The sequence below is a fragment of the Spinacia oleracea genome, chromosome 4, assembly GCF_020520425.1.
Source record: "Spinacia oleracea cultivar Varoflay chromosome 4, BTI_SOV_V1, whole genome shotgun sequence".
Taxonomy (NCBI): domain Eukaryota; kingdom Viridiplantae; phylum Streptophyta; class Magnoliopsida; order Caryophyllales; family Amaranthaceae; genus Spinacia; species Spinacia oleracea.
In genome coordinates this window covers 57,444,993-57,517,081 of record NC_079490.1, presented here as the reverse complement: position 1 = coordinate 57,517,081, position 72,089 = coordinate 57,444,993, and the positions used below count along the sequence as shown (strand labels likewise).

Genomic DNA, 72,089 nt, shown 5'->3' with positions numbered 1-72,089 from the left:
TGCCTACTCGCAATGGCACATCTTCAACCTTGCCGATTAGATATTTGACCGATCGGTAGGCAAGTTGAAGTGTGATATTGGTAGGTACCAACTCTCCAATGTCAAGTGTAATGAACACCGAATATGGCATCCAACTCACACAAGCCCCCAAATCCCATAGGGCATTCCCAATTTCAAGGGCTTTAATTACACATGGGATAAAAAAACTACCCGGATCCTTGCGTTTTGGGGGCATTTCATTAAGAATGATGGCACTACAATTCTCGGTCAAATTCATTGTTTCCTTTACGTCGGAATCTCTCCTCCCACTCAAAATTTCCTTAAGAAATCTTGAGTAGGTTGGCATTTTCTTCAATGCGTCCGTAAAGGGAATGGTAATATGCAACTTCCTAATAACTTCTAGGAAATTCGAGAATTGAACATCCAACTTATGCCTTATAAACCTTTGGGGGTAGGGAAATTTAGGAGTGGGGAGAGGTACAAGAGTAGCCTCTTTTAGCTTTGAACATCATTCACATCATCTGTGTGAGGCTCCTCTTCTACCGCATCATCGTCATTCGACTCAACAATCCCATTTTGATCTTTCCCTTTTGACTAGGAAATTTTACTAGCTCTAGCACCACCATCTAGAATCTTTCCACTCCTTGTCATAATGGCATTCATTTGCATAGGAGTTTGACCTTGGGGTGGGAGACTAGTATGCACTTGTTGTTCCTTGATGGAGCTAGCAAGTTGTTCTAGTTGGGTTTCGATCATTTTTAAATGATTATTGGATTGCTTGAATCCATCATCAAACTCAACATTTTTCTTGGCTTGCGCCCCCACAAACTACTCCATAAGATCCTCAAGGTTAGACTTGAGAGGCGGGAGTGGTGGAGGTGCATTGCCATAACCCATAGGATTTTGAGGGTATTGATTGCCATAGGTCTTTGGCCCATTGAATCCGGGAGGAGGAAATTGAGAACTACCATATTGTCCTCCCGGGTTCGACGGATAGCCCCCACTAGAAGCACCCCTATATTTCCCATAAGGATAGTTGTAACCCTCTCCACCTAGATTGTTAGGGTTATAACTACCTTGATTGTATTGAGTTTGATTTCCAAGACCGTGAGATTGACCATAGGGTGCTTGGCCTTGATAGCCTTGCGCCCTATAGTTACCTCGGACTTGACTATCACACCCACCTCCTTGGTCGAAGCCTTGGTAGGATCCATGCATTGGGGGCCTCTAGGTGCTTGCCTATTAAAGTTTTGGTTCGAGGGGCCATCATATCTAGGCCTCTCATTCATAGCATTGCCATATTCCACATCAAAATCTCCTTCATAAGAAGGGCCATAATCCACATATGAAACATTATGCGCTAAAGGATACATGTTATGGAAATACCCATAGTCATGACAATTTTCACAAAAGGATGTATCTAATGGCATAGTATTGTAGGAACTCACCTTGCTCTTCCACTTAGTGAGAAGAGTAGCCGATGGTGGAGGAATTGTTAATGGTGATGGGGGTTGACTCGGAGTGCTCTCAAGCTTTCCTAACCTTGAGCTAAGCTTCTCGATGATGCGCACTTGCTTAATTGCATAGATTGAACCTTTACCATCCTCACCTTTACTCTTGCAATCATAATTCCTTGTTCCTACGTGCCATGCTTTGTAGTTTTGCACGACATCCTCTATGATCTCCTCTATTTAGTCCTCCGTCTTGTTCATTATAGGACTTGTTTTGGAGGTAGGGCTCAATCCCAAGTAGAAAGTTTGTAGGAGGAGCCATTTAGGAATCCCGTGGTGAGGGCACTCCCTTTGATATTCCTTGAACCGATCCCAAGCCTCAAATAGAGACTCGTCCCGCTTTTGCTCAAATGATTGGATCTTATGGCGATACTCGGCCGTCTTCCCGTGCGAATAGAACTTGCTCAAGAACGCACTTGTCACTTCATTCCAAGTCTGAAGTGAGTTTGGCTTGACCTCCTTGTCAAGCCAATCACTAGCACGCCCCAAGAGAGAGAAGCGGAATAGTGTCAACCTTATGTAGTCCGAAGTCAGTCCATTGTGCTTAATGGTATCACAATAGTGCTCAAATTATTTCAAGTGTTCATGCGGTGATTCGCTACTCTTTCCGCAAAATGGATGACTTTGCACCAAATAAATCAATGCGGGCTTTATTTCAAAATTGTTTGCATTGGTAGTCGGGGCTTAAATGCCACAAGTCGCCTCAAAGGCTCCCGGAATTCCGAGGTTCTTAACCAGAAGAGCCATTCTCTCAATGGTTGGACTTGTTGACTCTCGATCCGTAGCTCCACTCAAAGGTTCGAATCTGTTGTAGCTCGACAAACGGGTCCGGATACGTCTCAAGCTTCGCAAAGTCCTCTCTAACTCTAGGTTGAGAGGGTAGAGAGGTGTTGGGGAATACAGTTAAACATAATAACATGTGCGGAACAATCCCCAAAGCCAGGAAACATGTATAAAGCACAGATTAAGCAAACTTACATTCGAAGCGTGTTTTCCACAATAATCTGTCAACGAACACGAACAAAGAACTCCACTTGTCGTTCCTCTACTTGGTTCACCGACACGATCAGATCCGTCTTGATTATCGTAGCTTAGACAATCGATCAAGATACTTTGCTTTTGGGAAGAACTCACTTTGGAGGCACAGAGAGAATTAGGGTTCTCTGTGTCTCTAGGGTTTGAGTAATATGAATTGTGCTAAGTTGGAAATTAGGTTGTAAGGTTATTTACATAACATTACTAACCGACCAAGCCAAGAGGCAAGGCCGGCTAGCAAGCCTTGCACGCCAAGTCACACGGACACACACAGCGAAGGGCCGTGGGCCGCTTGCTGCTGTGTCGTGGTCTCGGCCCGCATGCACGCGCACAGCCCTCGCGCCTCATGGGCCTCGCTGCTGCCGTGCTTTGCTTGCTCGCCTATGCGCGCGCCCATGGGCCTCGAGTGCTTCGTGCACTCGGCTCGTGGGCCGCTCCTTGTATTCGCGATTTAAATATATTTCCGATATATTTATTTATCGTTTCGTATACGACGAATCACCGTCGTACGATACGATTTATTCGTGTCGCCCAGCTTACGAATATTCGCGATACGATATACGATTCTGACAAAGGTCGTATCGTATAATACGTTTCCAACTTAAATCCCGAAAAGCTATTAAATGAATTTCCGATTCATTTAATCCGGTGATCTGTTACGTGTCATTGGTGTGACCTTGTAGGTTCAGGCAAGAGTAAGTTGTGAGTTCAATATCCATTAGAACTCACTGATCGGAAGCATTGCTCCAGCTAGCTGTTCCGATCACTTGATCTCACTGAATTAATTCTTCGCAATTAATCTGAACCTTGGTATTAGAGTTAATGCACCTTGGGCGAAGGACATATTTCCTTCAATCTCCCACTTGTCATTCAGACAAGTGTGCATCCACATTCCTTTGTCGCTTAGTGTTACTTACTGAACATAAGATAAGATCCAAGCCATCCTTATTAGGTCCAGAAGTGTTTCTCGGATTACAGAGTTCAACTGTCAAACTTTTGCAGAAGGTTAAGCCTAACCATTCTGAGCACGGCCATGCATTTTACAGTATCTAACTCTCCGAGAGGCCTTGTTACACAACAACACCATATCCTATCAAAGATAGGAGGAAAATCCATTCTTGTAATCTATGAACACTCACTTTGATTCATAGTACGCCCAATAACTGCTTTTATAGCCTCCTTTTACGGTGCGACCTTTAGCTAGTATTAAAGCAAACTAATTCTCAAACGAGCAGACATAATCCCTCATGTTCTGAGGAACGGTTTCTAATCACCATTAATGAGAACTACCTATGACATGACTTTAATATCTTAAAGTGTTCTCATGGTCAATCCGATACAAGATCCAATAAGTATCTATGCAAAAGATTCTGACATCCAGTCACTATAGTTCAAGAAACAGAACTAAGTAATCTACTTGCAATCTAATCTTCATTAGTCATTGGTCGTCCACCTTTCAATGACCTGGATTAGGGATCCTTTGTGACTTCAATATTCAAGTTCACTTATGGGTGTTTCTTTGTCAAATAATCCATCTTGACATCCCATTTGAATGATTTGAATCACATGGACTTATCAATTAATTCTAAACCACAATTAAATGAATATGAAATAAATAAATTTCATAAATATGAAATGGTTAAACCAATTGTTTTAAACATAGATCTAACAGATGTTCTAAAACAATACTTAGAAAATCAAAGCCATTCTCCAACATGCTTGATTCCCATGGTTGCTACATGTGAGTTGTGTTTCACTTGTGGCAACGGTTTAGTCAATGGATCCGCGACGTTGTCGTCAGTTCCAACCTTGCAAATCTCGATTTCCTTTCTTTCAACGATCTCTCGAAGTATATGAAATCGCCGCAGTACGTGTGAAGGAAATATGACCTTCACCCAAGGTGCATTAAGTCTAATACCAAGGTTCAGATTAATTGCGAACAATTAATTCAGTGTGATCAAGTGATCGGAACAGCTAGCTGGAGCAATGCTTCCGATCAGTGAGTTCTAATGGATATTGAACTCACAACTTACTCTTGATTGAACCTACATGGTCACACCAATGACACGTAACAGATCACCAGATTAAATGAATCGGAAATTCATTTAATAGCTTTTTGGGAATTAGTTGGAAACGTATTATACGATACGACCTTTGTCGGAATCGTATATCGTATCGCGAATATTCGTAAGCTGGGCGACACGAATAAACCGTATCGTACGACGGTGATTCGTCGTATACGAAGCGATAAATAATATATCGGAAATATATTAAATTGCGAATACGAAGGGCATCGGAGTTGTTGGCCCGTCAAGCCAAGCACGTAAGCGTGCAAGGCCCAACGAGCCAGCAAGCTCGCGAGCAAGAAAGGCAAGCCCATTGGGCGCCAGCACGCAGCAGCAAGCGTTAGCGCACAGCACGACGAGCGAGCAAGGCCCACGGCCCAGCTGCTCGGCGCGCGCGCTGTGGGCTTCGGCCTGTAGTGTGTCGCTGGGCGCTGGCGTGTGTCCGTGTTGCTTGGCTCGCACGGCTTGTTAGCCGGCCTTGCTTCTTTCTTGGTCGGTTAGTAAGGTTAATGATATAACCTTACAACCTTGTTTCCAACACACACATAATTCATACACTCAAACCCTAGAGACACAGAGAACTCTAATTCTCGTTGTGCCTCCAAAGTGAGTTTTTCCCAAAAGCAAAGTATCTTGATCAATTGTCTAAGCTACGATTATCAAGACGGATCTGGTCGTGTCGGTGAACCAAGTAGAGGAACGACAAGTGGAGTTCTTTGTTCGTGTTCGTTGACAGATTATTGTGGAAAACACGCTTCGAATGTAAGTTTGCTTAATCTGTGCTTTATACATGTTTCCTGGCTTTGGGGATTGTTCCGCACATGTTATTATGTTTAACTGTATTCCCCTACAGTGGTATCATGAGCCTTATGTATTCAAAGCATGAATTAGCATGATTATTATTGTTTTTGAATCTGTCGAAATTTCGGATTTTTTGTTGATTTTTCGGAATTTTTTACGAATTATTGGATGAATTGCGTATAATCAGGTCCGAAATAAAAAATCATCGCTTTTTCGATTTTTAAAACCCTAATCTGATGGAAAACAATTTTCTAAGATTAACTCATGAAAATAGAATTGCGAAAACAGGCCTCGAAATATCGTTTTTTTGGCGTTTTTGTTAATTTTTCATTAAAAATTAAAAGTGTCGGACAGTAATTCAATTAAAAGGTCGACCTAAACTATTCGGAATTGCTTGAAATTTCGACACAATGTTTCTGGATATATTCTTGATCTAAGGTAAAAATTTCAGATGTTTCCGATAAGTATAAACACTAATTTTGCCTTTCCCCAATTCGTAAAATTTGAAACCCTAATTGAATTTTAATTAATTTTGGTTTAATAATTAGGCTAAATGGGGAAGGGGGTATAATTTCATGGGTCAGTGGCTATTTTTTAAAATTATTGGATTAAAATTTTGAATGGTTTCGTTAATTTTAATCGCACTTAAACCAAATTATTAATAATCTGAAATTTAATTGTTTATGAACGATATACAATTTCGGATTTCTTTAATTAAAAGTTCAAACTTTAAAGTTGATTCGATCGTTCTTGAAAGTTTGAATATTGTTAGCCCTTGATTTATTAAATTTACGAAATCGTTGTTTTTTGAAAATAAAAATCGTAACTTTTTTTTTTTGAAAAATAAAGTTAATGCAAGTTCGTGAATTATATTTAAATTTAATTAAGTTTGTCCGTTTTACGAACCAAAAACACGAACATGGGCATGATGGAAGTATGGCTCGTCGAGCCATACGAGGCCATTGTGCTCGACCGAGCCATGCGACACGGGCAGCAGCAGCTATGTTGCGTGCCTCGTGCGCGCTAGGCGAGGGAGGGGCAGGCAAGGTAGCTTGCGGGGCTGCAACGAAGCGAGGCGCAAGCCTTGCGACGTCTAGCACACACGATGCACAACACGCAGGGCAGGGACAGCGATGCTGCGGGGACGCAGTGCGCGCGCGCGCGCGATGGGGCTGGGGGTGCCCGAGCTCTGCTCGTGTGCTCTTGGGCCTCACGCAAGGCGGGGCTGGGCGCAAGCCTAGCCCGATTTAGCAATTGGATTTTTTTTAAATCGTTTAATTCGTTGGGCTTCGTATATTTGCATTAATTTGGGCTAACGGGATATTTAATTTAATATTTTATTTGCTTGGGCCGGGCCGCGAGTTTTAATTTAATATTTCATAATTAATTATCCGGAATAATTATTGGTTTGAGTGGGAGCTACTAAATGAAATTAAAATAAAATAATTATTTTAATTATTTTCGTAGGTCGCATTATTTTAATTAAATTCATTTTAATTAGAATAAAGTCTAAGGATTAATAATTTGTAAATTGATTAATCTTTTAGGACACGTTTATGTGAACGTGAATTTTAATTAATTCACGTAAATACTTGCATATTAACATGGGCCATTCGTTTTAGCATACGAATGGGTGAATTTGTAGAATATATATTTTATGCAATGCAGGTACTCCAAGTGACTAGTATGGCCAATTTAGGATTGTTAAATACGGTCTGCGTACCGTTCTATCTTTGAATGTAAAGTTTTAAATATGGTCTGCGTACCATGGAAATTTTGATGTAATTTTATTATTTTCAAGTATTTCTAAGTTTAGAACTTTAAGTTAGCATTTGAACGAAGATTCAAGACGATGCCAAGCTAACAAGGAGGTGATGAAGATTGGATGCTTCAAGACAAGATGTTTTGGGCCATACTATATCACCATTTATTTATGCACTTCTATATATATATTATGCGTGAATGTATGAATGTATGTATACTTTGCATGAACAGGTTGTTTCCTATGAATCGATTAGTTTTAAGTTCACTAAATAATCGAACCAACATAGAAACAACCAGGTCCAAGTAATATTGAGTTTAAAATTGCCTTCCAAATCAACACTTACAAAAATCTAGGGATCTAAGATAGTAGGTTTACGCTAAAGCGAGGTGCTATTTTAGTTGACTTAGGTGGTAAGGCGTCCTAAAGGAGCACGTTGATTGTGGTTACAACTCAAACAACAATGGCATTAAGTTGTGGCAATGGGATAAAGTATGGCATTAGTTTATTAACCAAGAGTAATTTGGAGATTACTAGCAATAGGTTTTGCTTACCTAAAATCATAAACTACTTAAGACATGCTAAAGCTGCTTAAGGATTTAGGACTTTTGGGGTCTTGGAATCGTTTCATTCATTTTGGACCATGTTTTTTGCTTTTTGCATGAATGAAATGTTTTAATATCTTTAATGATTGCATGTTTTGCTTTTATTTCAAAGTTATTGAATTGTATGAATGGTTATTTATTGCAAATTCTTTTCGATTGTAGTAATCAAATGGCCGCGAACAATAACACTTTCAATCTGCGTTCTATTCTCGACAAAGAGAAGTTGAATGGCAACAATTTCCTCGACTGGCAAAGGAACTTATAAATAGTTCTTATGCATGAGGAAAAGGAATATGTCCTTGAGGAATAGTTACCGCAAGAGGCTGGGCCGGAGGTAACTCAAGCTGCCCTTAATCGTTGGATTCAGGCCAACAGGGATGTCAAATGTGTGATGCTTGCATCCATGAGTCTTGAACTTCAGAAAACGTTCATTAACTCGGATGCTTACCAAATCATCTCGGAGTTGAAGAACATGTTTCAGTACCAAGCCAGAATCGAAAGATTCGAGACTCAGAGGTTGATCCTTGAGACTAAGCTCAAGAAAGGAGAACCAGTGAGCCCACATGTTCTTAAAATGATTGGACTCTTTGAGAACATGAGAGCTATAGATTCTAACGTCTCAAATGAAATGGCTATTGACATCATTCTCCATTCGCTTCATAATGGCTATGATCAGTTCAAGTTGAATTACAACATGAACAGCATGGAGAAATCTCTTACTGAGCTTCACGGTATGCTGAAAACCGCTGAAAAGACGCTCAAGCAAGAGAACAAGCACGATATGCTTATGGTGCGTAAGGGCAAGAACTTCAAGAAATCAGGCAAGAATAAGGGCAAGAAGGGTAAGGGCAAGGCTTCGCCCTCATCCAAGTCCAACGGCGCCAGTTGTGGTAAACAGAAATGGGCGACTCGTTGTCCTGCCGACTCTAAATGCTTCTACTGCAAGAAGAAGGGGCATTGGAAGAGGGATTGCTTGAAGAAGAAGGAAGATGAGAAGAACGGGAACGTTGCTTCTACTTTAGGTATGTATGTTATACATTGTAATCTTGCTAATTCTACTTCTTGGGTATTAGATACTGGTTGTGGCTCACACTTATGTTCCAATTCACAGGGACTAAGGAGAAGTAGAAAGCTTGATAAAGGCGAGATGGATCTACGCTTGGGAAATGGAGCACGGATTGCTGCATTAGCCGTAGGATGTTATTTTATTTCTTTGCCTAGTGGGTTTGTTTTGGAACTAGAAAACTGTAACTACGTTCCTAGTATCACCAGAAACATCATTTCCGTTTCATGTTTGGATTCTAAAGGTTTTAGTTTTCAATTTAAAGACAATAGTTATTCTTTTTCTTTGAATGGAATGTTTTATGGTTCAGCACAACAAGAAAACGGTCTTTATGTGCAAGATACGAGCAAACACATTTATAACATAAATACCAAAAAGGCTAAAATTGGTGATTCGGATCTCACATTTCTGTGGCATTGTCGATTAGGCCATATAAACATAAAGCGCATGGAATTACTTCAACGGAAAGGAATCTTGTTTACTTGGAAAAATGACAAAGCTACCTTTCTCAAAGGTGGGAGAAAGAGCAAGCGAACTACTAGGGCTAATACATACGGACGTATGTGGGCCTATGAGTACGAAAGCTAGAGGTGAGTTAAGCTATTTCATAACGTTTACGGACGACTTCAGTAGATATGGCTATATTTACTTAATAAAGCACAAGTCTGAATCGTTTGAGAAATTCAGAGAATTTCAAAATGAAGTAGAGAATCAACATGGCAAGAATATTAAAGCTCTTAGATCGGATCAAGGAGGTGAATATCTTAGCCACAAGTTTGATGACCATCTAAAAGAATGCGGTATTCTTTCTGAACTGACTGCTCCGGGGACACCTCAATGGAATGGAGTGTCGGAAAGGACAAATAGGACCTTACTCGATATGGTCAGATCAATGATGGGTCAGGCCGAACTTCCTTTACAGTTTTGGGAACATGCGTTGCAAACTACAGCACTCACACTGAATCGTGCTCCATCAAAAGCTGTTGAAAAGACTCCATACGAATTATGGACTGGGAAACTTCCAAAGTTGTCTTTTCTGAAGATTTGGGGTTGCGAAGCATATGTCAAGCGATTAATTTCGGACAAGCTACAACCTAAATCTGAAAAATGTTTCTTCGTTGGGTATCCAAAAGAAACTATGGGGTATTATTTCTACAACAAGTCAGACAACAAGGTATTCGTTGCTCGTGACGGTGTCTTTTTGGAAAGAAATCATATTTCCAAATTGACAAGTGGGAGAATAATAGACCTCGAAGAGATTCGAGACGAAGAACGAACTCAGAACTCTTTAGAAGCAGTTCAAGTTGATGAACCTCCAAGGTCTTTAGAAGAGCCAGTGGGAGTAGTTCCTCAAACCGTTATTTCCCCTCGTAGGTCAAATAGAACTATTTTTCAGCCGGACAGATGGACAGGCGTCCTCTTGACTGAAAACTTAGACGTTCTCATATTGGATAGTGATGAAACTTTGACTTACAAGTAAGCTATGACGAGCCCAAGCTCCATTAAATGTTTAGAGGCCATGCAATCTGAAATAGACTCCATGTCTGAAAATCAAGTCTGGGATTTAGTTGATTTGCCGGATGTGTTCACACCTATCGGATGCAAATGGGTCTTCAAGTTGAAGAAAGACAAAGATGGAATTGTATACATATACAAGGCTAGATTGGTAGCAAAAGGTTACAGGCAAGTTCACGGCGTTGACTACGATGAAACCTTTTCTCCAGTCACGATGCTTAAGTCTATTCGGATAATCCTTGCGATTGCCGCTTTTCATGACTATGAAATATGGCAAATGGATGTCAAAACTTCCTTCTTGAAGAGATTGTGTTCATGACACAGCCGGAGGGTTTTGTCGATCAAAAGAACCAAGGAAAGGTATGCAAGCTTAAGAAGTCCATCTACGGACTAAAGCAGGCATCAAGGAGTTGGAATAAACGATTTGATGAAGCAGTCAATAACTTTGGCTTCATCAAGAATCAAGACTAATCTTGTGTATACAAGAAGGTCAGTGGGAGTAAAATTGCATTCCTAGTCTTGTATGTTGACGACATACTGCTTATTGGAAACGACATTCCTATGTTGGAGTCTGTAAAGACTTGGCTCGGGAAGTGTTTCTCAATGAAGGACTTAGGAGAGGCACATTACATATTGGGCATCAAGATCTATAGGGATAGATCTAAGAGGATGATTGGACTAAGCCAAAGCACTTACATTAACAAAGTGCTTGCTAGGTTCAATATGATGGAAGCCAAGAGAGGCCATCTACCCATGTCACATGGCGTATATCTAAGCAAGAATCAGTGTCTCAAAACATCTGATGAGCGTAGAAAGATGAGTTGAATTCCATCTTTGTCTTTCTTCAACTTGAAGACCCATTTGCATCCGATAGGTGTGAACACATCCGGCAAATCAACTAAATCCCAGACTTGATTTTTAGACATGGAGTCTATTTCAGATTGCATGGCCTCTAAATATTTAATGGAGCTTGGGCTCGTCATAGTTTTCTTGTAAGTCAAAGGTTCATCACTATCCAATATGAGAACGTCTAAGTTTTTAGTCAAGAGGACGCCTGTCCATCTGTCCGGCTGAAAAATAGTTCTATTTGACCTACGAGGGGCAACAACGTTTTGAGGAACTGCTCCTACTGGTTCTTCTAAAGACCTTGGAGGTTCATCAACTTGAACTGCTTCTTAAGAGTTCTGAGTTTGTTCTTCGTCTCGAATCTCTTCGAGGTCTATTATTCTCCCACTTGTCAATTTGGAAATATGATTTCTTTCCAAAAAGACACCGTCACGAGCAACGAAAACCTTTTTGTCTGACTTGTTGTAGAAATAATACCCCATAGTTTCCTTTGGATACCCAACGAAGAAACATTTGTCAGATTTAGGTTGTAGCTTGTCCGAAATTAATCGCTTGACATATGCTTCGCAACCCCAAATCTTCAGAAAAGACAACTTTGGAAGTTTCCCAGTCCAAAATTCGTATGGAGTCTTTTTAACAGCTTTTGACAGAGCACGATTCAGTGTGAGTGCTGCAGTTTGCAACGCATGTCCCAAGAACTGTAAAGGAAGTTCGGCTTGACCCATCATTGACCTGACCATATCGAGTAATGTCCTATTTCTCCGTTCCGACACTCCATTCCATTGAGGTGTCCCTGCAGTAGTCAGTTCAGAAAGAATACCGCATTCTTTTAGATGGTCATCAAACTCGTTGCTAAGATATTCACCTCCTCGATCCGATCTTAGAGCTTTGATTTTCTTGCCATGTTCATTCTCTACTTCATTTTGAAATTCTCTGAATTTCTCAAACGATTCAGACTTGTGCTTAATTAAGTAAATATAGCCATAACTACTGAAGTCGTCCGTAAACGTTATTAAATAGCTGAACTCACCTCTAGCTTTCGTACTCATAGGCCCACATACGTCTGTATGTATTAGCCCTAGTAGTTCGCTTGCTCTTTCTCCCACCTTTGAGAAAGGTTGCTTTGTCATTTTGCCAAGTAAACAAGATTCGCATTGATCAATCTTCTCTAAGTCGAATGATTCTAGAATTCCTTTCCTTTGAAATAATTCCATGCGCTTTATGTTTATATGGCCTAATCGACAATGCCACAGAAATGTGAGATCCGAATCACCAGTTTTAGCCTTTTTGGTATTTATGTTATAAATGTGTTTGCTCGTATCTAGCACATAAAGACCGTTTTCTTGTTGTGCTAAACCATAAAACATTCCATTCAAAGAAAAAGAACAACTATTGTCTTTAAATTGAAAACTAAAACCTTTAGAATCCAAACTTGAAACAGAAATGATGTTTCTGGTGATACTAGGAACATAGTAACAGTTTTCTAGTTCCAAAATAAACCCACTAGGCAATAAAATAAGATCCTACGGCTAATGCAGCAATTCGTGCTCCATTTCCCACGCGTAGATCCATCTCACCTTTATCAAGCCTTCTACTTCTCCTTAGTCCCTGTGAATTGGAACATAAGTGTGAGCCACAACCAGTATCTAATACCCAAGAAGTAGAATTAGCAAGAATACAATGTATAACATACATACCTGAAGGAGAAGCAACGTTTCCGTCCTTCTTCTCTTCCTTTAGTTTGGGGCAATCTCGCTTGTAATGACCAATTTCATTACAATTGAAGCATTGCGATGTAGAAGGAGAAGCATTCCTCTTCATCTTGCTCTTGGAAGGCGCCAGATGCCCTCCGGGAGTGGACGAAGATTTAGCCTTGCTTTTCTTCCCCTTGCCTACTTTCTTGAATTTAGTGCACCTCACATTCAAAGGGTCTTGATTGAACTTAAGGATTTTCTCGCATTTCATGAGTAATTCCACAAGTTCACAGAATGTGCTCTCTTTTTGATGAAAGAGATAGTGCATCTTAAAACCCTCATAATCCTTATGAAGAGAATTCAGCACTAGTGCAATAGCTACCGACTCTTTGATGGAACCACCAAGTCAATATCCACATGAGACCGAATTGATGTGTTTTTGTCCATCTTGACATAGTAAATGCGCCTTTGTGCCTCTAGAAGTTCGATTTCTAGGCACGACTTGCGTGGGGTTACGAGCTTGAGATCGCTCATCGTATTAGCCAATTCGTCAACCCCATTGCCACCAGTTTGGCATAAGGGTCGAAAACCCGCACACTTATCCTCGAGGCTACTTAGGAGAGCTTGAGATTCAAAAGTAATGAACCTCCCTCTCCAACTCTCAGGGATAGACTTAAGGATGAACTCCGTGACAAGGTACTTGTGAAGTTCCCAACTTTTGTACCTTTCAGGAGTCATGCCTCGCGCGTCATAGCTAGGGAAAGGTTGTTCAATGACATAGTGTATGCCATTAACTTTCAAAACTTCGACAAGTTTCTCTTTCCATTCAAGAAAATTAGTCAAGTCTAACTCGACATCCAGAATTTCAGCTGATATGATTGTTGTTATGTTTGCGACCATTTTGATTACTACAATCTAAAAGAATTTGCAATAAATAACCATTCATACAATTCAATAACTTTGAAATAAAAGCAAAACATGCAATCATTAAAGCTATTAAAACATTTCATTCATGCAAAAAGCAAAAACATGGTCCAAAATGAATGAAACGATTCCAAGACCCCAAAAGTCCTAAATCCTTAAGCAGCTTTAGCATATCTTAAGTAGTTTAAGATTTTAGGTAAGCAAAACCTATTGCTAGTAATCTCCAAATTACTCTTGGTTAATAAATTAATGCCATAATTTATCCCATTGCCACAACTTAATGCCATTGTTGTTTGAGTTGTAACCACAATCAACGTGCTCCTTTAGGATGCCTTACCACCTAAGTCAACTAAATAGCACATCGCTTTAGCGTAAATTAACCTACTATCTTAGATCCCTAGATTTTTGTAAATGTTGATTTGGAAGGCAATTTTTAAACTCAATATTACTTGGACCTAGTTGTTTCTATGTTGGTTCGATTATTAAGTGAACTTAAAACTAATCGATTCATAGGAAACAACCTGTTCATGCAAAGCATACATACATTCATACATTCACGCATAATATATGTATTGAAGTGCATAAATAAATGGTGATCTAGTATGGCCCAAAACATCTTCTCTTGAAGCATCCAATCTTCATCACCTCCTTGTTAGCTTGGCATCGTCTTGAATCTTCGTTCAAATGCTAACTTAAAGTTCTAAGCTTAGAAATACTTGAAAATAATAAAATTACATCAAAAATTCCATGGTACGCAGACCATATTTAAAACTTTACATTCAAAGATAGTACGGTACGCATACCGTATTTAACTATCCTAAATTTGGCCATACTAGTCACTTGGAGTACCTGCATTACATAAAATATATATTCTATGCATTCACCCATTCGTATGCTAAAACGAAAAGATTAATCAATTTCCAAATTATTAATCCTTAGACTTTATTCTAATTAAAATTGAATTTAATTAAAATAACGCGACCAACGAAAATAATTAAAAATAATTATTTCATTTTAATTTCATTTAGTGGCTCCCACTCAAACCAATAATTATTCCGGATAATTAATTATGAAATATTAAATTAAAACTCGCGGCCCGGCCCAAGCAAATAAAATATTAAATTAAATATCCCGTTAGCCCAAATTAAAGCAAATGTACGAAGCCCAACGAATTAAACGATTTTTAACAAAAAAGTCCAATTACTTATTCGGGTTAGGCTTGCGCCCAGCCCTTGCCTTGCGTGAGGCCCAAGAGCGCACGAGCAAGGCTCGCACACCCCCAGCCCCGTCGCGCGCGCGCACCGCGTCCCCGCAGCCTAGCTGCCCCTGCGTGCGTGTTGTGCATCGTGTGTGTGCTGGACGTCGCAAGGCTTGCGCCTTGCTTCATCGCAGCCCCGCAAGCTCCCTCGCCTGCCCCTTCCTCGCCTAGCGCGCACGAGGCACGCAGCATAGCTGCTGCTGCCCGTGTCGCATGGCTCGGCCAAAGCACAATGGCCTCGTATGGCTCGACGAGCCATACTTCCACCATGCTCATGTTCGTGCCTTTGGTTCGTAATACGGACCAACTTAATTAAAATTAAATTTAATTCACGAACTTGCATTAATTTAATTTTTCAAAAAAGGTTACGATTTTATTTTCGAAAAACAACGATTTTTAACGATTTAATAAACTTTAACGACAATCCAATTTCGTAAAATTAATAAATCAAGGGCTAACAATATTCAAACTTTTAAGAACGATCGAATCAACATTAAAGTTTGAACTTTCAATTAATAAAATCCGAAGCTTTAAATCGTTCATACACAATTAAATTTCAGATTTTTAATAATTTGGTTTAAGTGCGATTAAAATTAACGAAACCATTAAAAATTTTAATCCAATAATTTTTAAAATTATCCAATGACCCATGAAATTATATCCCCTTTCACAATTAACCGAATTATTAAACCAAAATTAATTAAAATTCAATTAGGGTTTCAAATTTTACGAATTGGGGAACGGCAAAATTAGGGTTTATACTTATCGGAAAAATCCGAAATTTTTACCATAGATCAATAATTTACCCCGAAACATTGTGTCAAAATTTCAAGAAATTCCGAGTAGTTTAGGTTGACCTTTTAATTGAATTACTGTCCGACAGTTTTAATTTTTAATGAAAAATTAACAAAAATGCCCAAACAACGATACTTCGAGGCCTGTTTTCGCAATTCTATTCCCTTGATTTGATCTTAGAAAATCGTTTTCCATCAGATTAGGGTTTTAAAAATCGAAAAAGCGAAGATTTGTGATTTCGGACCTGATTATTACGCAATTCATACAATAATTTGTAAAAATTCCGAAAAATCAATAAAAAATCCAAATTTTTGACAGATGCAAAAACAATAATAATCATGCTAATTCATGCTTTGAATACATAACTCTCTGATACCACTGTTTGGGAATACAGTTAAACATAATAACATGTGCGGAACAATCCCCAAAGCCAGGAAACATGTATAAAGCACAAATTAAGCAAACTTACATTCGAAGCGTGTTTTCCACAATAATCTGTCAACGAACATGATCAAAGAACTCCACTTGTCGTTCCTCTACTTGGTTCACCGACACGATCAGATCCGTCTTGATTATCGTAGCTTAGACAATCGATCAAGATACTTTGCTTTTGGGAAGAACTCACTTTGGAGGCACAGAGAGAATTAGGGATCTCTGTGTCTCTAGGGTTTGAGTAATATGAATTGTGCTAAGTTGGAAATTAGGTTGTAAGGTTATTTACATAACCTTACTAACCGACCAAGCCAAGAGGCAAGGCCGGCTAGCAAGCCTTGCACGCCAAGTCAAACGGACACACACAGCGAAGGGCCGTGGGCCGCTTGCTGCTGTGTCGTAGTCTCGGCCCGCATGCACGCGCACAGCCCTCGCGCCTCATGGGCCTCGCTGCTGCCGTGCTTTGCTTGCTCGCTTATGCGCGCGCCCATGGTCCTCGAGTGCTTCACTCGGCTCGTGGGCCGCTCCTTGTATTCGCGATTTAAATATATTTCCGATATATTTATTTATCGTTTCGTATACGAAGAATCACCGTCGTACGATACGATTTATTCGTGTCGCCCAGCTTACGAATATTCGCGATACGATATAAGATTCCGACAAAGGTCGCATCGTATAATACGTTTCCAACTTAAATCCCGAAAAGCTATTAAATGAATTTTCGATTCATTTAATCAGGTGATATGTTTCGTGTCATTGGTGTGACCTTGTAGGTTCAGTCAAGAGTAAGTTGTGAGTTCAATATACATCAGAACTCACTGATCGGAAGCATTGCTCCAGCTAGCTGTTCCGATCACTTGAACTCACTGAATTAATTGTTCGCAATTAATCTGAACCTTGGTATTAGACTTAATGCACCTTGGGTGAAGGAAATATTTCCTTCAAGAGGCCTATGACGAGTTCGACCCCTATCTTGCATACAAAACTCAAACAAACTGTGAGCAATGCAAAGGAAAAACTAAAACAAGAATGAAATTTTTTGTATTTTCTTTGTGTAGACACCTAATTTGTGTCTCCCCTTTGGGATGATGACGATACCATTATCCTTATTAGGTGATTGGAATAACTCCAGGCGAAAATCCCAATTGATAAGAATGCTTCCAAAATTCAAGATCCAAAATCCAACCCCCGAGACCGTTCCCCTTCCTGAACTCGGTACAAAATACAACTTTCCAAATCCAATTTCAAAATCCAAGTACAAACTCATCTAGTAGACCATCCAATTGGTTTTACTAGGCCTTTTCCACTCAAAATCATATAAGGCAAGTCAAATTCGGGCGTCGACCCACAAAACCTAGCATGCCGGGCCCCGTCCCGTAAAACCGGAATTCAAAAACCCGAGAAAGGCTTGTTTTTAGACGCTAAATGATGCCTTAACCTCCAAGCAAATATAAAACTCCAAACCTAGTACTATTCGTACAACAGGTACAACACTACAAGACGAAACAAGGACGATTCCCCGTCCTTGCTTTGGCGGCATTCAAGCCACGTCACCAGCGCCCTGAGCTGACGTGTGTTGGCGCCTTGCACCCATTCCTTTTATAAATACCCCTCATTTTCATCACAATGGGAGGAGAACAACAATACAACGTCGTAATTTCGACATTACGCCTCAAAATACAACTCAAAAACTTCTCAAAAACACATACAGAATTCCTAAATTCAAAAAAGCAATTGGGAGCTCTTGCCTAAACCTAACAAGGTAAATCCGAATCTCATTCTAATCAACTATGTTGCTTTAATTTCTAAATGAATAGCAAGTTGGTGTTTTTAATCATTCAAAAACACCACTTGCAACAATCATACATGCATGTTTTCCAAAAATACAAGCTTTTTCAAAATACAAAATACAAATTTTCAAGATTCAAGGATGTCCAAGTTGTTTACAATCACCTCTTGGACTAGAATCACCTTCAAACATGGAGTAATCAAAGATGACACCTTCAAACATACAAAGGTTTAGTCTTTTGAGATTCAAAACTCCATTTTCAATATACAAGTTCAAGTTTTCAATTTTCAAGATCTTACCATGTTTAGGGTTGTTCATAGTTATTTCCCTAAACTAGGATCATTTCAAGTTCAAATTTCAATTATTTCAAGTTCAAAACTTAAATATTCAAGCTTTCAAGTTCAAGTTTAACATTCAAAATCTAGGATATTTGGGTTGAGCAACCTCTCCCAAGTTGAGATTTTTGGCTTTGAATTCGTGTCGAGCGCACTTATTTTTAAGGAGCCGCTTGGCGTTCGAATCTCATGTGCCCAAGTACAAATTTCAATTTTTCACCTTTCAATATTGCAATTTCAATATCGCACCTTTCAATACCGCAATTTCAATATCGCACTTTCAATACCGCAATTTCAATATCGCAATTTCAATACCGCAATTTCAATACCGCACTTTCAATTCCGCATCTTTACTTGCCTAGTCCAATTCTAGGAAATGTGGACCTACTCCTTAGTCCTTTTCTAGGGGGTCTTGTATTTACTAATTCCGCACTTTATTTAGTATTGTGATGTTGCTTTATTTTCTTTATTGCTTTCATCACCAACATGCTAAATACAACAAAATACAAAGGTTACATCACGCTTAACAAAGATATTTTTGGACAAACCGGCCTTAGGTTCCTTAAATCAATCTTTAAAGCAAAGTGACCACCATACAATTAGAGATTCAATTTGCTCTAAATTCAAACCCACATAATCTAATCTAGGGTATATTTTCGGAAAAATGTTGTGCCAACGTACTTGAATATTTCTAAAGCTCGCGGAATAAGCATTGTTGTTCCCGTGCCCGGATCTCACCCATCCGTTTCAGGGATTCAAGGCCTTATCCCAAAATAGAGTCACTTGCGGTCTTTCCAAACGAGACTTTAAACAATGTTTGGTGGCGACTCCTTCGAGGTACAAAAATTCTACGGTTTTCTAAAGAACCGCCCCTCTTGTAGAACGGGAAACAAGTTTTGACACAAAAAAAACCCTACAATTCTGGGGACTCTACTAATTTCAATTCGAAAATGCGGGCAGATTTCGAGCAACAAGCCACTGATCTTCTTAAGTACTAGATGCCAGCACTGGCGCCAGGCGCAGCCCCTGCGCCCAACGCCACTGCCTGCATCCAGGACAGTGGCTCACAGTGGCTTGTTGCCCACTTTTGCTCAACTTTTCGTGTTGGGAGTTAGTCTATTTTTGAATCTGGAAAGACGCTCCCAAACCTCGCGAACAAGTGCCGAAAAACGAGCTTTACAAATACAAATTCAAGTACGATTTCAATTTCAATTTCTAGGCATTTCATGCATTTTTCGAAAACCATATTGTGCAAAATGAATTTCTACCTTTGCCCTAACGGATGTGTTCTACATTCGGGCTAGCCCCGGGGGCAATAAAATGGTGACTCTCCATACGGTTCCCGACCAAAGTGTGTCACCATTACCGCGCCTACCGAAACTTGGCATTTACTTGGCATTCCCGATGTCAAGTATGGAGACCGTCTGCCGACACACACTTCCCTTAGGCGGATGTGAAAGCTTGTCGCCGGATCCGTCTCTTAGCCAAGTACCTTTTGAAACCCAAAGCCGACCACTTGCATCATACAAAACTTAGACCGACCTTAGGTTGAGAACTTTGCATGTCGCATTCATATTCATGATTAGTGTGACAACGTGCTACTTGTGCATTGTGTGGGCGTCTTTGCACGCGTGAATGGCTAACATCGAGTTCTAGCTTGCCAAAACCAATTAGCCTCCAACTAGGAAACCAAACCCCTAGGAGCATCATTCAAACCTCATGCATCTAAATCGCCGATTTTAGGGTCTTTAGGAGTGTCACTCCATTTGATTCAAAACCCTTAAACACACCTCACGCACAAATGCCAAATTCAAAATTCAATCCAACGGCGTCATAATGCCGGATTTTCGAGTCCAAATTCCAAGTTTCAAAATTCAAAATTCAAATCCAACGGCGTCATAATGCCGGATTTTCGAGTCCAAATTCCAAGTTTCAAAATTCAAAATTCAAATCCAACGGCGTCATAATGCCGGATTTTTTAGTCCAAATTTCAAGTTTCAAATTCAATCCAAATTTTCAAATCCAAACCTCAAGTTTTCAAGTCAAAGTTCAAATCCAACGGCGTCACAATGCCGGATTTTTTAGTCCAAATTTCGAGTTTCATGTTCAAATCCGAATTTTCTAGAACCTCAATTTTCAAATCCAAATCCAACGACGCGCGCCATAATGCCGGATTTTCTAATTCAAATTTCGAGTCTCAAGTTTCAAGTCAATACTCAATCCAACGGCACCATAATGTCGGATCTTCTAGTAAAAATTTCCATTTCCAAACTCAAACCTCAAATCCAACGGCGCCATAATGCCGGATTTTACTAGTTCAAATTTCAAGTTTCAAGTTCAAATCCAACAGCGTCATGCCGGATTCCCTATTTCAAAAATTCAAGTCTTCAAACCTCAAACTCAAGTTGCCAACTCCAAGTCTCAAAGCCTCAAGTTCAAATGTCCGAGCCCATACCGGCGTAATGCCAAATTTCCAACTCGACCATTCAAAATTTCAAAGCTTCAAGGATCAAATTCAAAATTCATACCGTCGTAATGCCGACTTTTTTATTCTACGTTTCAAACCTCAAACCCTATACTTCAAGATTCCAAGTCCATGGCGGCATAATGCCAGACTTTCAAGTTCCTAAATTCAATGTTTCACATCCACGGCAGCATAATGCCGGATTTTTAAAATACAAAGCCTCATACAAAAGTGCGTCCTTTCCATTTCAAAGTTCAAACTTCGAGTCAAATTCAAATTCCAAATTCATCTTCAAGCTACAAAAAGACATTTCTTTCCATTGCTCCCCAATACAAAATTCAAAACATTTCCAACGAGTTGAATCTCCCCAGAAATAATACAAGTTTTAGATTCCATTCAACGGGTTGAAAATCCCCTAAAAAAATTACAAGTTCAAATTCTATCGACGGGTTGAAACTCCCCTAAAATAATACAAATTCCAATTCTCGAGCGGGTTGAAATTCCCGTCAAATATTCCAGATCCAATGGGTTGAAACTCCCCAAAAATATTGATGGGTTGAAATTCCCTTGAAATAATACAAAGTCAATACCCTTTTCAATCGGGTTGAAATTCCCTTCAAATACTCCAAGTCCAATGGGTTGAAATCCCCCTGAAATATTGACGGGTTGAAATTCCCTTGAAATAATACAAAATTCAATTTCCTAGTACAAGTCCAATTTCCAAATTCTTGACCGGGTTGAAATTCCCTTCAAATAAGTCCAATTTCCCATAAGTCGAAATATTCTTTTCGACATTCCAAGTTCAAGTACAAGAGCCAACTTTCACAAAAGAATGAACGCTCCTCTCAAACATTTCCAACGGGTTGCAAATCCCGAATACAAGTACAAAATCAAAAATCCCGAATCTTCGGAGTGGTACTTAGAGTCAAAGTCTAGGTCTCATTCATTGCATGCATATCATATCATATGTCGGGAAGTTCAAGTTCTAAAGTTCAAAATCATGTCCTAACTAGGTGCTCAGACTCCTCCTCTCAAAATCCTATTCAAGATGACTTCACTAGCAGCAGCTGTAGCAGAGCTCTATGAACGTGTTGAGGAAGCGGAGGCTCGCATAAGGGCTCTCGAAGAGAATCAAGAAACTCTTTTCCATGCTGTGGACCCATTCGAGGTAGAGGAAATATGTCACAACCAAAGGCCTGTGCCGCACCTTGTGCAGCCAAGTGAAAACTCGAAATCTAGGTTACCTCAAGGAGACATTTGCGGGATCTGGGCCAGCGATGATGAAGACACATATCAGGACCCTCCTATCGAAAACATCTCTGATGATGAATGCCGAGAAATCGTGAGCGCCAACTGGTACTTGGACCCCAAGGCAGAAAACAGTTTCAAGTCATGACTAGGTCTGGTCGAATTCAAGAGCCAGCCAACAGAAGGCACCGGCAACTAATGTTCCTCTACCCACCGAGGATAACCCTCTAATCAAGCAATTGAAGCGCACTAAGGCAGAGGTTAATATTTGGCAACTCATAGCTTCCTCTGTAGAGCACCGCACTGCTGAAAATCTGGGTTTCACCCCTAGTGACTTTTCTAGTTCCTCCCAAGGTGTTCGTGCCTATGACAACACTCGTCGGGAAGCAATGGGAACTCTCACTCTGCTACTCCGCACAGGGCCAATCGAGCGAAAAGTGAGCTTTCAAGTGCTCAACATCATAGCAAGTTTCAATCTCCTATTGGGAAGACCTTGGATCCATGACCTCAAGGCAGTGCCCTCCTCACTCCACCAGAAAGTTCGAATGGAGGTTCAAGGAAACGTCGTTACCCTGCATGCGTCCCATCCAAGGACCAAGATAGCCGACAAGGCACTGATATTAATCGAACATGATGACAACGACGAAGACCTTTGGGGGTTCAGTGCCGAAGTTGGAGCCATCGAATCGAGAATGAATCCCATGGTAAAGCGCATGATGATCAAGCGTGGGCGCTTCTTGGGCACTACTCTGCCACCGCCCACCGAATCCCCTTTTAATGCCCAAGGACAGATTAACTGTTGTGGACTAGGATACAAGCCAACTAAATTCGATGACAAGTCGAGCTGGCAATGATCAATTCAAGATACCTCCTCATCAACTCACACTCAATGGGTAATTCGTGAAAGAAGGAGAGGATGACTTATACTTCGACTTCCTAGAACCTTTCTATGACTCTTCAAAAGGGATCATTTACCCCGGATTCGAGATCTTTCAAGATTGTCACTTTCTAGAGGATGCTCCTCCAATACAAGACAAGGCTTCCCCTGAGTGCCTTGACTCATCAGCTTTTGGTTTGCTATTTGGCCAGGAAATAACCCCAATCATTTCCGAAGACGCTATGGTTCAAATGATCACTCAAATCGAAGATTTCGACCCATCTAAGCTAATTACTCCAAGCGAGAAGATGGTCAATGGCTGGAGAAAGACTCTCAAGATAACAGCTCCAAATGGAAAATTGTTCAAGATTACTGTGGGCAAAGGATCTATGATGAGCGAGTCCGAGTCTGAGGATGAGTCTGGATCTGAGTCTAGCAATGAGTCTAAGTGTCTAGAACTAGAATCTTGCATCAATCAAGAGCCTTTAAAGGCCGAGCTTCAAGTCAAAACAGTCGATGTAATGATTGCTGATTTCAATAACACTTCAATTTCTACTTACTCTTCGAGTCCTAATTCAAAACACAATCCTAATCCAAACAACTTTGCTTTACAAGAAACTGACTTTGAATTTCTAAAAGCTATCGAAAATCATGAAAACAGGACGCCCATAATCGAGGAAACAGAAAAAATCAACCTTTCTAACAGCGGTGACTCAAAACTAGTTCAGATTGGTTTAACTCTTTCTCAAGTTGAGCGGGACGATCTTATCAAGCTACTTTCAGAGTATATAGACGTCTTCGCATGGTCCTATCATGATATGCCAGGGGTTGATCCAAGCACCGGTCAGCATACAATTCCCCTTATTCCAGGTTCAAAACCCATCAAGCAGAAACTCTGTCGCATGAAACCGGATGTTTCCCTCAAAATTCAAGAAGAGGTCTCCAAGCAGTTAGAGGCCGGGTTTATTCGAGAAGAAAAATATCCAGAATGGATCGCAAATGTCGTCCCAGTTCCAAAGAAAGATGGCAAAGTACGAATATGTTACTCGGATATGTTATCAGCTCTCGAGGCATAGAGGCCGATCCTTCAAAAATCAACGCAATTCTCGAGATGCAACCACCAACGAATGAAAAGGAAATTCGGGGTTTTCTCGGCAGACTACAATATATCAGCAGGTTCATTTCAAGACTCACAATGATCTGTAAACCAGTATTTCGAAAGCTCCGAAAAAGCGAGCCCAAGGTGTGGGATGACGACTGTCAGCATGCATTCGAAACAATAAAAAGCTACCTTTCCAACCCACCTGTACTAAAGCCAGCCATGCCAGGGATTCCCCTCGGGCTCTACCTCACAACAATCGATTCAGTAGTGGGGGCTATGCTTGCCCAGGAAATTGAAGGCAAGGAGAACGATGTATACTACATAAGGAAAAAGTTGATCGAGTACGAGACCAAATACACTCAGCTCGAGAAACTCACCATCGCCTTGGTTTGGGCCACAAAGAAACTACGGCATTACATGCTCTCCCATACAATACATGTGATCAGCAAAGTTGATCCTCTCAAGTATCTATTCGAAAAACCAGCACTCCACGGGCGGTTGTCCAGATGGTTGGTCATGCTAGCAGAATTCGACCTCAAATACATTCCACACAAGTCTATCAAGCGTTCAGCAGTCTCAGATTTCCTAGCCAACTGTCATGTCGAGGCAGAAGAGGAAGATTACGACTTACCCGATGAGCAAATCTTAATGACCAGTGATGACAGTTGGTCAATGCATTTTGACGGTGCTTCCACTAGAGGAAAAATCGTCATGTGCTTCTCTTCAAGTGCGGGTCATTTCATAAATTGGCAGCACTTGAGAGCACACAAAAAAAAAAAACATTTTCACAAGTGCGGGCACATTTTACAAAATTGGCAGCACTTGAGTTCAAGTGCGGGCTTTAAACTCAAGTGCGGGCTCATTTACAAAAGACCCGCAAAAAATAATTCCTAATTTTTTTTTGGGTTTCCCGCCTCTCTGTCCTTAGCCTCTTCTCTGCTTCACCAATTTTCATCTCTCTTCCCCTCTCTGGTTCTTCTCTTCCTTTCTTGTTCTCTGGGCAAGACTGTGAAACCACAACACTCACTGCACACACCTCACTGCTGCCCCCCCAAGCGTCGTCGGTGTTGTTCCCTCACCCATCGCCGGCTTTGTTCCCCTCCTCCACCGCGTCGCAGCTTCTCCTACACGGCGTCGCAGCTGCTCCTCCTCCACCTCCACCTTGTATTCTTCTTAATACCCTTCTTAATCAATTATAACCTAAGTACTCTTCTTAATTAATTTTGTTTACTGTTTTCTTTGAATTTGACCGATTTCGCCCATGGGTTCTTCAATTCTCGATTAACTTCTGATTTTATATGTGGATAATTGGAAAATAATTGTTGATATTCTGATTTGGAGTTAGGTTAATGATTTAGGTGTTTCGATTAAAAGCAATCCAAACCAGAATAAATGCAGGTTATAGGCCATTAAAGTTTCGAACTTGTAAAAGTTCAATGTAAAAGTGCATCTCATTCCTGCTTCATTCTTGAATCATGCCTTTTTTAAAAGAAAAAAATTTAATTAGATGAAGTCATTTATAGTTTTAAAGCACCTGGTGGGTTTCTTAACATAGTTATTCTTGATGCAGGGTATAGAAAAACTTGGAAACCTCCAATGTTATTTTTCCTCTTGCAGTGGTCATACTAATGAGGTAATAGTGGTGGTTGTTAAATTGATTAATGATTTACATGATTTTCTCTCTGCTTAAGTTACTCATTTTAGTAGGAACTGGCTAACCAAGTGGGGTTATTGCAAGCACATTCAGAAGCGCATAAGCTACTGAGGTGCACCTTTGGAATTAACTGTTCCAAGTATTTTGTTTTCTAAACATTTCATATTGGTGTGTGTTATGCTTTAAAGTATTGCAACTTGGACTGAACTTTTTGTTTATATATGTGCCTCTTCTTTTCTCGTCTACTGTTGAGTTGTTATGGTTTTTCGAAATCCTAGCTCAATCTGGTAGTAATATATTTTCTTCTCTATGCAAATCCTACTTTTGGATACACAGGCCTAGGAAGATAAAGAGAGGGAAGAGTTTCATTACGGTTGAATTCTTGAGTCACCTATAAGGTATTTCTACTCTTTTTTTGAAGTAATTATATGTTTTTCCCATATTTTTCTCGACAGAATGAGTGCAAGTTACTAGGTTTTAGGCAAAATGTGACCGATAATGAACTAACGAGGCTTAAATGTGCATAACTTCCCCAAAATGGGTGAGAATGATTCTTAAAAACATAAAACTAAGTGTATCAAACATGGAAAAACTTTAAAATACTCATATAAGTTCATTAGTTGAAAGTTGGGACCGAAATAAGCCATTTTAGTCAAAATGTGACCGATAATAAACTAACAAGGCTTAAATGTGCATAACTTTACCAAAATGGGTGAGAATGAGTCTTTGAAACATGAAAATAAGTGTATTAAACATGAAAAGACTTTAAAATACTCATTTAAGTTCATTAGTTGAAACTTAGGACCGAAATTAGCCATTTTAGTCAAAACGTGACCAATAATGAACTAACGAAGATTAAATGTGCATAACTTCACCAAAATGGTGAGAATGAGTCTTTGAAACATAAAACTAAGTGTATTAAAAATGGAAAAACTTTAAAATACTCATTTAAGTTCATTACTTGAAAGTTGGGATCGAAATTAGCCATTTTACTCAAAATTGACCGATAATGAACTAACGAAGCTTAAATGTGCATAACATCACCAAAATGGTGAAATTAGTCTTTGAAACATAAAACTAAGTTCATTAAACATAGAAAGACTTTAAAATACTCATTTAAGTTCATTACTTTAAAGTTGGGATCGAAATAAGCCATTTTAGTCAAAATTTGATCTATAATGATCAAACGAGTCTCATATGTGCATAAATTGACCAAAGTAGGTGAAAATGAATCTTTTAAACATAAATCTAAGTGTATTAAACTTGTAAAGGGTTTAAAATATTTATTGAAGTTCATTAGTTGAAAGTTGGGACCGAAATAATCCATTTTAGTCAAAATGGGACCGATAATGAACTAACGAGGCTTAAATGTGCATAACTTCACCAAAATGGGTGAGAATGATTCTTTAAAACATAAATTAAGTGTATCAAACATGGAAAAACTTAAAAATACTCATATAAGTTCATTAGTTGAAAGTTGGGACGGAAATTAGCCATTTTAGTCAAAATGTGGCCGATAATGATCAAATGAGTCTTAAATGTGCATAACTTCACCAAAATGGGTGAGAATTAGTATTTGAAATATAAAACTAAGTGTATCAAACATGTAAAGACTTTAAAATACTATTTAAGTTCATTAGTTGAAAGTTGGGACCGAAATTAGCCATTTTAATCAAAATGTGACCAATAATGAACTAACGAGGCTTAAATGTGCATAACTTTACCAAAATGGGTGAGAATGAGTCTTTGAAACATAAAACTAAGTTTTTTAAACATGGAAAGACTTTAAAATACTCATTTAAGTTCATTAGTTGAAAGTTGGGACCGAAATTAGCCATTTTAGCAAAATGTGACCGATAATGAACTAACGAGGCTTAAATGTGCATAACTTCACCAAATGGTTGAGATGAGTATTTGAAACATAAAACTAAGTGTATTAAACATGGAAAGACTTTAAAATACTCATTTAAGTTCATTAGTTGAAAGTTGAGACTGAAATTAGCCATTTTAGTCAAAATGTGACCGATAATGAACTAGCGAGACTTAAATGTGCATAACTTCACTAAAATGGGTGAGAATAAGTCTTTGAAACATAAAAATAAGGGTATCAAACATGGAAAAGCTTTAAAATACTCATATAAGTTCATTAAATGAAAGTTGGCACCGAAATTAGCCATTTTAGTCAAAATGTGGCCGATAATGATCAAACGGGTCATAAATGGTATAACTTCACCAAAATGGGTGAGAATTAGTATTTGAAATATAAAACTAAGTTTATTAAAATGTAAATAATTTAAAATACTCATTTAAGTTCATTACTTGAAAGTTGGGACCGAAATTAGCCATTTTAGTCAAAATGTGGCCGATAATGATCAAACGAGTCTTAAATGTGCATAACTTCACCAAAATGGGTGAGAATGCGTCTTTGAAACATAAAAATAAGTTTATTAAATATTGAAAGACCTTAAAATACTCATTTAAGTTCATTAGTTGAAAGTTGGGACCGAAATTAGCCATTTTAGTCAAAATGTGACTGGTAATGAACTAACGAGACTTAAATGTGCATAAATTCACCAAATGGGTGAGAGTGAGTCTTTGAAACATAAAACTAAGTGTGTTAAACATGGAAAGACTTTAAAATATCATTTAAGTTCATTAGATGAAAGTTGGGACCGAAATTAGCCATTTTAGTCAAAATGTGACCGATAATGAACTTACGAGGCTTAAATGTGCATAACTTCACCAAAATGGGTGAGAATTAGTCTTCGAAACATAAAACTAAGTGTTTCAAACATGGAGAAACTTTAAAATACTCATATAAGTTCATTAGTTGAAAGTTGGGACCGAAATTAGCCAGTTTAGTCAAAATGTGGCTGATAATGAACTAACGAGGCTTAAATGTGCATAACTTCACCAAAATGGGTGAGAATTAGTATTTGAAATATAAAATTATGTTTATTAAACATGGAAAGACTTTAAATTACTTACTTAAGTTCATTAGTTGAAAATTGGGACCGAAATTAACCATTTTAGTCAAAATGTGACCGATAATGAACTAACGAGGCTTAAATGTGCATAACTTCACCAAAATGGGTGAGAATGAGTTTTTGAAACATAAAATTAGGTTTATTAAACATGGAAAGACTTTAAAATACTCATTTAAGTTCATTAGTTGAAAGTTGGGACCGAAATTAGCCATTTTAGTCAAAATGTGACCGATAATTAACTAACGAGGCTTAAATGTGCATAACTTCACCAAAATGGGTGAGAAGGAGTCTTTGAAACATAAAACTAAGTTTATTAAACATGGAAGGACTTTAAAATATTAATTTAAGTTCATTAGATGAAAGTTGGGACCAAAATTAACCAATTTTATTATTATACGGTTCATTATTTCTTTGTTTTGAACAATTTAAGTTTTAATTTATTATACGATTCAATACTTATAATATAACTAAAGTGTTTATTTATTTTTTGATGGTCGATCTTTTTAAGGTATTCAATAATCCGAGGGAGCGACCTTTCACCTTTGAGGACATAGATGAAGTTCGAGAAATGTTGACAAACTTCATTACCAGTGATTGTCTTTGATATTTTCTTGGACTGAATCTTAAATTATGGATTCTAGCTAGTTTTTCATGACTGTAATATAATCGATTTTTATATTTACAATTATATACTATTTAATTTAATTATCTATATAATTGGATACTTTTTATATGTCATATGGAGGTTAATCAGTGGCGTGGTCCAATTGTAATATGTTGCAGGGAAATTGGTTATATAACAAATCTAGATCAAGTGCGGTCATTTATAGGCCAAGTGCGGGTTATTTATAAGCCAAGTGCGGCTCATTTATCAAGTGCGACTCATTTTTATGCTTGTGGTGCCCATTTCTATGTCAAGTGCGGGCTCATTTTCAAATTTGGCAGCACCAAATATGTCAAGTGCGGGCTCATTTTCAATATTGGCAGCACCAAATATGTCAAGTGCGGGCTCATTTTCTAAAATTGGCAGCACAAAATATGTCAACTGCGGGCTCATTTTCCAAATTGGCAGCACTTGAAACATCAAGTGCTGCCAATATTTTGGCAGCACTTGAGAAACATCAAGTGCGGGCAGGCCATGTGCTGCACATGTAAAAGCCCGCACTAAACCCCTTAAAATGAGCCTGCACTTGAGGTTTTTTCCTCTAGTGTTCCAACCAGAATGGATGTGGTGTTGGAGTAATCCTAGTAGCTCCAGACGGCACACACATTCCGATGTCAGCAAAACTACAATTCAACGTCACAAACAATGCGGCAGAATATAAAGCATGCATCATGGGCCTGGAAGCCGCCTTAGCACTGGGCGTCCAGAAACTTCGAGTGTACGGGGATTCCTCCCAAATCGTCAATCAAATTTCCGGCAAATGGAAAGTAAGAAGCGAGAGCTTAGCTCCATACCAGTCCTATCTCGAACAGCTGTCTGAACAAATAGAAGAGCTCCCGAGAGAGGAGAATGAATTCGCCGATGCACTGGAGAAACTGGCATCAATGATCAACATTCCAAGCAGCATGGCTGGAATGCCACTTACAATTGAAACACGTCAAGAGTAAGCATATGTCCATGCTACTGACAACGTCGAGCAAGACGAAGATGAGCCTTGGTTTACAGACACTCAAAGGTATCTACAAAATTCAGAGTATCCCCCGCACTTTTCAAGCAAAAATCGAAGGGCTCTACGATTACAATCAGCCAATTTCGTCATAGAAGGCGGCGTTCTATACAAAAGGTCCCTTGGCGGTCCTAACCTCCAATGTGTTAACAAGCACGAAGCTCAAAGAGTCATGGACAACATACATGCTGGAGCCTGTGGAACCCACATGAATGGGAAAATGCTAGCCCTCAAGATCATCAGGGAACGATACTATTGGACTACGCTCGAACGGGACTGCTACTTCTTTGTCAAGAAATGTCCTACATGTCAGAAGTGTGCGAATCTGAAGCCCATTCCTCCATCACTACTATACTCTCAATCATCACCGTGGCCGTTCTCAGCCTGGGGTATCGACGTCATCGGCAAAGTCACTCCAACAGGCACCGGGGGTCATGAGTTCATACTGGTCGCCATCGACTATTTCACCGAATGGGTCGAGGCCAGGTCATTCAAAGTATTGGGTTCCAAGCAAGTGGCCCAATTCATACAAGAAAACATCATATGCAGATACGGCGTTCCTCGCGAGTTCATCAGTGACCAGGGAACCCATTTTCAAGGAGAGTGTGAAGATCTATTCACCGAGTACATGATTCAACATCATCGCTCTTCACCTTATCGCCCACAAACCAATGGGGCAGTCGAAGCAGCCAATAAGAATGTCAAGACCATCATCATGAAAATGACTACCAATTACAAGGACTGGCCCCAGAAGTTGCATTTCGCATTGTGGGGATATCGAACTTCAATTCGCACTTCAACTGGTGCAACTCCGTTCTCATTGGTCTATGGAATGGAAGCAGTACAGCCTATCGAGCTAGAGATACCTTCACTAAGGATAGTCCTCGAAAGCAAAATCCCAGAAGCTGCATGGGTACAAGCCAGATATGACGAACTAGTCATGCTCGATGAGCGACGGCTTCAAGCCACTCACAATGTACAAGTCTATCAGCACCGAGTGGCCAGACATTTCAACAAAAGGGTCAGAACCCGAAACATCAAGGATGGCGAGCTTGTCCTGAAAGCCCTTCGCAAAAGAACCATGGACCCAAGGGGAAAATTCAAACCCAACTGGGCATGCCCATACATTGTCAAGAAAATCCTCTCCGGGGGAGCAATCGAACTAACAGACATCGACGGAATAGAATTCAGATCTCTAACCAACCTCGATCAACTCAAGAAGTTCTATGTCTAAGTTCTATGATTCAAGAATCCAAGTTCAAGTCCTGTAAGGTAGTCAGAACTACGTCCGGCCTGATTCCCTAAAGGGACACGTAGGCAACCTCATTTCGAGGCCCGGCCACCTTAATACAAAAAATTCAAAATTTCCTCAATTAAGGGCATCCTAAAAATCAAATCAAATCAAAATTCAAAACTCAAAATTGTTGTTGTTTTTATTCCAAATATGCCGATTCAAAGCAAAGTATGTTCATGCGGAATTTAACACAATAACTCTTTATTTGGCCCTAAGGCCTTCAAAGCAAATACAAAGTCAGGATCAAGTGAAGCATAGTTCAAAAGCCTTTTCACTTCCTAAACACATCTTCTAAACACATCTTCCAAACACATTACAAACACATTCCAAACACAATTCATTCAAAACACATTTAGCCTACAAAGATCTAGGGTCGGGCGACTATGCTCTCGAGTCTTGGCACCTTGAGTACTATCCCCTGGCTCCTCCCGCAATCAATCATCAATCTTCCCTTTGCCCAATCGGCGGGAGAAGGAACTTGCAAGCCTTCCAAGACGGGAGGACGACGAACCTTCTTTGGATTCCGAACGGTCAAGCACCGGATGGGCCACACTCCCGTCACCTTCCTCATAGTCAGTTGATGTAGGACGTCTAGCTCTAGAACCTCGGACTCTAGCTGGTCCGGATAAAGATATGTCCCTCTTGCTTAGGCCTCTCATCCATACAATATACCCCGCAGACAGAGTAACTGACTCAGGTGGGAACTGAATACTCAAGAATGGTTTGGCAACCCAATACCGCCTCCAAGCATCAAGCGGATTCGCATTCAGCACAACAGGCTTAGGGTTCTCTTCAGTACAGTCCGGGATCTCCTGTTTCAAACCATATTGTCTCATCACTCGAGCAGGCGAGTAGAAGACCAGCATTGTGAGGCTTGGCACCCTCAAAGCAGTAGAACCAGGGGCATGTCTCATAGCAGCAAATTCTCCACCAAGGAACTACCCACCTTATACAAGATTCAACCCCAGAGAGTGCGCACCGCCACTCATCCAATGAAAGCCGGCCATGCAACATGGGTCGCACAGTGAATCCCTTTCTATTATAGCTCGCCATGTTCTCCGGTGGTGCCACCAACATGAGCCCTCCATAAGCCAAACCTTGGGGAGTATACAAGAAGCGCATTTCAAAATACAACATTCAAAATTCAAATACAAGTACAAAATTCAACATACAAGAGAGCTCCAGATCCTTACGTGGAGTAACACCGGACTTCCCGATGGCAAAGAAGAGGGGTCCGACTTCAGCATATCAAGGCCCATCAATGTTTCGCCAACCACAAGTGGCATTGGGTCCCGACCATTAGCAAACTGCTCTACAATTTCTATTAGGGAGGCATCACCATTGCCAAACCCCTGTTTCGAAAAGAGAAAGCAAACGAATATACAAAAACTCAAGGCTCTCAGGCTGAATACTTTGGGAACATCAAGCCCAACAAAGCAGATGACAAAAAGGGACAAATCCACCCCTCTGCCATATACAACAGCACTCAAAAGTGGGGGCTTCAAGCCCAAATACCATTCAAAACTCAAGAAAAAGTGTTCTTCAACACTGGGCATGCATGGCTCCAGCATGATGGGCCACCCCAATATAGCACTAAATTCCTCAAGGAGGGGACATACCTCATTATTTCCAAAATGGAAGACATGATGATTCGGGTCCCAAGCCTCCAGAGCAACAAGAATGAAGTGCAAATCCAATTTTACAAACTGGAAAGAGACGAGCACCCCAAGATGCATTCCATCAAGCTCCCTTTTCTCCAATTTGCCTAGCGAACCAAGCCACGAGTTCAAGGCACTCTCAAAGGACACAACCATATTTTCTTTTCTTATCGAGAGGAAGCAGTATGCAATGATAGCAGGGAAGGATTGATGCAAGAAATGATCCAACAAACTCCCTATTTATACAAGAGTCGGCTTGCACGACAGCCCACGAGCGCCAGGCGCCAAGCCTGCGCCAGGCGCAGGGGCCTGCATCTAAGGACGAGGCCACCGTCCTCTCTTATGACTCCGAGTACACACTCTTTAGTGTTTCGAACAGCAGAGTACAACCTCCATTATTCAAGATTCCAAAGCCGCAAGCCGCGTAACTTCAAGCAGTCCGGATCAACGCTTCGGGCAGATTTCGGGTCATTTCAAAATTCAAGCATTCTAGTCCTAGATCGGCGTCCTAAGTCGAGTCTGCATATGCATAGCAAGAGTTGAATATACTTTCACTTGTGCTTTTCCTAACCAAAAAACCTCAGTCAAAGTGGGGGCTTAGAGTGGGTATATACACCCGAAAAAATGGGGCAAATTTTTTTCAAAATTTTTTGGCAAATTTCTCATGCATGCATCTAGCCACAATTTTCAAGGCACACACAACGCATACAATTCCAAACATTCAAGCATACAAAAAACCAATCTTCAAATTTTGCAAACCAATTCAAATTCAAAACCATACAACCATACAAAAATTCAAGTTTCACTCCATACAAATACAATACAATACAGCCTATACAAAATCAACCCAGGCAAGCTGGAACTCGCTACCATGCAGGGTCAATCTGAGTCATCATCAGCAGTGATATCAACCACAGGTGCCTTGTCCCTGTTTCGCCTCCTAAGGCGCTCCAGCTCCTGATCCATCTCCGTCCCAGGGGTACTAGGAGGCTGCTCCGAGATACAAAGCGTGCCAGTGGTAGGATAAACTCCCTGCTGAGGAGAGGAATACTGATACGGCGGCGGCATCGGCATATACTGGTACGACCCAAACATCTGAGCCTGGCGCATCCTCTCCATCTCTACATAGTAAACCCAGGAATCTGCAACCCAAACATCTGAGGACCACTTCCTCCGAAATAGTAACCAGAAAGGGTCGTGAACCGCCTGCACCTCCAAACTAATGCCTAGTGGGATCAACATGTACAATTGGCGAAGCTCCCCGCTCCGCATCAGAATGTCTCTGATGAGCACCAGCACCGGACCCCTATCCCAGAACCAAGCTCGGCCCCTCCTGCCTCAAGGACGTCTCCGCCTGGGGTTCTCTGTCAACGGATCCTCTACGGTCTCGACGGCGCTTCTATACAAAATAGAATTTCAAGAGTCAACATCCAAGTTCAAATTTCCAGAACACAAATTTCAAGATCAAGAAAGGCACCTCTCTGTCCCGGCCAGAAAGCTTCCGGGTCAGCTTAGCACACTGCCTCTTCCAGGAATCAATCAAGAGCATCCAGCGACGCACTCTCGCCCGAAGCGCCTGCATACAAAATCCAAGATCAATTTCCCAGTACAAGATTACAAACAGTTTCAAAAAAATGCAACAGTACTTACAGCGGCATAATGCTCAAGTACAACATCATATGATTTCCGGTGCGGAGGAGAAGCAAAAGAGATGGTCTCCACCACCTCTTCCCCGTCCGAGTTCTCGTAGCGGATGATCCTATCAGCATGGGGAATGTCCTCAAGATCAACCTCCTCCTCCTATATACAATCATACAATCATACAATCATACAATCATCCAATCATCCAATCAATACAAGAATACAAGAATACAAGGTTCAAAGCTCACCGACAGTACGAAGCGTACTGGTGGAGCCAGCCTCCTCAGGAAGTCATCATAGCTCCCCTTCCTGTTTACAAAATCCCTCCAAGAGCGGCAAACCGCATCGCCCCTAGCCTCCCCATAGAGCCGGGCCAACTCTTCATCCAACGCCAGCATGGACCCTGGTGGGTCCTTGGGGATAAGTCTCTCCCCCGAATGGTGCTGAGGGGACACTCTCTCTGCTAGGTACCATATATGGCGGTACACACTTGGAAGCAAAACCCGCCGCCCAGACCGGAAATGGGCACGAGCAGCCGAGGCAGGTATAAGCACGTCGGCAAAAGGACGCCATACCACCTGCAAAACAGACAACTCAGGCAACAACACAAATACAAATACAAAGAAGGCATAACAGTACAAGAATATTACCTCGTCAGCAGGTAGGACTCTCCAAGCTTTGCGAGAGGCCGCCAGAGGCACACTGCTGCGCACCACTCCTATCCAAGAGGCAGCATACGGGTAAGCCGCATCTCTAGTACGATCCGGCGCCAAAGTCGAAAAGTGCTCATATATCCAAATCTTTCAAGAAGCAAGCAAAACATCAGTCAAGTTCAAATACAAGCATACAAGTACAAAGTACAAGGTACAAGGAGTCTTAAATACCTCCAGCACACTCCACAGAGCAGCCATGCTCTAGTCACTCCCACCCCAGTCCAGTAAGCCCTCTTCATCTCATACAAAAGGTGGCTATATGTCAAGCCACCCCAGTTATAGCACGTAACAGCTCTCAAGTCCCTCAGAACGGACAGGAACCGGATGTGCACCCGACTGTTCCTACTCGGGACCATCACTCTGCTCACCAAGGCTAGGAGAAAGAGCCTAACCCTCTGCTCCGCGGATACACCCACGCCGCAGATAGCCTCCACGATTACCGTCACAGAAGCATGGGCATCGTCATCTGACAAGTCAACAACAGGGCCAAGCAAGTCCTTGGCAGCGGCAGAGCGCCACGTCAGCTCCGGATCAAAGGTCACATTCCTCTTAGAAAAAGGAAAACCCGTGATCATAGCAAACTCAAAAGGGGTAATGGTGATCTCCCCCCATGCCATGTGGAAAGTGTTGGTGGTATCGCACCACCGCTCCAACAAAGCCCACAGTCGGGGCTTGATCCCCGTTCTCCTCGAAGAGCCTCCCATGGCACGCCAGAAGCCGGCCAGGCCCGTCTGCGACCAAATTTCCATGGCCTCCTCATCAGCACGAAGAGCTTTAAAAGCCCTCTGAACCTCCACCAAGGACCAGAAGGTACGAAACGGCTTTCCATCGGCCTACAGGTGAACGAGTTAACTCCAAACCTATACAAATACAAGATACAAATTCAAAGCACAATACAAGACTCACCATGCCAGCGCGAGGCCGCTGAGACAAGTGCCACTCCGGCCGATACACTAGGTCGGAAGGACTGCAACCAGTACCACTAAAAGTAGGCGCATCCCGGGAACCATACCGCCGTTGCGCGTGTTTATTGCAGTCGCTTCATCATCCGAAGCGTCCTCCTCAGCAGCTTGAACTACCGACGATTCGGCGAGTTTCCTCCCAGTGTGACGAGGCATACTAAATCAAGTCGAGTACAAGGCGTCAAAATTCTAAACTGGGGGCTATCCTATACTAGCCTAAACAAGTCAAAAAGTTCAAGACGAATCCCCAGTGGACCTCTAGTTCAAGGTACAAGTTCAACACCAACGCCTAGGCTACCCATGCCAAAGCAGGTATACAAGTTCAACACCAACGCCTAGGCTACCCATGCCAAAGCAGGTATACAAGTTCAACACCAATGCCTAGGCTACCCATGCCAAAGCAGGTATACAAGTTCTACATCAACGCCTAGGCTATCCATGCCGAAGCCGATACAAAAAATAGACGTTCAAGAGAACTTTCAAAAATTCAAAACTACAAGCTCCAACAGTTCAAGTTCAAGTGGCTATCAAACAGTCTTCTACAAGATTCAAAAATCTTAAGCATACAAGCATCATTTCAAAGTACGAGAAAATCAAAACTACATGAAATCCTAGAGTTATTTCATAAGAAAAAAACATGAAATACTTACATGGATAAGGCAAGAACAAGATCAAGGGAAGAGCCTAATCGACCTTTGAGAGAAAAGAGCAAAGAATTCAAGAGAGTGTGCCTCAAAATGGCACGGCAAGGGTCACTTATATAGTGCAGCCCCGCGCCACACGCAGTACTAGCGCCTAGCGCTGCCCCCCCTGCATGCACGAATCTTCAGCGTGCGGTCTCTCGTACTAATTGCACGTCCTTTGCTACTACGGTCTTCCTCACCAAGCATCAAACATCGCATCAGGCCATCCATCGAAAATACGGGTATACACCTGTATCTCCAAGTACAAACAGATGCATATTTCAAGAATACAAAGTCCAAAAAATACAACGACTAAGGCGTTCAACTCCCAACGGACCCAAGCTCCGAGAAAGTCAGTCGAAATTCTAAAATTTAAGGGCCAGAAAAAAGCTCTTAACCCCAACAAAGCACATCCCCAACGGATTAACTCCGGGTATTCAAAATTTCAAGATTCAAAAATTCAAGTTTCAAAAATTCAAGATCCAAAATTTTCGATGCCAAGCTCCGTCCTGAACTGAAGGCGGAAAAATACAAGTACAAACCGGAGTCATTACCAACCGCACCGAGGTAGACTCTATCCTTTTTTCTAACGCCTGTTTTATGCAGGTACCAGCGTACAAAGAGTGGTCTCGATTGCAGAACATCTTGATCATTCTCCGTCCATTTCGAAATACTTTGACTTGCGCTTTCCTAACCGAACGCTCAGTCAAAGTGGGGGCTTCTGTAGACACCTAATTTGTATCTCCCCTTTGGGATGACGACGATACCATTATCCTTATTAGGTGATTGGAATAACTCCAGGAGGAAATCCCAATTGCTAAGAATGCTTCCGAAATTCAAGATCCAAAATCCAACCCCCGAGACCGTTCCCCTTCCGGACCTCGGTACAAAATACAACTTTCCAAATCCAATTTTATAATCCAAGTACAAACTCATCTAGTAGACCATACCATTGGTTTTACTAGGCCTTTTCCACTCAAAATCATATAAGGCAAGTCAAATTCGAGCGACGACCCACAAAACCGAGCATGCCGGGCCCCGTCCCGTAAAACCGGAATTCAAAAAGCCAAGAAAGGCTTGTTTTTAGACCCTAAATGATGCCTTAACCTCCAAGAAAATACAACACGCCGAACCTAGTACTATTCGTACAACAGGTACAACACTACAAGACGAAATAAGGACGATTCCCCGTCCTTGCTTTGGCGGCATTCAAGCCACGTCACCAGCGCCCAGCGCTGGTCCAGCGCCCTGCGCTGACGTGTGCTGGCGCCTTGCACCCATTCGTTCTATAAATACCCCTCATTTTCATCACAATGGGAGGAGAACAACAATACAACGTCGTAATTTCGACATTACGCCTCAAAATACAACTCAAAAACTCCTCAAAAACACATACAGAATTCCTAAATTCAAAAAAAGCAATTGGGAGCTCTTGCCTAAACCTAACGAGGTAAATCCGAATCTCATTCTAATCAACTATGTTGCTTTGATTTATAAATGATTGGCAAGTTGGTGTATCATTCAAAAACACCACTTGCAACAATCATACATGTTTTCCAAAAATACAAACTTTTTCAAAATACAAAATACAAATTTTCAAGATTCAAGGATGTCCAAGTTGTTTACAATCACCTCTTGGACTAGAATCACCTTCAAACATGGAGTAATCAAAGATGACACCTTTCAAACATTTAAAGGTTTAGTCTTTTGAGATTCAAAACTCCATTTTCAATATACAAGTTCAAGTTTTCAATTTTCAAGATTTTACCATGTTTAGGGTTGTTCATAGTTATTTCCCTAAACTAGGATCATTTCAAGTTCAAATTTCAATTATTTCAAGTTCAAAACTTCATTATTCAAGCTTTCAAGTTCAAGTTTAACATGCAAAATCTAGGATATTTGGGTTGAGCAACCTTTCCCAAGTTGAGATTTTTGGCTTTGAATTCGTGTCGGGCGCACTTGTTTTTAAGGAGCCGCTTGGCGTTCGAATCTCATATGCCCAAGTACAATTTCAATTATGCACCTTTCAATATTACAATTTCAATATCGCACCTTTCAATACCGCAATTTCAATATCGCACTTTCAATACCGCAATTTCAATATCGCAATTTCAATACCGCAATTTCAATACCGAAATTTCAATTCCGCATCTTTACTTGCCTAGTCCATTTCTAGGGAATGTGGACCTACTCCCTAGTCCTTTTCTAGGGGGTCTTGTATTTACTAATTCCGCACTTTATTTAGTATTGTGATGTTGCTTTATTTGCTTTATTGCTTTCATCACCAACATGCTAAATACAACAAAATACAAAGGTTACATCACGCTTAACAAAGATATTTTTGGAAAAACCGGCCTTAGGTTCCTTAAATCAATCTTTAAAGCAAAGTGACCACCATACAATTAGAGATTCATTTTGCTCTAAATTTAAACCCACATAGTCTAATCTAGGGTATATTTTCGAAAAAATGTTGTGCCAACGTACTTGAATATTTCTAAAGCTCGCGGAATAAGCATTGTTGTTCCCGTGCCCGGATCTCACCCATCCGTTTCAAAGATTCAAGGCCTTATCCCAAAATAGAGTCACTTGCGGTCTTTCCAAACGAGACTTTAAACAATGTTTGGTGGCGACTCCTTCGAGGTACAAAAATTCTACGGTTTTCTAAAGAACCGCCCCTCTTGTAGAACGGGAAACAAGTTTTGACACAAAAAAAAACCCCTACACTTTGGTTAAACTAGACTCAACTTAACTAAAAAACAACAACCGTTCCCCGGCAACGGCGCCATTTTTACAAAGGTATTTTCGGTCGTTGAAGAATACACCTTTATCAAACAAAATTTATAGATTCACCTACCTAACCGACTATATGAGCAATAGTGGTAAGATTGGGATCTTCCCAAGGAAACGGAGTGAAGTGAGTTTGCCAGTTAAGCTAGTTTAGGACGGAGTTTGAATTTGATTATCAACTACAAAGCTACGCTATCAAACGATTTATGCAAAAAAGGAAAGCGTTAGGGAATTGGGGATAGACATAGAGAAAATTAGGGTATGGATGAAGTTTGACACACATTCATGATGCAATGACTTGACAAGTAGGGGAAAAGCAACGAATAACGCGCTCGCCACCTCTCGGATAGAACGCGCATAGCTCTCTAATGTAGGAAGAGCTCTCGCGTAATCCTAAGACTAAACAACTATCAATTGAAACCAACTCTTCACGTGCAACATAGAGATTCACAATCTCTTGCCAAATCAAAATGAAGCACTCCAATCTAACCTAATTGAACTAGCATTTGCAACTACTAATTCATTAGTCATGGAATTCTTAGCATCAAATAAGAATTTAATCACATCAATAATCATGAATCATCCTTCAATTTCCCTCAATTCAATCCCTAGTTTCCCCCCTATCCCTAACTAGAAACTACTCACTACTCATAGTTTCAACTAAGGAAATCAAATATTGAAGGCAACTAGCCATTGAATTGAAAGATTGAATTAAGAGAATCAAAAGCTAAGAATTCAATTGAGAATCAAGAGAAAATAAGAATCAACCAAAACTATCATCAAACCAATTGAACAATCAAAAACTCAAGAAGAATAGCAAAGCATTAAAGATTGAATTGAAATTGCAATAAAGAATTCAAGGGTTGAAAGAGAATTACAAGTTGAAGCTTCCTCCAATGAAGTTTCTCTCTCCTAATCCAAAGCTTGAAAAAATAAGAACTCTCTCTCTAATATTCTGGAAATCTAATTAGGAAACTCTAAAATTGAATTGTTTGATCGAACGGAGAAAACTCGTGTGGGCACACATAATTTTTGTGCGACCAAACAGAGCGAAGATCAATCTTCTTCGTCATGTTCGACCGCACGAAATTTTTGGGCGATCGATAGACCTGACTTAGCCAAATTTCTCAAAATCTTCAGTGTGGTCGCACAGCAACTTTGTGTGGTCGCACAAATCCTTTGTGCGGGCGAGTGATATTCTGTGCGATCGAACGCCAAAACTGGGGACATTCTATCTAGAAATTCCATTTTGTTCGATCGTTGAACAGAACACGACTACACAAGAGCTCCTTTGTGCGATCGAACAAGAAAGTCATTCGACCACACAACTCTGCTTCTTCCTAGAGTCCACCTTTTCTTCACTGTTCGGGCGCACAGGACCATGTTCGGTCGCACAGCTCTGTTTTTGCTCCAATCTACTTGGTTTTCCACTATTTTCCATAAGATTCACCTATAACGCACAAGATGGAAAGAAAATATAAAAATGCTATGAAAAACTGTATAAACTATGAAAAATCATAATAAAACTAATACGAAAACCTAAGTTAGGAGCGACATAAATGCCGCTCATCAATCGACAAAACCCTCCGGCTGCGTCATAAACACAGCCTATTCTAGAACGCCATTCAAGAAGGCAGTTTTGACATCCATTTGCCATATTTCATAGTCTTGAAACGCGACAATTGCAAGGATTATCCGAATGGACTTAAGCATCGCGACTGGAGAAAAGGTTTCATCGTAGTCAACGTCGTGAAATTGATTGTAACCTTTTGCTACCAAATATTTTGTATATGTATAAAAATCCATCTTTGTCTTTCTTCAATTTGAAGACCCGTTTGCATTCGATAGGTGTGAACCCATCCGGCAAATCTACAAAATCCCAGACTTTATTTTCAGACATGGAGTCTATCTCGGATTTCATGGCCTTTAACCATTTAGTGGAGCTTGGGCTCGTCATAGCTTAGTTGTAAGTCATAGGCTCATCATTATCTAATATGAGAACGTCTAAGTTTTCAGTCAAGAGGACACATGTACATCTGTCTGGATGAACCTTAGTTCTATTTGACTTACCAGGGGCAACAACGTTTTGAGGAACTACTCCCATTGGCTCTTCTAAAGACCTTGGAGGTACGTTCTTTACCTTGAACTGCTACTAAATAGTTCTTGGTTCATTGTTCTTCTTGAATATCTTCGAGGTCTATTATTCTCCCACTTGTCAATTTGGAAATATGATTTCTTTCCAAAAAGACACCGTCACGAGCAACGAATACTTTGTTCTCTGACTTGTTGTAGAAGTAATACCCCTTTGTTTCTTTTGGATACCCAACGAAGAAACATTTGTCAGATTTTGGTTCAATCTTGTCCGAAATTAATCGCTTGACATATGCTTTGCAACCCCAAATATTTAGAAAAGACAACTTAATTTGGAAATTTCCCAGTCCATAATTCATATAGAGTCTTTTCAACAGCTTTTGACGGAGCACTATTCAGTGTGAGTGCTGCTGTTTGCAACGCATGTCCCCAAAATTGTAAAGGAAGTTCGGCTTGACCCATCATTGACCTGACTATATCGAGTAGGGTCCTGTTTCTCCGTTTCGACACTCCATTCCATTGAGGTGTCCCCGGAGCAGTGAATTCAGAAAGAATACCGTATTCTTTTAGATGGTCATCAAACGCGTGGCTAAGATATTCACCTCCTCGATATGATCTTAGAGCTTTGATTTTCTTACCATGTTGATTCTCTACTTCATTTTGAAATTCCCGGAATTTCTCAAACGATTCAGACATGTGTTTCATTAAGTAAATATAGCCATATCTAGTGAAATCGTCCGTAAACGTTATGAAATAGCTGAAATCACCTCTAGCTTTCATACTCATAGGCCCACATACGTCCGTATGTATTAGCCTAGAAGTCCGCTAGCTCTTTCTCCCACCTTTGAGAAAGGTTGCTTTGTCATTTTGCCAAGTTAACAAGATTCGCATTGATCAATCTTCTTTAAGTCGAATGATTCTAGAATTCCCTTCCGTTGAAGTAATTCCATGTGCTTTGTGTTTATATGGCCTAATCGACAACGCCACAGAAATGTGAGATCGGAATCACCAGTTTTAGTCTTTTTAGTATTTAAGTAATAAATATGGTTGCTCGTATCTAGCACATATAGACCATTTTCTTGTTATGCTGAACCCAAAAACGTTCCATTCAAAGCAAAAGAACAACTATTGTCTTTAAATTGAAAAATAAAACCTTTAGAATCCAAACTTGAAACGGAAATAATGTTTCTGGTGATACTAGGAACATAGTAACAGTATTCTAGTTCCAAAACAAAACCACTAGGCAAAGAAATAAAATAAGATCCTAAGGCTAATGTAGCAATCTGTGCTCCATTTCCCACGCGTAGATCCGTCTCGCCTTTATCAAGTCTTCTACTTCTCCTTAGTCCCTGCGAATTGGAACATAAGTGTGAGCCACAACCAGTATCTAATACCCAAGAAGTAGAATTAGCAAGATTCCAATGTATAACATACATCTGATAGGCTAAAGTCGTATCACCTAATCAAAAATAACCTAAGTTCACTAGCTAGGTAGCAAAGGGAAGTCAGGATCGAATCCACAGGGAAACAGTGTTCTTTCTATTACTAATTAACTAATCTAGACTATTGGTATCAAAAGGGTTTGAATTGATTTGTAGATTAAACTAATGCAATAATTAAAATAGAAAATATCAATGATAAAGGAATCTAGGGAAGCGGTTCACCACAAATGCAAACCGGGATTGGACAACGGACAACAACAATCAATTAACGATCATAACTAGGAAAACATGCATCTCTCGAATCTTATGAATTCCTTAGGCAATTATAACTAGCAGGCTCTCGCTATGTACTAATTACAATTCCTATTTAATAGCCACAGCTCAAAAACATCAGATTTATACCTCTCGGCGCATAATCTAAGGTTACTCAAACTCAAATTAAATTAGTCCGGCCGAACAGAATTGACGAGCAATAATAATAAGCTATAGAAATTATAATCAATCAATCAATAATCATGCCCACACATAATCCCAATCATGCATTCATGGATCCCCTAAACCCTAGAAATTAAACTACTCACTCATGATAACAAATAACAAAGCGAATAATATAATGGAAAACATGATTAAAGCGATAAATTAAATTAAAGTAAAGAACAATACCTAATTGAAGGACAATGAAATAATAAAGCTTGAATTTTTGATTGGAAATAAAAACTAAGTGTTTGAACAAATTAGAGAGAATAATAAGCTAAGGAAAATAATCTAACTCTTCAATACTAGAAAATAATGTATCTCTAAAAATAACAAAGGCTAGTATATATAGTTTGCCCAAAATAAAGCCCAAAAACCGGAAATATAACACGCGCATAAGCATCAGAGGTTGGCGTCGCCCGATCGGGCGACGCTTCGCACGATCGGGCGATGTGCTCGATAGTCGGCCCGATCGGGCCAAATTCCGCCCGATCGTGCGGTTTGCGAAAGGCTTACATCAGCTCCCAGATGGCCGCCCGATCCGGACCGGGCGAAGTGCGCCCGATCGGGCGCGCACAGAAGACTTTAATTCCCTTTTCTTTCCTCCCGATCTTCGCGTTTCGCCCTCAGCTCACAGGGCGATTTGCAATCATCAACATCCTTCGCCCATATCACTGAGTCTAACTCCCGGGGCTCAACCATAAGCATCTAAGGCTCCCGAAAGTCGACGATAATGGTCCCAAACTTCCTCGGGCTCGTGTAGTGGCCTAAATCACCATGAAACGGGTCTAAAAAGACCAATTTCTCACTAATCAAACCTGAAACCCAAGGCACACTCAATAACACATATTAGTACTAAAATGGCTCCTAAGAGCTCATTTGATGCATAAATGTACTAAGGGACGGCGGTAAAACTCTATATAAAACACAAATATTAAATTCCCCCAAGTTAGATCCTTGCTTGTCCCTAAGCAAGGAAATCATCGATGAATACAGGACCAACTTCACCCCCAACATATTTCAAAATGAAAAACATAATTCAAGGCAAAATCTAACGAACATGCGTCAATGTCAACCAATCAAATCCACCTAATCACAAATCCTCCCTAATAATCGTCACGCAAAGCGAACCACAAGTGCACAATGTAATTCAAGACTAGTGCTCACACACTCGTCACTCATTTATGTGGCGCGTAAAATATGTACCCGTTCGCTCTCCTCCCAACATATAAGTGAACAATGCCCTCCCAAACTCACAACACTCGTGTGTCTAGAAAAACATACACTCAACCTAGTAGTCGACTCAAAATGTGTCATGTCATAACTTGCATTGACAAACAACTACTTTCACATTAATACGACTCTATGCACAAAGGTCAAAAGGTCTTTCAAGCTTGTAATGATAGGCTTAGGTAAGGGTGTGGTAAATTTGGGTAAAATGTGAGCTTAAAGCCTTGGCTTTGGGGAGCATAAATCCTAGAAAATCCATGATCAACCACAAATGAGGACCACAACTCTCCCACTCAACACATGAATAAAAAAAACAAACAAACCACAGTATACTTTCTTGCCTTGATTTCACAATTATAACCAATCACTCATGAAGATAAGAAATTGTAATACCGGAGTGACAAAAGCATTGAACTAATTTGAGAATAACGATTTTTTTTATTTTTGCTCAATTTCCTTTTTTTTTCTTTCCCCTTTCTTTTTTTCTTTGGAATCTTCACATTTTTTTTTATTCTCCTCATCTCATTCATTTTTCAACTCATTTTTTTAACAACAGTCATGATAAGGAGAACTTCCCTTTTCAATACTCAAATATGCTCAAAATGTACCACACTACAACTCCCTCACCTCACTACTATTAGCTCCCCCAAGCTAGGCTTGGGACTAGTAACCAATGGGGAATTCACGGGCTTGTGGTTAGTCACCGAATAAAGGGCACAAGCACAACATGGGTAGAAAAAGAGGGAACAAATGTATCTATATTCATCTAAAGGCTACCTAAATAGAAAAATTGCCTTCGTCCTCCACAATGTGCATGTATATGAGTCATAAAATACTACTAACAGTTGCAAACCAATACTCAAAATCAACGACACACCAGGAACCTATCACAAATTCCTAACCAAGTCAACTAGTCAAGCACCAAGTCCACAAATAGTTAGTCAGAGTTGACTCATGTCATGGCATCAAAGTAATCGAATCACTAGAGGAAAAAACCTTATAGGTGGCTCATCAAACGTTGCCCTTATACAACAAGAGCAACTTTTGAGAAAAAATTATTTAATTTCTTTTTAACGAAAATTTTCCTAAAGTTTCAAAAGCGCAGCCTTTAAGGTAATTAAACACAAACTCTCATTTTATCTGTGTTTAGCTCGATCGGGCACCCCATTGTCATCTCCCTCCAACTTCTCCACCGGCGAGCTCTCATCTCCCTCCTCTTTCTCGTACCGGCGAGCTCTCATCTCCCTCCTCCTTCTCCACCGGCGAGCACGCCCACTTTCTTTAAAACCTTGAATCAAAAGGTTTTTTATTCTTGAGTTTTTTCCCTAAATTTTAGGGTTCTTGAAGATTGTTCTTCGATTTCTTGCACCTGGTAATGGTAGAAAATCGTAGATCAGTTTGGTGGTTTTGGTTCATATTCTTGGAGTCAATGGAGGTTTTTCCAAGCAACTGGACATTGTTCTTAAGATTTCCAGAATTAAATTTCTACCGAATTCTGGTATATTTCTCTTGTTCTTAATCCTTTTTTGGTGTGGATTGTTCTTTGGATGTTGCAATGTGGTGTTATAATTGTTTGATTACAAATTATAAGTGTTGTTGTTTATTGAACTTGGGGACTTCGAATATTTTAATTTGCTGGATGTTATGCCCTGCTCTATTTCATTATTCTTAGTTTACCTATATGATAAGTGATGAGATTGGATATGTGATTGACGATGCTCCATGGACTATAGGAGTTATGATTACGATTTAGTTTAGCGTGGTTCTTCTTACCAAGATTTAAAGCTTGGTGTCAGTGTTCTAAGTTGCACTCTAGAAACTATAACCAGAAACTGTAAATCTTCTTTGAGCGAGTTCATAATATCAACGGAATAAGTGATCATGACAGCGGAAATAGAAATTGTAAAGATCAGATATAGTAAAAAGCTAAGTTTCGTTGTCTATCAGACTATTACAAGTCTTGCCTTTGGACGATCATTCTTTATTAGTACTTTAAGACTTCGTCTTATTTCTTCTTCAAGCGTAGATTTGTATTCTTATCTTCAAGGGTTCTAGTCCATGATTTGCAGGTCATCGTTGCTACACTCTTTAGTTTTTTATGGGCTTTCTGTTTTGTTGTTGCTGGCTACTGTAGCCTAGATGTTGCTAGTGGAGTTCCTAGAGTGAAGATGTTGTCTTCTTCTCTGGTAGCAGTTGTTGTTGTGAGAAGTTTGCTTTTGGCTGCACTTTGCTGGGTTGGATGACCTGCTCTTCGTTGTTGTTGTTGTGTTAGATGAGGCCTTTAGGTTAATCTGGAGGGTCGGGGCAGGAAAACCGAGGATCGTGTTTATCCAATATAAATATGTCAGATTTCAGATCAGGCCCCTATAACATTTTTTTTAATAGTTTGTTTTCTTGTGCATGCTCATGTGTATTATAAATTGCATTAGTTAAGTTGTTGAACCTAGTTAATCAACTCCTTCGGCAATGTCATTCTACTCCAACTTTATTTGTTTTTTGTTATGCCGGGGTGGCTTAATCCCCATATACTTGTCTAGCGTCTTCTTACTTCTTACTCTAGTATAGAGTTTGTTTTGTAAAGAAGGTAATTTATAGCGGTTAAGAATTACTTTTACATTCAGGTTTGCCTTATGAAGTTTAAGATAGAGTATTATTGTCCTAAGGCTGCACTGTTTAAAAAGTTTGTTTATTCCAATTTCCCATGATTTCCCATATGATGGTTTTCTTGAGTCTATTTGTGTCCCATTCGCTGGTTTCCTCCTACTATTTACTATAACTTGTGTTACCTTCTTTGTGATGGTTCTTAGGTTCACCTTGCTGATGGGATTCAGGTTCTCTAAAATCTTACAATTTCTGGTCTCCAAGAAGGGGGTGATATCACTGGATCCATGGAGAGTATTAGAGTAGTAGTTCTGGTGTATCTAATGTGGGACACCAGCCTGTCCATAAATTTGACATGATTGTAGTTGTTGTAGATTCATCAGATCCCAGGTGATTATTTTTTCATTTTCTTTTATTTTAAATACATTTTTGTATATACTAGTAGTAATCAGATTCTAGGTAATTATTTTTTCACTTTCATTATTTTAGTAATTTTTTTATACTAGTAGTAATTACAGTATCCTTGTGTTTTGGTTTCTTGTAACAGCTCTGGCACACTTTATTATTGGACAGGAAGAACATACACACTGCCGGTTCAAAGTATTCAAACAAATTAGTTCACCCGGTGAGCTCTTCTGCTTCCTCTCTTTTACTTTCATTCACACATTAAGGGAAACGTGTATGCTGCTTATTCTTTTATCAGTTAATGCAGTAGCTAAAGTCTATTCAATAAAGAAGTTCTATGTTGGTGTATATATAGCTATAATCAATATCTATTCATTATGTCCTTAGCTGAGCTCGTTTCTGTTTGTTGCTTTGCCTGCTGCGATGTGATTCTGCCTACTGCTATTCTGCTATACCTGCTTTGATTATGATATGCTTCTTCTGTTTGACCTGATCTGCATACTTTTGACTTGATCTTCTGTTTCTGATCTTCTTTTGTTCTACTTCTTCTATTATGATCCTGTGTTTTTGTTCTGATATGCTTATGTTTTGCTTCTTCGTGCAACCAGGTGGTAATTTATGGTCAGAGTTGACCACAATTGACTTTCTGATTATTTTTTTTAGCTTGTATGCTGGATTTTGTTTGGTTTGAAGGATTGTAGGGGTTAACCCATGTTATACAAGATATGAGCTATAATGATGAACGAACCCTTAATGTCCAAAACTAGACCAAACTAGGTGAGATGGAGTCGTAATATCATAAAAATAAGAATATAAACATGAATAGGTTTTAAGTTCATTATTTATATTCATTTTTCCAAAGTTATGAGCGAAATAACCTATTTTAGACAAGATATGACCTATGTAGATCGAATGAGCCCTAAATATGCATAACTAGACAAAAGTAATTGAGATTGCGTCTTACAATCATAAAAATAAGAATATAGCGTGAATAGGTTTAAAAGTTCATCTTTTAGGTTCATTTTGTCAAAATTAGGAACGCAATAACCTATTTTAGACAAAATATGACCTATAATGATTGAACGAGCCCTAAATGTAGATAACTAGACCACAATAGGTGTGATAGAGTCTTACAAACATAAAAATAAGTATATTAAACATGTAAATGGTTTAAAATACTTATTTAAGTTCATTACTGGAAAGTTGGGAGCGAAATAAACCATTTTGTTCAAAATATGACCCACGTGAACAAACTAGCCTTAAATGTTCATAACTTGACAAAAGTAGGTTACAATGAGTCTTAGAAACATTAAATAAGTCCAATGAACATGTAAAGGGTTTAAAATACTTATTTCCGGTTCATTAATTGAAAGTTGGGAGCGAAATAAGCCATTTTTGTCAAAATGTGACCTTAAATGATCAAACAAGCCTTGAATGTGCATAACTTGACCAAAGCAGGTGATAATGAGTCTTATAATCATAAAAATAAATATATTAAACATGTAAATGACACAAAATATTTATTTAGATTCATTAGTTGAAAGTTAGGAGCGAAATAAGTCAAAATGTAACCTATAATGATCAAACGAGCCTTAAATGTACATACCATGAGCAAAGTAGGTGAATGAGTCTTTTAAACATAACACTAAGTATATTAAACAAGTAAATGGTTTGAAATACTTATTTAAGTTCATTAGTTGAAAGTTGGGACCGAAATAAGTCATTTTACTCAAAATGTGACCTATAATGATCAAACGAGCCTTAAATGTGCATAACTTGACCAAATTAGGTGATAATGAGTTTTTGAAACATAAACTAAGTGTACTAAACATTTTAAGTGTTTAAAATACTTATTTAAGTTCATTAGTTGAAATTTAGGAGCGAAATTAGCCATTTTAGTCAAAATATGAATTATATTGAAATGTGTATAACTTCACCAAAGTGGGTGATAATGAGTCTTTGAAACATAAAGCTAAGTGTATTAAACACGTACAGGGTTTAAAATTAGTTTAGAATGTGGATATAAGTTCGTTTGTTGGTAGTTGGGATCGAAAATGCCATTTTTGGCCATAAATGACCTATATCGACCCAAATGACCAATAGGCGTGCATAACGAACTTGAAATGAGTCATATAATCATATAACTAATCATATGAATCATGAAAACGTTTAGAATATGGAAATAGGTTCGTTTCTTGGTAATTGGGATCAAAATGCCTTTTTTGGCCATAAATGGCCTATATCGACCCAAATGACCCTTAGGCGTGCATAACGAACTTGAAATGAGTCTTATAATCATATAAATAATCATATAAATCATTAAAAAGGTTTAGAATGTGGATATAAGTTCGTTTGTTGGTAGTTGGGATCGAAAATGCCATTTTTGGCCATAAATGACCTATATCGACTCAAATGACCCATAGGCGTGCATAACGAACAAGAAATGAGTCTTATAATCATATAACTAATCATATGAATTATGAAAAATGGTTAGAAGGTGGAAAGAAGTTCTTTTATTGGTAGTTGGGATCGAAAATTTCATTTTTGGCCATAAATGACCTGTAACGACCCAAATGACCCATAGGCGTGCATAACGAACTTAAAATGAGACTTATAAACATATTACTAATCATATGAATCATTAAAAAATGTTTATAATGTGGATATAGGTTCGTTTGTTACTAGTTGGGATCGAAAATGCCATTTTTGGCCATATATGACCTATATCGACCCAAATGACGCTTAGGCTTGCATAACGAACTTGAAATGAGTTTAATAAACATATAACTAATCATATGAATCATGAAAAAGGGTTAAAATGTGGAAATAGGTTCGTTTGTTGGTAGTTGGGATCGAAAATACCATTTTTGGCCATAAATGACCTATATCGACCCAAATGACCCATAAGCGTGCATAACGAACTTGAAATCAGTCTTATAAACATATAACTAATCATATGAATCATGAAAAAGATTTAGAAAGTGTACTTAGGTTCATTTGTTGATATTTGGGATCGAAAATGCAATTTTTGGCCAAATACGATCTATATCGAGCTAAGTGAGCCTTAGATGTGCATAAAGAACTTGAAATGAATCTGAGTACACTCAGAAAGTTGTTTTCGCGACCAATATAATTTCTGTTTTGGCATATGAAAATTAATTTAATTTATTGGTTTGCATGTACGTTGTTCTTTTAAAGGTTTTCACAACTCCAAGGGAGGGGCCCTTTACCAAAGAGGAGTTGGATGAAGTTCGAGACAAGTGGGCTACTTACTTCAACGATTGTGAACTACCCTCAATGTAATAAATAGAGCAGCTTGTAGTTATCCGTGACTCTTATATTATTTTGTTATTTATCGATTTAATTAATTACATTTGAATTAATTTGGTAATATTATTGGAAATTTAAAATTTATATCATTTTTTAGGAATGTCAAGATGATGTTTGGTGAAACAGTATTCTATAAATTATAATGCACAATTTTATATTGCAAAATATCAGAAATTATATTGCAGAATTTTTTTTTTTAAAAAAAAAAAACTCAAAAGTTGCCCTTGTTTGGAACAAGAGCAACTTATGTGAAGCTTATAAGTTACCCTTGTTTCAAACAAGAGCAACTTATGTGAAACTTATAAGTTTCACATAAGTTGCCCTTGTTGCAAACAAGGGCAACTTATAAGATTATAAGTTGCCCTTGTTAAAGGCAACCTTTGATAATTTCACAAAAGTGACCCCCCCATATGTTTCCCTTATAATTGGCAACTTATAAGCCTATTTTAATGGAAACTTATGATGTTTTTTCCTCTAGTGAATATCAAATCATGGCTAACACATCTACATTGCTCATCATCAAATACCAAGAATCAAAACAATTTTCAATCAAAGGGGCACAGGAAAGCATGATTTTGTATTCTCGAACGTATTTTTGTATATTTTTTTTTCAAAGCAATAAACTAATCTAGAAAGCAATAAACACACCAAAATAAGTAAATGCAAAAATGAAAAGAAAACATACCTAATATGTACAGGTAAGTGAAGTGAAACACCCCCCCAAGCTAAATCAGACAATGTCCTCATTGGCTCAAGGGGTATCGAACCATCTCGATCATCCTCAGCATCATTGATGGCCTTGACCATCATCACCATCATCACCACCTCGACCACCATGACCGCTAGGGCCCGCTCCATACCCACCGTAGTGGGTGAGTGTGAAGGTGCCCATGGAACCGGGAGCTCCATATCCCCCCGCGGGATAGGCAAACCAGGAAGGGTGCTGGGCATCCTGAGCAATATAGCCCTGCCTGGCATACTGATCATAGATAGGGAACATGGCCCTTTGGTGATCACTCGCACACTCATGAAAACCGATCTCAAGCCTGCCCAACCTCTCATGAATGGACCCCTGCTCCTCTTCTGGTGTCAGGCCACCCTGTGGCCTCCCCTCATCCCCTCGACGCCCCCTCCTAAAGTAGGTGCGAGGCTCGGGCTGAAACTGGTGGGGCTTTGGTTGTGGGTCAGGCTTGGGTTTAGGTTCCTGCTCTTGCTCGACTCCAACATACAGATAATGAGCCTGGCCGGGTCTGAAACGGGTGTGGCCTTGAGGGTCAGGCAAGGAGAAAAACCTGTTCCCCTCGAACATCCAATACATGGCACCCGGCCGATACAACCCATGCTCACCCTGCAAGCGGCAAAGCCCAGCAAAATAGGCCAAGTCTAGTAAGTTGCTACCCAAAACCGGAGTTTGGTTAGCCTCAACAAAGTTTACCGTGGCCATGGCAATGTGGGTGATCAACCCACCAATGGTGATGCGAGTGGTGTGCGAGCTAGTGGCTATTGAATAAAGTTGGGAAGCCATATGATGGGCTAAGTTCATTTTATACCTCGCTTCCCCCTCTAGAACATAGCCACCCAAAATCTCCAGCTCCGTACTCCTAACATTCTGAGTCTCCTCTCTACCAAATATGGTGAACCCCAGGAACCTGTAGAATACAATGGGGACAGGGTGTTGTATCTTGGAAGCATGCAAGTGTTGCATACTATCGGGATCACTATTACCGGTCAGCTTTCCCCACATTTCACAATTATTATGGGCACTACCAGGCTTCCTACTAGGGGTAGTGGACAATCCAAAAATCCCACCAAAGTCAGCAAGACTCAAATGAACATCAATGTTCATCAAACGAAAATGAACCGAAGACACATTCCTATAACCATCTTTACGTAAATGCAAAGAACTCAGAAACTCCAAAGTCAGTCGCCTAAATGTAAGACGCAACATGCTATACATATTCCTCATACCAACACCATAAAAAACTCGTTTCACATCCTGTTCAAGACCCATATCGTGCAAAGATTTTTGACAGATAAAGCGGGTAGGAATTACCTCCCTCTTTTTGAGATGGACGAACCGATCCCATTGCCAGTCCATAGCAAAGATAACGTTCGGAAAATCCCGGCCGGCTTCGAACTGGGGCGGGGGCAGTGGTGGTTTCGGTTCACGAGCTCGGCTTGTAGAAGCCTCGTGCTGGTTCCTTGCTTGCATGGTGCAATTCCTCTTAGGACGGTAAGCCATGGAAGAAAATCTGAATTTTTGAGGTTTTTGGGGTTTTTGGTGGAATTTGGGGATTTTATGGAGGGTGGAGAAATCTGAAATTAGTTAGGTGTAGGTTGTAGAGGATGATGATAGGAAGATTTTGATGTATGGTGTGTTGAATTTGGTGAAGAATTGAGTGAGATATGAGGGTTGGAAGTTTTGTGAGATTGGGGTTTAATGGAGGAAGAGAGAGAAAGCTTAGGTTGAAGAAGATGAGAGGGAATGAAAGAAAGGGGATCTCGTGCATAGGTTCGATGAAATCGCCCGACGCCCGATCAGGCAGCAGCTCGCCCGATCGGGCGAAATAATACATTTCTGAAATCGTCTATGCGCGCCCGATCGGGGACACCTCGCCCGATCCGGATCGGGCGATATGCGAAACGAGCTTTTGACTTCTTCTCTTACCCAGATTTTACCCCTGACTTCAAATTGACCTCATCGCACACCGCCCGATCGGGCATCCTACTCGCCAAACGAGTCGATCGGGCAACCATTGTCGGGTCGGGCAAAAATTAAGGTCTTCTCAACTTTCAGTACGCGCCCGATCGGGCGGACCTTCGCCCGGTCGGGCATTTTACTCTGACAGGCGGCCCGATCGGGCATCCATCGCCCGATCGGGCGATTTTCAGGGATTTTGCTGATGTCGACACGCGCCCGATCGGGCGCACCTCGCCCTATCCGGGTCGGGCGGTTTGCAGTATGCTCCGTATCAACTAGAATTTCACTTTTTCGACTTGGATCTTCAGGCCTGCACACTATTAAACACCCAAACAGCGTAATTCCCTCTTCTCACCTCTCCAACACCAAAAACTATACTGAAACACATTTAGGTAGGGGAAAACACTAACAAAACACACAAAAGAGAGCGAAAATTGAAAATTATACTACTAAACAAATAAAATACGGGTTGCCTCCCGCAAAGCGCTGGTTTATTTCTAGGTCCCGCTCGACCTCATTACCTTGAATATGCAGTTCATGGGGCGGAGGGATTTAGGTGATGAACCTCAACCACTCCTACAGCAGCCCATCATGGTACAACTTCAGACGTTGCCCATTGACTTTGAATCGCTCACCATTATTGTTTTCTACTTCAACTGACCTAAACTTGCTTACCATAGTCACGGTGAACGGCCCCGACCATCTAGACTTAAGTTTTCCAGGAAACAACTTAAGCCTAGAGTTGAATAGTAGAACCTTGTCGCCCACCGCGAACTCTCAATGCAGAATGTGATTGTCGTGCCACCGCTTAGTCTTTTCCATGTAAATCCGAGCACGATCATAAGCTTGTAATCGGAATTCATCTAGCTCACTCAGTTGAAGTAACCGCTTCTCACCGGCTAACTTTGCATCCATGTTGAGCTATTTGATTGCCCAATAAGCCTTGTACTCCAATTTCTACCGGTAAATGACACGCCTTGCCATACACCAATCGATACGGGGAGGTACCAATAGGTGTCTTAAAGGCGGTTCTATATGCCCACAGAGTATCATCCAGCTTATCGCTCCAATCCTTCCTAAACTTTGCCACCACTTTCTCAATGATAGATTTGATCTCCCGATTAGAGACCTCAACTTGCCCACTCGTCTGAGAGTGGTAGGCTAGCCCAGTGCGGTGATAAACCCCATACTTGCGCAGGAGTGCATCCAGATGCTTCTCATGGAAGTGTGACCCTCCATCACTAATCAAAGCTCGCGGAACCCCAAATCTAGGAAAAAGGACTTTCTTGAACAGAGAAATGACTGTCTTGGCATCATTAGTAGGTGAGGCAACGGCTTCTACCCACTTGGACACATAATCTACAGCAACAAGGATATACAGATTACCCTTGGACGATGGGAACGGTCCCATGTAGTCAATTTCCCAAACATCGAAAACCTCAACCTCAAGAATCCCGTTCTGTGGCATCTCATACCTCCTCGAAATAGTGTCGGCCCTCTGGCACGCATCACAAGCCATAATGAAAGCTTGTGCATCATTGAACATAGTAGGCCAGTAGAAACCGCACTGCGACAACTTAGCATTGGTCTTTGACGGTCCATGGTGACCACCATAAGGTGAAAAATGACACCTACTGATAATGTCCTAGACTTCCCATTCTGGAACACATCGCTTGTACAAACCTTCGGCGGTCTCACGAAACAAATAAGGGTCATCCCAAAAGTAGAACCGAACATCATGTAGGAACTTCTTCTTCTGTTGATATGTAAGATTGGCCAGAAAAATACCCCCTACAATGTAGTTTGCAAAATCTGCGAACTATGGTGACTGACTGGCAAGTGCAAGTAAGTGATCATCCGGGAATGAATCATCGATCGGTTTAGACACTTTACCATCATCATATCTCAATCTACACAAGTGATCTGCAACTACATTCTCAACCCCTTTCTTATCGCGAATCTCCAGATCAAACTCCTATAGCAGTAGTATCCATCGAATAAGCCTAGGCTTAGCTCGATCCACATTAACTGGAGGGGGCAATTGTTCAATCACTTGGACCTTAGCTCGATCCACCTGAATGATCTTATCAGATATTAAATGCCCCAAGACCACACCTTCAGTAACCATGAAATGACACTTTTCCCAATTCAGGACTAGATTACACTCTTCACACCTTTTCAATACTTTAGTCAGATTTAGTAAACAAGAATCAAAAGAAGTACCATAGACACTAAAGTCATCCATAAACACTTCCATAATAGACTCAATAAACTCAGAAAAGATGCTCATCATGCAACGTTGGAAAGTAGCAGGTGCATTACACAGACCAAAGGGCATCCTACGATATGCAAAGGTACCATAGGGACAGGTGAAGGTGGTATTTTCCTGGTCGTCTGGATGTATGGGAATTTGAAAGAAACCAGAATAACCATCCAGATAACAGAAAAACTTGTGACAGGCTAGCCTTTCTAACATTTTATCAATAAAGGGAAGGGGAAAGTGGTCTTTTTTAGTAGCCACATTTAGGCGCCTATAATCAATACACATGCGCCAACCTGTGACTACCCTAGTTGGTATCAACTCATTTTTCTCATTTCTAACCACAGTTGTCCCCCATTTCTTAGGCACTACCTGAACAGGACTCACCCACTTAGAATCAGACATAGCATAGACAATACCCGCATCAAGCAATTTCATAACTTCAGCTTTCACAACATCTTGCATGACGGGGTTCAAACGACGTTGGGGTTCAATGCATGGTTTGTGATTTTCATCTAGATGTATCCTATGAATGCAAAAGTTAGGGCTAATACCCTTTAAATCATCAATATTGTACCCAATGGCCTTTTTGTGCTTTTTCAACACAGTAAGAAGTTAGGACAACTGGTCTGCATCAAGTGCAGTACTGACGATTACAGGGAAAAGTTGTTCATCATCCAAAAATACATATTTAAGGTTAGCAGGAAGAGGCTTAAGTTCGGGTTTCTTTACCTCTTTAACAGGACAAACCGACCGAACTAACCTCTTCAATTTGGTGCTCTCTGGTTCAGACCCTCCCCCATCAAGAGCCAACTCTAGAGCATCCACTTCGGCACTCCAATAACTGCTATCACTTGCAGAAGATTCACAACAAAGCACTGCCTCCAAAGGATCCCTTTCGAGAACTTGGGAGACGTTATCACGCATAATAAAATCAACTACATCAATTCGATAGCATTGTTCTTCCTCTAGCATGGGACTCTTTAAGGCACTATTCAGATTAAAAGTCACCTTATCATCCCCAACAGACAAAGTCAATTTCCCACTTTTAACATCAATGACCGCCCCCGCCATGTGAAGGAAGGGTCTACCTAAGATAATGGGAATTTGTGAGTCCTACTGCATGTCTAGTACCACAAAGTCTACAGGTATATAGAACTTACCTACTCTAACAGGGACGTCCTCTAAAACACCTAAGGGGTATTTGACAGAACGGTCGGCCATTTACAGAGTGATATTGGTAACCTTAAGCTCACCCATATTCAGTTTAGTACAGACAGACAAGGGCATAACAGACACACTAACACCTAAATCACACAAAGCTTTATCAATAAATACGGTGCCAATGTTACAAGGGATGGAAACACTCCCGGGGTCTTTAAGTTTAGGTGGAGACTTATTTTGCAAATAGGCACTACATTCCTCAGTAAAAGCTACAGTCTCTATCTCACAAACAGCACGTTTCCTGGTCAAAATATCTTTCATGAATTTAGCATATGCAGGAACCTGTAAAATTAATTCAGTAAAAGGAACCGTTACCTGCAAGTTTTTTACCACTTCCAAGAATTTTCCAAACTGTTTGTCTAGCGCACACTACTACATTTCTTATCAGATACAACGCCTAAAATCGTTGCATTAGGAATCAAAATCCGTCGCATTAGACCTAATGCGATGACAAATGACCCTTGCATCCGGTGGCGTTGCATTAGGCCTAATGCGACGATCAGTGACCTAATGCAACGGGAAATTAATACCGTCGCATTAGATAAGCATCTAATGCGACTGTCCTTAGATGGGGTGTCGCATTAGATCTGTAGCTAATGCGACGACTATTTTAGCTAATGCGACGGGTATTTTAGCTAATGCTACGGTTATTTTAGCTAATGCGACGGTTTTCTATGTTGGCTTAAAGAAATAATGCAACGCGTTTTAGCCTAATGCAACAGTAATTTATTGTCAAAATAAATCTATTGAGCACCTAATGCAACAGGTTCATTTATTCATAATAATAAAATAATAATAATAATAATAAGAATAATAATAATAATAATAATAATAATAATAATAATAATAATAACAATAATAATAATTAAAATTAAAATTATAATTAGTTTTCTAAATTAAGAAAAGATGTCAATAATAAAATATTTTTATTCACTTAAAGAGTAATATTAAAATATTAGTGGCCATAGGACACATGCATTACAAAATAGTCGTTCACTAATTAATTTAGTGTTTTTAATGAAAAAAAATGCATAAAATAAAAATCCATATAAACAAATTTAACATTACTATAAATTACAAAATAACTCAAAAACGAACAAGAGCCTCCACCGTCTCATTTGTTAGATCTACATTTATTCTCCATTTAGCTCAACATACTCCTGCAAGTTTAAATCATGAATGGGCACTAGCTAAAACACGATAAATAATATAATAAACTTTACCTTTATTCAAATAAAAGCATGAAATTTCACAAAATTGTAAGCAATACCTAGATACGACTATTTTTAAATGAAAATCTCAAATCCTTAAAATGACTCCAATCAAATACAACTTACTGTTTTAGGACGGAGGAAGTAGAAATTGTGTTTAAAGTTTGAACCAAGCTGAGCAGGAACAATAATACATCGAGGGGCCTTGCATACTGTGAAATCAAGGGGTCTTGCATATGTGGATTTCTATGATGATGCACACCTTGAGGCTGTTGTGGTAAAGAACAGACAATGGTTGCTGAAGAATAAATTGAGCATCGCAGATCTGGTCCTTCTAAAAGAAAAAATCAATCAGGTCCAAAGATATGGCCTGGAGATCAGGCAAGAACCAAGAGAAGCCATTCTTTTGATCCATCCGGTGATCAGCCGACCTCTAGTGAGGTGCGTAACAATGATGGAGTCCAACTCAAGGGAAAGAACACATTTGCAGTTCCACGCAATGTCAGGCCGCTTGGTTTTACCGAGATCAAACCAAAAGCTGTTGAAAGTGATGACAAGAAACCAAAATCAAATGATGAATTCAGAAACATGTTTCTTAAAAAGTAGCTGATACAATTGTTTGTGAGAGTTAAATGTACAGGTCTCTAGTTTTTGTTACTAATCACTAGCCGCAAATGGTAATTTACTACCCTTTATTAAGTTATTTGTATCAACTTTGAGCTATTAACTAAACTCTTTCACATGAACTGCAAACTAGAAGCTAGTAGGGCCTTAGTATTAAGCTTCTATTGAGTGTCAAGTCCTCCTATTACTTCTTCAGTTTAGAAGTCCTTTTTTCCTTTTTCCCTCAACTCTTTACATATTTGCTTCTAACCTCCCCTCACCCCTTGTTGTATACTAATACTAGACAAGTATTTCCTTCTAGCTGTCTACTATACGAACCTGTCCAACTATACAAGTACACTCTCCCCCTTAAAGCACTACATTGAAAAAATAGGTATTGTTAGTTTGGATGAACACAAAAATAGTATGCCAAGTCAAAATTCCTTACAGTAATTCGAAGAAAGCTTGCTCTTCTGCTCCATCTTGTAGGATGTTAGTTGTAATGCGGTACTCAATGAAAGAGCGGCTTTATAAATGCTTTATGTGGAACTTACAGACTCTGGTGAAATTCCTGCTACCGGAACACTCATTAAGCCACCAGTTCCTGCTGCATAGTAGCAATACATTTCAAGCTCTTCGTAGTTCTCATAACTAGTTTTCCATGTATCCATTCTCATTCCTTTCGTCAAATCTTTGAACGGTTATTTGTCAATAAATGTAAGTTAGTGTAGCAAAACTAACAGGAAATCTAAGGAGATAACTGAAGTAAATAGGTGAAACGTACCTTGATTTCTAAGGGATATTGTTGGACAGTGTCAGCCAAGGCAACATCAATTTTTTCATGAGGGTATCAATCAAAGATGTCCTCGAGCCTCTTTTCCCAGTTATCCAACACAACTGAGTCCATGAGACAGAAATTTAGACCATCCACCAGCTCATCAATCCTCTGTGTACAAGCAGTCAACCAGGGCAGCATAGTATTATCCGCGGAGCCTCGGTGAGAAATATATATCCAAAAAAAGAAAAGGAAAAGATAGCATGATTACACTTCAAGTGAAATGATATATGTTATTTGGAATTGGATAGGTTTTAATCCACTGTGTAACTTATGCTAAGAGTGCAGCTAGCTCCTAGGTGAAATTTAAGACAATATCTATGACAAAGTTCTTGTTTAAGTAAGACAAAATCTATGGAAACAAAGATAAAAGTAAAAAAATCAAACAGATGAAGTTTGCATTTTGTAAAGTAATATAGAAAACAAAATTTAAAAGCCTCCACATTTAGAGTTCCAACTTTCAATTCTGTTGAGTATTCGCTATGAACCTGCTTAATATTTGCGCCAAAATCCTCTAATACAACAATTAGCGTCCAAAATCGGAATTAGGGTAACCTATTCATCTCAATCATCAGCCAAAAAAAGTAAATAGAGGAGAGAAATAATATGCAGTTACCCACTATTGCGGTTCTGTTGTTGGGGAGACACCCATTAGAGGTTAGATTGTAGGGTTGGCGAGTACAGTGCTCAACTTGAAGCTTGAATAGCTTAATATGAAGCAATACCTTGTCTCCCCTCTACATCAAAACCCTTTTTTTTTATCAGTTTCAACTAGTAAATACAAAGTATCAAATTTTCAGACCCTCTTTATTCATAAATCATGCCATTGAAATTCGTCATGGACCATCTTTGTCAACTACACAAAAATTAGAAACCGCAACTACAATTAAACTAATTTTATAACTCATGAACAAGGCATAATTTGATAAACATGAGAAGCAGCAGCAGCAAAAGATGATGATAATCCTCCCAACACGCACAAAGGCCAAAACACTATTAATTTAATTTGCATTTAACTAAAAACATCATGAAGCTGAATTGATACAGAACCATAATAATCCCTATTGCAACGGTTCAGATTTTACTGTTGCATTAGATGCTATATGACCGTTGCATTAGATGCTATATGACCGTTGCATTTAGTCAAAAATGTAGTAGTGTTACTCAAATAAAAATATAAAAGACTTTATCAGCATCTCAATTCAGTAAACGAGATTAATCGCCAGAAAAATGCATAATCTATGATCTGACAGAAAATGACACTTACATAAAGTCAACAGAAATGATTTGTCATGTTATTACTTCCATTAAAAATGAATAAACTAAAGCAATATCCATAGCTAAAACCTGTAATAAAAGAGCAGGTATACATCAAAGTGTGAGAAACATTGAAACAGTGCTTGAATCTGATATGATACTAAGCTACTGTACAGTGCTTCACAAAATCACCCATAGTCGGGGATTGAGCCAAAACCTGTAATATGAAGATCAGGAATACAACAGTCATCATCCATGTCAAGTTTTTTTTTTGGAAAATAAAGTATTTTTACCTAAAGGAATAAGAAGTTACTACAAAGCTGAGTGTTGCCACCAAAGTGCAGCAGAAACAGAAAGTAAGCAAGCTAATTGCAACTAAAAAAGCAGTCGTTTACTAACAATTTTACTAATAGTGAGCAAGTTCAGACAAATTATACTCCGTATTGTGCAGCTTGGCTGCAGCAGGACCATACATGCTGCCACGCCTGCTCTTGCGTGAAAGGGCAGTAAGAATCATTATGTTTTAGTCATTCTGTGAGTTCATTCTGTTTTAGTCCAGTTGGTAAAGAATCTGAATCCAAGCCAAGATTTGTATCTTTAACCAAACCAATTGCCAATTCAGTGAGTTCATCTCGTTTTAGTCCAGTTGGTATCCGTGTTCTAATCCACACCAAGATTGTACCTTTACCATGATAATCAGAATCTTCGCATAAATAAAAGTGGCAAAATCATAAATGAGCTTAGCTGTATCGGTTGGAATTATATAAATAGTTGGGGGTAGAGTGTATTTATTGAGTACTCCTACTCAGCATTATTCGCATGAAGGGAAAGGAGAGCATATATTAATCTTTACATGTCTGAAGCTGACAATAACAAGATGTATCATGTGAAATAGCATATTAACTGCCAGTGTGTGCAGATCAGAATATCAGTAATCAAAGTCTTAGGGCCAGTCTCTAAATGTAACCAAATGCCCATCCAGGCTCGCATCCAGCAACCCAAGAAGTCAAATTATAGTTCTTGTTACCTAGCATATATCAACTATAATCATCTCAAAAGCTTGAAGCTCTATACAACTACAACATGATGGCTGAAAGACCATGCTCAGAAATAAAGCAAAATGAAAAGCCTAGCATATGAAACTTTGACTAACAATACAAATATTGCACATCTCACTCACCAATCTGCTTCCCATGAAAAGATGGTGCGTTCACTTTGACTAACAATACATTTACAATACAAATATTCCATATCTCACTCACATATCGGCTTCCCATGAAAAGATGGTGTGATCAGCTTAGGAATTTTTCCACTGTAAAACCTTTTATAACTTTTGCTACTCCCGTAAATTTCCAAACTGGAGAAATCTGACCCAAGGAACCCCAAGTCAGCAATTCTTAAATAGTTAAATGCATTGTATAATTTCTTTCACCTTGTGCTCTTGTATAACGAGCAACTACTTAATCATCATATTCATATAAAACACTCCCTAGTAAGAAATGAATAGAAACACCCAAAACATTTCTGATCACAAGCTGAGAACTTCACAAAATCAGGGAGAATTAAACCAGTAATGGAAGCTAGATAATAAATTCATTATAAGCAGGATACAGGGAACTGAAATCGATTAACCCTCATCTTCTTCGCCATCAAAACAAACTCAACATGTTAATCAATCAAAGAGGGTTATCAGGTCACACCTATGACTACGGTAAGCTGTTCTGTTTCTGGCTATAGCTATACCTTTTTTACAATATACGAAGCATTAGAAATTAATGTTGAGGAATCAAGAGTAAACACAGATTTATTTCAGAAATGGGTGTTATATAGATTAATTTTGGGTGTTACAGAGCCCAATTTTATTCAGCTACAACGATCACCACATTCACATAGCAGCAACATTTTGACCCGCCAAGGTTGTTCTGCAAAACCCCTAATTAATCTATCTCATAACTAGGATTCGATGTTTTAATCAATTTCGACCATCCGGTACATCGATAATCTCATCGAACACAGTCAATTTTGCACTCATTCAAAACAAAATCGAAGAAAATAGCTAATATTGCAACAATAATCTACCACAACACAAAACAAACGTCCAAATTTCAACCTCACAAATGATTCAAATCTATCAAACATAATGCTTGTAAAGAACGCGACGAACCCCATACAAACATCGATAACATACCGGGAATAACAACAGAGTGTGAACAGATTACATACCTCCTCTTAAGTTGTTCGAATTGTTATGAGAAACCCCAATTCAATCCTCCTGCTCGATGAACAGCAAGCAAGCAACGTGAGATAATGTCGCAGCCAAGAAATTCGATTAATCTGGAGCCCTAATTGCGAATTCCGGACCAAATCGTTAGAATTTGCCCAAAATTTTGATGAAACCCTAAAAAAATGATCCTATTTTCTCTCAGTCTAAGGCAGTGTTTGTGTGTGTGTTTTAATTTACTTTTCCAATTTTTTTTTACCGAAAATTAAAGTGTGGCCAGGTTTTGAAATTTTAGGGAAATAATGGGAGGGAATAAGCAAAAATGGTAGGCACAAAAATAAAGTTAATGGGAGGGAATAAAGTAAATTGGCACACCCGTCGCATTAGCCTAATATGCCGTCGCATTTGACCCCCTATTGCAACGGCTTCAGACATACCGTCGCATTAGCCCAGATTTCTGAATTGTATAAAAGATACCGTTGCATTAGCCTTCTCTATTGCAACGGTTCTCAGTAAGGTGTCGCATTAGCCTTTTCTTGACCGTTGCATCTGATAAAAAATGTAGTGGTGAGCTTATTCTTGAGTTGCCGGTTTGGGAAGGGGAGTACAATAGGTGGTACTTGAATATCTGTCCCCTTCTTAACCTCAGTTGTAGGCTCATTCTCACTGACTACCTTTTCAGCTTCCTTACCATCCATGACTATCTCTGGGACTTCCTCACTAACCAGACCACTAGCAGACACCCCAGAATCAACCTCAACGGGCATAGAGGGACCATCATAACCTCTACCACTCCTCAATGTAATAGCATTCACAGTTTCCCTATTTACAGGCTGTGAAGGAAGCTGGTCGGGGGACCTCCCTGGAATAGTAGTATCCATCTGTGCCAACTGTGTATCAATGATCTTGTTGTGAGTAGTAAGAGCATAGATTTTCGCATCCTTTTCACTTAGAGATTTTTGCATTTGTAGCATCATATTTCTCATCTCTACTAGCATAGGGTCAGACTGTGTGACTTGAGGTTGTGGTGATGTGTGTTGTCTAGGGAACCCAGGTGGTCCACTAGACTGTTGGTTGTAGTTGTTTTGTGGTTGTTATTATTGTTGTTGTGGGGGTTGGTATGGTTGTTGTGGTGGTGGATGTTGGACTTGATGGGGGTTCTGGATATTGTTGCTCCTATAAGATAGTAGAGGGTTGTTTTTGTAGCCCTCATTGTAAGAGTTGGAGAATGGGTTATTTTGTTTGTAGGACTGGAATGCGTTACATTGTTCAATAGAGCTCCTACATTCCTTTGCATAATGACCAGACATTCCACAACTTTCACAGACATTAGCAGTTTGAGCACCCATTGCAGCTACACTAACAGGTTGGGCAGATTGAGCATTTGCTGCTTGCATATTATCAAACTTATAATGTAAAGCAGTCAATTGGGCAGTTAATTGTTCTATGGAATTCAAATCATGCTTACCACCCTTGTTAGCTAGGACTCTAGGATTCCCATACTGGGCATTATGAATTTCCATCTCCTCAATCACCTCCATGGCTCTAGGTACCTCCAGCTGCATGAACCTCCCACTGGCGGTCGAATCCAAAACAAGTCTAGACTCATTACCCAGACCATTATAAAACTGTTGAATCAAGAACCAGTCATCCAAACCATGGTGCGGGCACTCTCTCTGCAAGTCCTTGAATCTCTCCCAAACCTCGAACAAACTCTCATCTGCATGTTGAGAAATAGAAATTATCTGACCCCTCAGACTAGCGGTCTTCTCAGGTGGGAAATATTTAACATAGAATGCAAGGGCCAAGGACTCCCAATTAGTGATTTTCATAGCCGCCCGATTCAACCCATTGATCCACAACTTTGCTTTCCCACTCAGAGAGAAGGAGAAAAGTATCTCCATAGTCTGCTCCGGAGTCAATCCCTTTTGCTTGATGGTGGAACAATATTGGATGAAGGACTGAATGTGAAGGTTCGGATCTTCACCTACTTCCCCACCGTACTGGCGTCTCTCAATCATGTTAATTAATGCAGGCTCAATCTTGAAGGTCTCAGCTGCCATAGCAGGCATGATTGCCTTTGGTAGCACAGACAAACTTGGCTTAGAATAGTCTGTAAGCCGCGGGGTAGGTGGTGGTGGAGTTTCGTCACCCATCTCTATCTCTGAAACTGAATCTGTATCTGAAGGAAAAAGATCGCCAAAATTATGATCAGAATCAGAGTAATTCCCACACTGTGCAATGAAAGTTCTTCGTCTACGAAAGGTTCTTTCGGGTTCAGGATCCAATGGAGTAAGATTACTAGTACCTACGGTCCTGGGCATAGAAAAAGAAACTACAAAAAAAATGTGAGATCCGGTCTCAAGGAACGTGGGTTCCTTGAGTAGTAACAAACAATAATCTAGAATAAACAATCATCAACAGAAAATAAAACCGTTTCCCCGGCAACGGCGCCAAAATTTGATACGCTAAAGTCGTATCACCTAATCAAAAATAATTTAAGTTCACTAGCTAGGTAGCAAAGGGAAGTCAGGATCGAATCCACAGGGAAACAATGTTCTTTCTATTACTTATTAACTAATCTAGACTATTGGTATCAAAAGGGTTTGAATTGGTTTGTAGATTAAACTAATGCAATAATTAAAATAGAAAATATCAATGATAAAGGAATCTAGGGAAGCGGTTCACCACAAATGCAGACCGGGATTGGACAACGGACAACAACAATCAATTAACAATCAGGCTCTCGAATCCTATGAATTCCTTAGGCAATTATAACTAGCAGGCTCTCGCTATGTACTAATTACAATTCCTATCTAATAGCCACAGATCAAAAACATCAGATTTATACCTCTCGGCGCATAATCTAAGGTTACTCAAACTCAAATCAAATTAGTCCGGCCTAACAGAATTGACGAGCAATAATAATAAGCTATAGAAATTATCATCAATCAATCAATAATCATGCCCACATATAATCCCAATCATGCATTCATGGATCCCCTGAACCCTAGAAATTAAACTACTCACTCATGATAACAAATAACAAAGCGAATAATATAATGGAAAACATGATTAAAGCGATAAATTAAATTAAAGTAAAGAACAATACCTAATTGAAGGACAACGAAATAATAAAGCTTGAATTTTTTATTGGAAATAAAAACTAAGTGTTTGAACAAATTAGAGAGAATAATAAGGTAAGGAAAATAATCTAACTCTTCAATATTAGAAAATAATGTATCTCTAAAAATAACAAAGGCTAGTATATATAGTTTTCCAAAAATAAAGCCCAAAAATCGGAAATATAACACGCGCATAAGCATCAGAGGTTGGCGTCGCCCGATCGGGGGATGTGCTCGATAGTCGGCCCGATCGAGCCAAATTCCCTCCGATCGGGCGGTTTGCGAAAGGCTTACAGCAGCTCCCAGATGGCCGCCCGATCCGGACCGGGCGAAGTGCGCCCGATCGGGCGCGCACAGAAGACTTTAATTCCCTTTTCTTTTCGCCCGATCTTCGCGTTTCCCCCTCAGCTCACAGAGCGATTTGCAATCATCAACGTCCTTCACCCATATCACCGAGTCTAACTCCCGGGGCCCAACCATAAGCATCTAAGGCTCCCGAAAGTCGACGATAATGATCCCGAACTTCCTCGGGCTCGTGTAGTGGCCTAAATCACCATGAAACGGGTCTAAAAAGACCAATTTATCACTAATCAAACCTGAAACTCAAGGCACACTCAATAACACACATTAGTACTAAAAAAGGCTCCTAAGAGCTCATTTGATGCATAAAAGTACTAAGGGACAGGGGTAAAAATCTATATAAAACACACATATCAACATCCCTGAAGGAGAAGCAATGTTTCCGTCCTTCTTCTCTTCCTTTAGTTTAGGGAAATTTCGCTTGTAATGACCAATTTTATTACAATTGAAGCATTATGATGTTGAAGGAGAAGCATTTTTCCTCATCTTGCTCTTAGAAGGCGCCAGTTGCCCTCCGGGAGTGGATGAAGATGCAGCCTTGCTTTTCTTCCCCTTGCACACTTTCTTGAATTTAGTGCACCTCACATTCAAAGGATCTTGCTTGAACTTAAGGATTCTCTCGAATTTCTCGAGCAATTCAACAAGTTCACATAATGTGCTCTCTTTCTAATTAAAGAGATAGTTTATCTTAAACCCCTCGTAATCCCTATAAAGAGAATTCAGCACCAGTGCAATAACTATTGACTCTTTGACGGAACCACCAAGTCTCTCAATTGTGAAAAATAATCCAGACATCATATTCACATGAGACCGAATTGGTGTGTTTCTGTCCATCTTAGTTGAGTAAATGCGCTTTTGTGCCTCTAGAAGCTCGTTCTCTAGACACGACCTGTGTAGGGTAATGAGTTTGAGATTGCTCATTGAATTAGCCAATTCATCTACCCTGTTGCCACCAGTTTGGCCCTTGGGTTGAAACCCCACACGACATCTATCCCCAAGTCGACTTAGGAGAGCATGAGGCTCAAAAGTGATGAACCTCCCCCTCCAATTTTCGGAATAGATTTTAGGATAAACTCCGTGACAAGGTACTTGTGAAGTGCCCAATTTCTGTACCTTTCTGGAGCCATACCCTGCGCATTATAGCTAGGAAAAGGTTGTTCAATGACATAGTGCATGTCGTTAACTTTTAAAACTTCGATAATTTTCCTTTCCCATTCAAGAAAGTTAGTCAACTTTAACTCGACATCCAGAATTTTCGATGATTTGATTGTTGTTATGTTTGCGGCCATTTGATTACTACATTTGAAAAGAATTTGCAATGAATAACCATTCATAACTTAATAACTTTAAAATAAATGCTAGCATGCAATCATTAAAGCTATTAAACATTTCATTCATGCAAAAGCAAAAACAGGTCCAAAAATGAATGAAACGATTCCAAGACCCTAAATGTCTTAAATCCTTAAGCAGCTTTTGCATGTCTTAAGTATTATAAGATTCTAGGTAAGAAAAACCTATTGCTAGTAATCTCCAAATTACTCTTGGTTAATAAATTAATACCATAATTTATTCCATTGCCAGAACATAATGTCATTGTTGTTTGAGTTGAAACCACAATCAACGTGTTCCTTTGGGACGCTTTACCATCTAAGTCAACTAATATAGCACCTCGCTTTGGCGTAAATGAAGGAAATAATGCCCTTGGTCCAAGTATGCATTCTATGTTAAGTCTAATAAATGCGGTTCAGTATTAATTAACAAGTTAATAATTCAGTGAGATCAAGTGAGCTGAATGCCTAGCTAGAGGCCGCTTCAGTTCAAGTGGAATTAATGATATTAATCCACAGCTTACTCTTGACTGAACCCGTAGGGTCACACAAATAGTACGTAAACGGATCAAGTATTTAATGGCATTAAATACTCCATCTATGAATATTCGGAACCGACGGATCTTGGTTTCAGTGGGAGCTAAGATCGTCACAGGCAAGAAATGAATACTCCGGAAACGATGATATTGCCGGAAACGGAAATATGGATCGCATCGGAAATATAAATATTATCCAAGTCGTAGATGTTGCCGGAAACGGAAACATGGTACGTATCGGAAAATATTATCGGAAATGGAAATATTGCCAGAATCGGAAATATTGCCGGAAACGGAAATATTGTCAGAATCGGAAATATTACCGGAATCGGAAAATAATTCCGGAAACGGAAATATTAAATATTTGTTCGAAACGGAAATTAATTCCGGAATCGGAAATATTAAATATTGTTCGTATCGGAAATGAATTCCGGAATCGGAAAATTTAATCGGAAGCGCATCGTACGAATAAGCATCGGACGAGGCCTGCCGGACGAGGCCCAGCACGAAGCCAGGCCATCGCCCAGCAAGCCAAGCGCGCCGCACAAACAAGCCACGCCAGGCCCAGCGCAAGGCCAGGCCCAGCAGGCTGCGCAGCGCGCACAGCGCGCGCAGCACGCACAGCGCGCGCAAGCACGCGCAGCGCGCAGCGCGCGCGGGCGCTGCGTGGGCTGCTGCTCGCGCGCACGCATTGGAGCCCATCGTGGCTGCCGTGCGTGTGTGTGCAAGTGTTTGTGTTCGTGCACGTTTCCTAAAACATGCAGAGTTCGGTTAATGATTAAATTCCTAATTCTAATTGATAAATTAATTAAATTAGAGTTCTTGTAGAATTCTAGGTTTAATTAATTTGTATCTGAATAGGATTCCAATTCCCTTTCCATACCCCTATAAATATGTGGCCTGGGTTCACAATTTATAACGAGTTTCAAAGTATTCAAAGTGAGTTTTGAGAGAAAAATTCAGTCACACATTTGCCTATAAAGTGCCGAAAATAATAGTACCTTAAGGGCGATTCTAGTTGGTCAATCTTAAGGCGGATCCGGACGTGCTGTGGACTATCTACGGAGGGACGACACTTGGAGTCCTAAAGACTTGTTCTTGTTCGGTTCGGGCGCAGCTAGGGAAGGCACGCAACAAAGAGTATGCATCTAAATTATGCTATATGATTATGTGTAAATAATATGTTGTCCTGGGTTAATGGTTGTTTCCGCATGATCTATGTAATGTCATATGAATCATAACCTAACAGTGGTATCACGAGCCCCTTATTATTTTCATAATCTAAATTGCATGAACATGGTTAAATATTACAAATTTGCAAGAATTAAAAGGGGTGATTAATTTTCGTAATTGTTAATTAATTGCAAATTGCGTTTATTTAATTATACGTACGCAGTTTTTCGGCAGTTTCTTCGTTACTCATCCGAATTGAGTGATTTTTGTGTCAATTCCGCATGTAAAAGGCATTCTAAAATTTTGACAAAAATAATTTTTTTCTGCCGAACCCAGAATTCTCAAATTCGAAGCCTAACTATGACTTTTCGAAGGTTTTAGTTTTTCGAATGCAAAATTTCGTAAATTTAAGATGTTAAGTTAAATATTTGCGATTCTTGTTGATAAATCTTGAATTTTTGATTGACCTACTGCATATGTTTAACAAGTTTGAATGCCTAGTCTTGTTAATTATGCAATCTAATTTGTAATTATGATTAATTTGTTGAAAATTAGAATAATTTAGAATTAATTTGATTTTCATAATTAATTATAATTTAATTAGAAACCTATGATTAAAAACCACTATAAAAATTGTAAATTTATGATAAATTTTAAATTTTTATGACCTAGACTTGAATCCATAACAATCGAAAATCAATTGGATAATAAATTTTCGATTTTTCGCCCTAAAATTATGAAATTAATATTATTTATTAATTTGTCATTAATTTTAAATATAAATTTTAAATTTTATGCGATTCGTTCATAAAACTTGCACGCACGAAGCAATGGACGCTTCGTGTTACCCTTAAGGGGTGTTGTATAATGCGGGCATGCGACGACGAGCAAGGGAGCTCGTCGCCCGTGCGGCACGAATGCAATGAGCAAGGGCGTAGTGCACGAGCACAAGGCAGCAGCCCTGCCTTGTGTCGTGTGCCACGAGCAATGAACGAATGGGCATGGGCGAAGGGCGAGCCAAGGCAGTCGCGTGTGGGCAGCAAGCGAGCTGCGCCACAACGCGCGCTGCCTCGCACAAGAGCGCGCAGCCTCGCGCGCAGCGAGCGCAAGCTCGCGTGCCACGAGCGCTGCGCCCAGCATTACTCGCGCGCACAGCGAGCGATGTCGCCCGCCCAGCGAGCGATGTCGCGCGCCCAGCGAGCGATGGCTCGCGCGCCCAGCGAGCGATGTCGCGCGCCCAGCGAGCGATGTCGCGCGCCCAGCGAGCGATGTCGCGCGCGCACTGCGAGCGATAGCTCGCGTGCGATGAGCGCTGGCGCGCGCAGCGAGCACCAATGCGTGCGGAGGCTTGCGATGGGGATGCAGCAGCTATGCGACGAGCGCATGGGCTGCGCGCACATGGCCAGCAATGGCTGTGTGCGTGCGGCCCATGGGCGTGCAATGCGTAGGGTGTTTGCGTTACGATTAGATCGTTTTGAATGTTTAATTTGAAAATTTCAGTTCACGTAATT

At 39.9% G+C, this 72,089-nt stretch overlaps 2 protein-coding genes, 2 long non-coding RNA genes and 2 other non-coding genes across 19 annotated transcripts; 3 read left to right on the top strand and 3 right to left on the bottom strand.

The window, feature by feature from the left end:
- Nucleotides 1-828: 828 nt before the first annotated feature.
- On the bottom strand, nucleotides 829-1,218 carry LOC110790524 (uncharacterized). The gene has a single exon (XM_021995310.1). The coding sequence runs from the start codon at nucleotides 1,216-1,218 to the stop codon at nucleotides 829-831; it is 390 nt and encodes a 129-aa protein (XP_021851002.1).
- A 561-nt stretch (nucleotides 1,219-1,779) lies between these two features.
- LOC130460458 (small nucleolar RNA R71) lies at nucleotides 1,780-1,885 on the top strand. The gene has a single exon (XR_008920323.1). It is a non-coding gene; the product is annotated as a small nucleolar RNA R71 (small nucleolar RNA).
- Nucleotides 1,886-24,987: 23,102 nt separating this feature from the next.
- LOC110790521 (uncharacterized) lies at nucleotides 24,988-29,501 on the top strand. Of its 2 annotated transcripts, none has more exons than XR_008919599.1 (4): nucleotides 24,988-25,286; nucleotides 25,693-25,755; nucleotides 25,827-26,174; nucleotides 29,272-29,501. It is a non-coding gene; the product is annotated as an uncharacterized lncRNA (long non-coding RNA). The 2 variants fall into 2 exon arrangements; XR_002533802.2 differs by having other exon boundaries at nucleotides 25,004-25,286; nucleotides 26,113-26,174.
- Nucleotides 29,502-43,329: 13,828 nt separating this feature from the next.
- On the bottom strand, nucleotides 43,330-58,725 carry LOC130459946 (uncharacterized). The gene is made up of 2 exons (XM_056827591.1): nucleotides 52,430-58,725; nucleotides 43,330-43,611 (listed from the first exon to the last, which is right to left on the bottom strand). The coding sequence occupies exon 1, from the start codon at nucleotides 53,984-53,986 to the stop codon at nucleotides 52,532-52,534; it is 1,455 nt and encodes a 484-aa protein (XP_056683569.1). The 5' UTR covers nucleotides 53,987-58,725; the 3' UTR covers nucleotides 43,330-43,611; nucleotides 52,430-52,531.
- Nucleotides 58,726-58,838: 113 nt separating this feature from the next.
- On the bottom strand, nucleotides 58,839-64,353 carry LOC110790526 (uncharacterized). 13 transcript variants are annotated; one of them, XR_008919706.1, is made up of 6 exons: nucleotides 64,059-64,343; nucleotides 63,098-63,202; nucleotides 61,926-62,052; nucleotides 60,528-61,315; nucleotides 60,192-60,434; nucleotides 59,135-59,678 (listed from the first exon to the last, which is right to left on the bottom strand). It is a non-coding gene; the product is annotated as an uncharacterized lncRNA (long non-coding RNA). The 13 variants fall into 13 exon arrangements; XR_008919711.1 differs by lacking the exon at nucleotides 61,926-62,052 and having other exon boundaries at nucleotides 60,528-60,689; nucleotides 61,195-61,315; nucleotides 63,016-63,202; nucleotides 64,059-64,341; XR_002533804.2 differs by lacking the exons at nucleotides 61,926-62,052; nucleotides 63,098-63,202 and adding an exon at nucleotides 58,839-59,089 and having other exon boundaries at nucleotides 59,267-59,678; nucleotides 64,059-64,338.
- Nucleotides 64,354-65,709: 1,356 nt separating this feature from the next.
- LOC130460192 (small nucleolar RNA R71) lies at nucleotides 65,710-65,816 on the top strand. Its single transcript, XR_008920135.1, has one exon. It is a non-coding gene; the product is annotated as a small nucleolar RNA R71 (small nucleolar RNA).
- The last annotated feature ends 6,273 nt before the right edge of the window (nucleotides 65,817-72,089 follow it).

Bases quoted from the DNA above. Each gene is read 5' to 3' on its own strand.
- LOC110790524 (XM_021995310.1), bottom strand. From the start codon at position 1,218: ATGCATGGATCCTACCAAGGCTTCGACCAAGGAGGTGGGTGTGATAGT.
- LOC130459946 (XM_056827591.1), bottom strand. From the start codon at position 53,986: ATGGCTTACCGTCCTAAGAGGAATTGCACCATGCAAGCAAGGAACCAG.